The following is a 72,089-nucleotide window of genomic DNA, read 5'->3' on the forward strand; positions in this document are numbered from 1 at the left end:
TGAGGCTCACTTTAAAAATTTTGAACAGTCTAGAGGAACCCTTTAAAAATTATGGACAGTCTCGAGGAACCCTTTAAAATGATGGACGGTCTCGAGGCACCCTTTAAAAATTGTGGACAGTCTCAAGGCACCCTTTAAAAATTATGGACAGTTTCGAGGCACCTTTAAAAATTATGGATAGTCTCGAGCCACCCTTTAAAAAATGATGGATAGTCTCGAGGAACCCTTTAAAAATTGTGGACTGTCTCGAGGTACCCTTTAAAAATTATAGGCAGTCTAGAGGAACCATTTAAAAATTGTGGACAGCCTTGAGGCTCACTTTAAAAATTTTGGACAGTGTAGAGGAACCCTTTAAAAATGATGGACAGTCTCGAGGCATCCTTTAAAAATTATGGACAGTCTCGAGGCACCCCATTCTAAAATGTAAAAGCTATTCTAATAATTTTACATAATGCAGCAACATCCACAAGTCCAAGTAGGACACCCAACATTAGAGGTGATTTATTCTTCCAAAGCAAATATACTTTTGCAAACTGGTACTGACTGGCATTCCAATGTTTCTCTTCTCCCTCAGTTTTTCTCCATCACTTAGCTAATGTGACCCCAACACTGATGGGGAGGGACAAATGCTATGCTATACAGGTAACTGACATCCTCCTTGTAACGGAACCGGCCATCCGCTGTATTTGTGGACTCCTGTCAGTATATGGCTTCCTTGCAGACATGAACATATATACCAGATTTTCCCAGCCGCCCTCATACAAAGCTAGCCAACAACTTAGCTTGTACTGGAATCACACTTTATTGAACACTCACACAGAATTTATATATAGCATGGACCTCCCCCCTCCTGATCAGATTACCACACACAGGTCAGGGGTTGCCTGATTACATTATCATATGCAGATGAAATTGTATACAGAGACAGAATTAACCTGAACTAATTATCTAGCTATCTGGACAGAACAATGTGGGCTCATTAACATTTAACAATGGGACAGGCAGACTTAACACAATTCACATCCCACCTCAAAACAGACAATAGGACAAGACTGCCAATGACAGTGTGTCCATCTCCTACATTGAAGTACATGGAATACACATCTACGTATTTCTGTGATTATTTAGGAGTCAGACTTCATGGCAACAGGCTATAAGCCTCACAGTGTAAAGTGGGATTAAATCTTCATATTTCTTGAGAGATATTGCTGACAGATATTATTGTCCCACTTAAAGCAATCAAAACCATTAAGTATTTTTCTTTCACTCCCAGTGACGGTGAGTACCGTCACACTCCTTATCAACTGATGAATGATGCCATTGGTCGTTAAGACGCCGACAGCTAGAAGGTTTTGAATGGTGCACAATGAAAACCTGTGACTTAGCTGTAACTAAAAAGGCAATGTTCGGGCAATGTTTAGGCATTTTGCCAAGGCCCCCCTGAAGTAACCTCAGAGCACCCTGGTTGAAAAAGGCTGGTCTAGTCTAGAGCATGTCAAAACAGTAGGAGAAAATATGTGAAAACCTCTACTGAAAATATATGAGATCTGACAAGTATCAATAATATTGTAAACTGTGAACAATTAGAGCTCAAATAGATAAAGTGCTCGTGCAAAAAATACATATATAAACCCACAAAATTGTGTCAATAAAGTGACTAAGTACCAAATAAGTGACAAAATTTGTGAAAAAAATGATTCGACATGTAAGTATATATAAAAAATGATTGTAATCAATAAATGAGTCTATAATCAAAAAAAAAGTCCAAGTGCCAGTAATTTTCTAATCTTCAGTGAAAAAACGTGACTCTGGATACATTTGTGCTCCCCCTCTCTCTCCCAGATCCGCACTCACAAGAGAGAAGAACCCCTACAGGGGTAATGAGCATCAATCACAGACTGAATATGGCTTCTCATATACTGTACGTGCCCAGTAGTAAGGACCTCGGATATATGGACCACATACTCCAATCTCTTGGGTACTCACTCCCAGTTACCACAGGTGTGCCGAAATGGAAACAAATGTCTCATAGTGTAAATCCGTTAAAAAGTAAACGATTTATTACAAACGGTAGCAAACATACTCACAAACAAATGAGGAAAATAGAGCTGGATAAACAACACTAGTTTCGGAACGCCATGCGTTCCACGGGTCGCAAGTGCACAAGCATAAATGGCATAATGATTCTCTACGCGTTTCGTCAATGTGACATCATCAGGAGCAGTCACACATCTAGCTTGTAGGGTCCAATGAAGGGTGCACAAGAACTTCAGCTAGCCATATTATATTTTTGTTTTTGTTACTAGTAGTGGCGGCGATCAGGAGTGAGACATTGCGGCGGACAAATCTAACACTACTATAAAATATGGGAAGTGTTCCCAAAGTGCATCCACGGCAAGGGCCCAAGGTGTAAAGGCATTGGCCTGGATGGAAGGAAAAGATATAAGGAATTAGGGAAAGAAAGAAGAAGAAGGCAAAAGGGGAGAAGAACAGAGCAAGGGAGAGAAAAAGAAGAGAGGGAGGAGAGAAAGCGGGGAATGAGAAGGGGGAGTGAAGGGGGAGGGAAAATGAGAATTGAAGGACAAGAACAGTCAGAAAGTTGTTGAGGGCTGGTGGGATTTTTTTAGGTACCAGGTAGAAAAGATGAAAAAATTATATTAAAAACATGAAAATGTTTATTGATACATATTAAAAACAAGGTGAACAATACAAATAAATGTATTCATGGGTATACAGCTAACATATATAGAGGACTCGATGTGTGGAAAGCATATAGGCATAAGGCAATGATGTACAGTTGATTAAGTCCAATGAGGAGCATCAGACAAATCCCGACATGTTTTGCGGCACTGGGGTCCGCTTCTTCGGGGGTATAAAGCACAATAAGCATAAAATGCCTTGAATAGCCAGTATAATATAACAGCAACAGTCATTAATATATATATATATATATACATAGACATAAATACATGCAAGTGTGGAGCACCCAAATGCACCCAAAGCATCCACCGTGAAGGAACCAACCAACACCAGGACCAAATGGAAGTGCCCCCCAGAAAAACGCCTCCCCAGCGAATGTGGAGGGACAGTCAAGGCAGGAGGCTGCAAGAGTGGATATTACAGTGGTAAAGTAGGAATGGTAAGAATATATTGGAAGAGGGTATCCACCACCACCATAAAAGGAAAAACGGTTCAAGAGCTTAAATGTGAATCTTCTGTACCTTATTGAGTGTTTCCATAAAGGAACTCACACATCTCATATGAATAGGGAGACCGAAAGGAATTATAAAATGCAGCTATAGCTGGGGTCCAAGGGCAAAAGATGTCCTATAAGGGCAAGGATAAAGTACATAAGCGTCCTATTGTTGTATATCACTGAGGCATCCACGGCTAGAAAGGCAAGAACTAGGAGAAAAGTTACCTGTTCAGAGCCATGCCAAAAGGACAGGGGAATGTTTGGACTGCATGGTGACAGCAGGATGGATAAAGCACAAAGAGAGCTGGGATATCAAACAATGAACCGAGGGCAAGATAGTCTGCCTGGACCTTAAACGATCTATAGGACAAGTCAAGATTAGAAAAAATTCAGGGAGATATATCCAATATTGAAACCAAGTCCACAAAGGAATGCGGTCCATAATCTTACCCACAGCATGCTGCAATGGCGGCGAACGCCGTCTCCTGAGAGACAGTACGGTGAAGCCCCGCCTAATATGGCCCTTAACCCGACGCCGGATGCGCATGACGTCATGCGCAAAATGGGCGGGTCAGGTCCTCAACTGCGCGCGCACACCAAGGTGCGCGCGCAGTGCCGCTCTTACATAGGCCACAATAGGCAGCCTAGAGTGGCCACAACGGAGGTAGAGCGGACACAGAAGTGTCCAGTCATCGGCGTGCCTGAGGACCACACATCCGCTGAGGAATCAGGGAAGCACGCCATCGTCCGGGCGGAGTGGGTAGTACAACGGAGGATGCTGAAGGAATGCAAGATAGAATCTAACACTACGTTTTTGGGGACCATTGACACTAACACAGTAATTAGTGCCGAAAAAAATGCTGTACTAATGACACTGACAGGGAAGGGGTTAACATCAGGGGCAATCAAAGGGTTAAATGTGCTCTTAGGGAGTGCTTTCTAACTGTGTTGGGAGGTGGCTTAACTGGGGGAAGATAGAGATCTGTGTTCCTGCTTAGCAGAAACACAATATCCTTACCTTCCTCTCTGACAGACCGCCGTTCTGCCTCTCCTGTGAACGATCAGCGGGACCCACTGATTGGGTTCCGCTGTGTCCAATCAAGCGCGCACCCCAGACCCTGTGCACAAAATCACGTACATGTATGTGATTTCGCACAGGAGGGCCACCTTGCCGCAGTATATCTGCGTGGGGCGGTCCTCAAGTGGTTAATATCACTTTACCATAGGACTGGCATCCACTCCACTCAGTTCTGATTCAGCATGGGATCTGTTCACAAATTCCCTGCTAAATGGAGCTGACAAAGTATAAAAGGGGTCTAAGACTTAACCGAACAAGCTGGAGTTAGACGCTGATTGGTTACTCTGCACAGCTACTCCAGTTTTAGTAAATTCCCCCCTGCTTTGGTGATCACATTTCCATTATTCATTCATTCATTGGAAGTTTTATTTTTATTTTTTTATATCAAAGCTGTTTACCTTATATGTCTGTAGTGCACCTCATGTAGGAGCCCGCTAGTGAAATGAGATCCCACACCCTGCACAGCCAGGCACACAGAATTTTCACAGGCACACTTGAGTCTGGAAACAGTCCAGTGCTTGTTTTTTTAGTTTTAATTAGGGGATAAAACTTGCCCACTTGACGTTAATGAACTTCAGGGACAACTATCCTATATACAGTCTATATACGCTCCTTTCTCTTTCTCTAGCAGATCACTTGCTTGCAAAAAAAAACAGACTCAGCTGGGACACTTTTTATGAATCTGACAAAGTAAGATCAAGTAAAAGCCCTTTACAGGCAGGGACCCGGGGGGCCCCTTTGGCGTGCAGAGAAAAAGTCCAGTGTCCAGCTTACATTCCTGTGGTTACTGATCCTAGCACCACCGCTTCGGGCACTGCCAGCCCATCTGGCTGCAGCTGCCTCTCCTCACTAGCCCTCCTGGCTACTCCCCACAGTCCTCCCAGACTGACACCACAGTCCTCCCAGACTGCTCACTCACAAGACCACCCAGCTGACTTCTCCTGGAGAACTCCTGATTGTGCTGACCTGCTCCTGCTGTCCTCAGTCTTGCTCCTGTGCTTCCAGGAAGGATATCTTCCGTGTGTTGTAGAGGGCCACTCTAGCACCCAAGCCCCAGACCCGAGGTCACCCCCCCTCTCCCAGACTAGGGGGTACACTCAAGAGCCACAGCCTCCTCAGCACTCCTCCATCTTCCACCCGACTGGCATGACCCAGGAGTATTTAAGGGGTGACTGCCTCCTGCCAGCCCACTTTGCTGGGGATTGGCTGGGGCCCTCCTCAATACTCCAGGCAGCTCCTCCTAAACTCCACTCTCTACTTCTGGAAGCTTCCCCAAGGTTCCAGAGAGCATGGAGAGTTACTGGAGATGCTGCCTGCTGAGTAATCCAGCCTTCCTGAGTCACTCAACCTTGACCCAGATTCAACCCAGGCTTGGCTGCCAGCAAAAGCCAAATCTGCCTACTCTAACAACTATGTACACTTTCTAGCACACTAAAGGGGACTACATGTCCATTAGAACAGTCCTCTTCTGCTGTACCTTGCCATGGTGAGGTACGCCATATCCAGCCGCCCATTGGCTCCTGGGATATGAGTGTCATCAACCCCAGGAGTTATTTGGCAGCTTCTGCGTCCAGCATTGTGGTATCTCCAAAACCATGCTTTGTACGCAATGCGCATGCATGAGATCGGAAGGTGCATGCTGAGTAGCCAGCAGCACCGTATCCCAGAAGGAGCAACGAGCTGGCTTCAGATGCCCACACTAAAGATGAGAGCATGATTGCTAAGGAGAGCACAGTGAGCTTTTGAAGAACAATCTAATAGGAAAAACTACACTGGAACCCCACTTTAAGTGATCAGGGTTGGCAAACATTCACATTCTATTATAAATACAGCTAACAATATTAATGGCTAGTTTGCCATCATAGAAAGGAAAATCCATAAGCTGGTAAAAGTCAAGTGGCTGAATCAGGGCCAGGACAAGAGGTGGACAGGAGGGGCAGCTGTAGTATAATGTAAAGGATGGGTAGGCACCACAAGGAGATTGGGAAGGGAAGGGATTTGTGTTGAGAAGGGGAATTTGGGGGGCGGCAGGGGGTAAGAATTACTTGAAAGGGGCACATTTGGGGGAGGAGTGCTACGAGTGGTGATTTGGAAGGATTTGTGTTGGGAAGGGGGAAGGAGGGAGGAGGATTTGTGTGTGGGGGGGGGGGGGGGGGTCATTGTGCGGGTTTGTGCTATAAAAGTATAATGGTAGAGGGGAAATATTTTTTTTGGGGGGGGGGGGCAGATGGAATTGTGCTAGTAGGGATGATTGGGGGGTATTTGTGCTAGTAGAAGAGGAAATTTGTAGGGGGGGGGGGGGGTTTGTGCTAGGATGAGGGATTGGGGGAGGAGAATTTGTCCTGGAGGGGGGGGATTTTGTAGTGAGGAGAGAGGATTTGTGCTTGAACTAAGGAGATTTGTGCTGGGAGGAGAGGAATTCATGCTTGGGTGTAAGCATGCATATTAATGCTTAATTTTTTTTTTTTTTTTGGGGTGGGGGGGTGAATTTTTGCTGACACATAATACTCATACATCTTAGGAGGGGGGAGTTGCACAGTTGCTCAATTTGGCATGTTCATCCCAGTATTGGCCCGTCCATGCATCTGGCCCCCTAATCTACATGCAGGGCGCGGACGCATGGATTCCAATGGGGTTTTTCTTTTTGAAGCACATGATTAGAGCCAGAGGCTCTAATAGGCTTCAAAAAGGGTGGGCTCGGGGCGCAGAGCACTGAGCCCTGAGTCCACCCAGTTCAGTGGCGGCCGGTGTACTGTGGGCCGCCCCCCCCATCCACGCATGGAGTTCAATGGGATTTTTTTTATTTTTTTATTTTTTTTATTTGGCATCACCTGATTAGAGCCAGAGGCTCTAATAGGGCGATGCAAAGGGTGGACCCGGGGCGCAGAGCAGTGCGTCCCGAGCCCACCCATTGTGTGACAATAGCGAATGAAATTTCGCTATTGTCACACCAATCCTCTTCCTGGCCAATCCGATACGCGTTTCCTGAATTGCCGCAAGGTGAACCCCTTGCCATTGGCCGAGGAGGAGGCGGGACCAGAAGGACTCGTGGAGTCGCACCACCGGTTACGGGGACTCAGAAGAAGCCACCCGCCGCCGCTGCTGGAAGGACTCGTGGATACGTGCTGCCCGCCGCCGCTGCTGCTCCAGGTAGGTAAGGGGGCATGCACGCTGATCTCTGCATTGGGGGCATGTATGCTGGTCACTACATTGGGGGCACACACACTGATCTCTGCATTGGGGGCATGTACTCTGCATTGGGGGCATGTATGCTGGTCACTACATTGGGGTCCCGCAAGCTGATCTCTGCATTGGGGGCATTTACTCTGCATTGGGGGCATGTACTCTGCATTGGGGGCATGTATGCTGGTCACTACATTGGGGGCCCGCACGCTGATCTCTGCATTGGGGGCATTTACTCTGCATTGGGGGCATGTACTCTGCATTGGGGGCATGTATGCTGGTCACTACATTGGGGGTCCGCACGCTGATCTCTGCATTGGGGGCATTTACTCTGCATTGGGGGCATGTACTCTGCATTGGGGGCATGTACTCTGCATTGGGGGCATGTATGCTGGTCACTACATTGGGGGCCCGCACGCTGATCTCTGCATTGGGGGCATTTACTCTGCATTGGGGGCATTTACTCTGCATTGGGGGCATGTACTCTGCATTGGGGGCATGTACTCTCCATTGGGGGCATGTATGCTGGTCACTACATTGGGGGCACGCACGCTGATCTCTGCATTGGGGGCATGTGTACTGGTCACTACATTGGGGGCATGTATGCTGGTCACTGCATTGGGGGCATGTATGCTGGTCACTGCATTGGGGGCATGTACGCTGATCTCTGCATTGGGGGAATGGTATGCTGGTCACTGCATTGAAGGGGGCATGTACGCTGGTCTCTGCATTGGGGGAATGGTATGCTGGTCACTACATTGAAGGGGGCATGTACGCTGATCTCTGCATTGAAGGGGGCATGTACGCTGGTCACTGCATTGAAGGGGGCATGTACGCTGGTCACTGCATTGAAGGGGGCATGTACACTGGTCACTGCATTGAAAGGGGGCACGCTGGTCACTGTGCATTGAAAGGGGGCAAGCTGGTCACTGTGCATTGAAAGGGGGCACGCTGGTCACTGTGCATTGAAAGGGGGCAAGCTGGTCACTCTGCATTGAAAGGGGGCACACTGGTCTCTCTGCATTGAAAGGGGGCACACTATACCTTAATTACTGAAGGCCCCTTTCACACTTTTGCGATCTCAAAGTCATGCAATTTTTACAGTGTTTTTTGCCGCAAAGCAATGCCTATTACTTTTTTATGTTTGCGCCCACCAAAAATATTGAGCACCAGCCGCCACTGACCCAGTTGTGTGACAAAAGCGAATGAATATTCGCTATTGTCACACGAATTCTGCTCCTGGCCAATCAGGAAGCGGGTCCTGAGACCGTTTCCCGATTGGCCGAAAGGAGAAGTCATGCCATTGGCCAAGGAGGAGAAAGGAGACGCAGGAGACTGAGGGGGAAGCCGCCACAGCTGCTGCTGCTGCCTGCCCTCCACATGTCCAGGGTGAGTGAGCCGGCGACCCGGGGGGTATGGTTTGTGGGCTGGTGTGGTCCAGGGGATGGGGGGTTATGGTGTTGTCCGTCTGCCGCCCCCTGGCCCATGGAGCACCAGCCGCCACTGGTTCATCCTGTGCTGTAAATGACCTTGTCCCGGCGCTGGGCTGAATTGTGGAAACACTCCAACGAATGTAGATGGCAAAGGCTGAATCGTTTACTGCCATGCAATATGACAAATTATAAATCAATCTATCGCAGATTTTTTAATATGCTCCATCATTCTCGTAGGCACCCCCCTTCCTGGGTGCAGTTATTTGCGTCTCATTCACCGCATGTAATTTTTCAGCGTCCGTTGCTCCTCATTCCTGTCCACAAACGTCAGACCTGATTGGGGTTAATAAAGAGATTTCTGGTGAGGTGGAAGGAAAGGGAGGAACATATGCGGGAGGGCGCGCAGGGGAGAATACATTGGACTGGCAGCTTGACTTAGTGAATTAGAATCTCATTAGGGCAATGCCCTGTGAGTAAATAGCGGCTTGTGTCACTCCGCATCTCCTGGGCTCCCGGTGCTAATTATTGCTTTCGTTGACTCAGACCTGAGTTATCAGCGCCGTCGTGTTAGGCTTCTGTTCTTCCGCTCATAATGAAGGCGATTAGAAAATTGAGATCACGGCTACAAGCCAGACCTCTTGCTTTGTATTAATGTACAGCACTGTCTACACCAATGCGTCTATAAAAGATTACACAGTAAACGTGTGTAGACAGAATTAGGCCTATTTATAGAATGCCTGCCTAATGGAAAATCAGGATACTTATGCCTGAAATACAGTTGATTAACGCTTTCACCTCCTTTCAAATCACAGGCATAGTTGCCAACTGTCCCGTTTTTGCCGGGACAGTCCCAGCAAATAGGAGCCTGTCCCGGGTAATTTACATTGTCCCGGCAATGTACTTATTTACAATTTGCACTTTATTTATATTTTTGCATATTACATTTTTTGTATGGTCACACCTGAGCACATTTGACACTTTATAATTGCAAGGAAGTGTGATAAGAATTTTAACCACTTCCCGCCCGCCCTATAGGCGATTGACGTCGGGAAAGTGGTTGCATTATTCTGACCGGACGTCATATGACGTCATATGAGATAATACTCTCTGACGTAGGCTCTTTACCATGTGACCAGCCATGTCCAATCACAGCTGGTCACATAGTACACAGGAAGACACGTTGATCGGCTTTCCTCAGTACGTGCCTGACAGGCACGAATAAAGGAGAGCCGATCTGTGGCTCTCCTGATGGGGGGACAGGGGGTCTGCACTGGTAATCAGATCATTGATTACCAGTGCATACCCTCGGGGGGGGGGGGGTGCCACTAGAACCACCAGGGATACCCACCCATGACCCCAGGGATGCCCACTATGGCCACCAGGGATGGCAATCAGGGATCAGGGAGCCCCCCAGTGCCCTCCCCATCAGTGCTGCCTGCCAGTGCCCTCCCCATCAGTGCTGCCCAGTGCCCACCAGTGCTCATCATTGCCATTTATCAGTGCCGCCCACCGGTGCCCATTATTGCCCACCAGTGCCTCTTATCAATGCCCATTAGTGCCCATCAGTTGCCGATCAGTGCCCATCAGTGCCCACCAGTCCTGCCTATCAGTGCCCATTAGTGCCCATCAGCACCGCCTATCAGTGTCCATCAGTGCCCATCAATGCCGCCTATCAGTGCCCACCAATGCTGCATATTAGCGCTACCTATCATTGCCAAATATCAGTGCCCATCAGTGCCACCCCATCAGTGCCACCCCATCAGTGCCTCCTCATCAGTGCCTGTCAGTGCGGCCTCATCAGTGCTCATCAGTGCAGGAAAAAACGTATTAATTTACAAAATTGTATAACATAAACACATTTTTTTTTTTTTTCAAACTTTTCGGTCTTTTTTTTATTTGTTTAGCAAAAAAGAAAAAAACCTTGCGGTGATCAAATACCACCAAAAGAAAGCTCTATTTGTGGGGGTAAAATTACATAAATTTGGTGTAGGTACAGTGTTGTATGACCGCACAGTTGTCATTCAAAATGCAAAAGCGCTAAAAGCTGAAAATTGGCCTGGGCAGGAAGGGGGTGAAAGTGCCCTGTATTGAAGTGGTTAAACTTTAGACAGAAGTAGGGCAGCTGAATGGGAGAATTATTCCAACTCTGCTACTTTGGCCCTAAGTTTAAAATTCCCTGTTCAATTTCCTGTGACTCTCTCTATATCGAGTAGACCCTATAATCTGATGATAAACAGGCGGGGATTATTTATGTGGAGTGGGCGGAGCTTTAGGGAAGTGGGTGTGGTAAGTAATTGTTGGCAACTATGCACAGGCACCCTGTTAAAAGATATCTAGACAAGCTTTGTGCTTATCTTTGGGGCTACTGAATGACATTACATCTTACATATGCAAGTCAAGCGGAAAGGGACGTTTTTGTTCTTCATTGAGACCTTCTTGGATCCAGGGCCAGGACAAGGGGTGGGCAGGAGGGACAGCGGCTCCAGGGTGCAGTGGTAGAGAGGCGGCACTTCTCACCACACTATCCAGATCAGTGGCTGGCAACTAGTGGGTTGTGACTTCATGTCTGTTCTGACAGCTCCAACAGGTCCACTCCCCACCCCATCCACCTACAGCTGACACGAAAAACACATCATGCATGCGCAACTACCTTCCAGCCGCTAGAAGGCAAGCAATTGACCATTCAATATGCAGTTTGCACACTCCATGCTAACAAACAAAATGGCCCCTGCCCCCATCTATAACTGGCCTTCACAGCAAGGAGCACATGGAAGGGGCAACACATGCAAGACAAAACCAGAAAAATTCCCACCACAACTCACCGACCAGTCTGCTTACCAACCGAATCCGTCTGTCTAACAATATGTGTTAAAAACAGGGGTTTAGTTAGCACACATTTACAAACACATGCGTAAGCTGCAAGGCCACTTCATGGCACCCATTATTACTTGCAGTCCTCACTCCTGTAAATCTATGAGTCACTCCACAGTGGAAGCACATGCATTCTAATGGATAGATAGGGGCCAGGTGGGCCTGGAGGTAGCCCAATCCTCCTTAAAGATATAGGGGCACACTGGACACCCAGCCTATAGCACAATGGCAGCAAAGGTGTCCACTGTGTCCCCTCCCCAATATGATATCAGCAGACTTGTATAAAGTACTCGAAATTTCTACTTGAGTAAAAGTACAAGTGCTCGATCAAAAAGTGACTTAAGTAGAGGTGGAAGTGCTCGCAGAAAAAGTTACTTAAGTGGAAGTACTAAAGTATTCAACATTTTTTTTACTTAAGTATTGCAAGTAGTTTTTTAAAAAAATTGCTACTTAAGTACTAAAAGTAAAAAGTACCAGTAGTTTTGAAAAAAAAATTCTACTCAAGTACTGAAAGTAGAAGTAGAAGTACTGTGTTATGTAGTTATTAAAGAAAGAAGTCAAAAGTTTGAACATCATATTGTTTTTTATTATTTCAAATGCAGCTTTTATTTATACATACAGTAGCATTTATTTTCGTATGCGCTGATAATACACATGTTTTGAGCTTCATGAAACCTGCCATCTACTGTTCTGGCAGTGGTAATTTTTTATAATTGTAACGAGTAACTATGCAGCACAAAAAAAAAATATTGGAGTAGAAGTATCGAAATCATCGAAAAAATGTAGTGAAGTAAAAGTAGGAGAAAAAAATTCTACTCTAGGAAAGTACAGATACCGCATTTCGGTACTTAAGTAGTTCTACTTCTTTACTATACATCTCTGGATATCAGTAACAAACAAATGGCCCCTGACCCGACCTATAACTGGCCTTCACAGCAAGGAGCACATGGAAGGGGCAACATATGCAAGACAAAACCAGAAAAATCCCCACCTCAACTCACCAACCAGTCTACTTACCAACCAAATTGGTCTGCCTAACAGTATGGGTTAAAAACAGGGGTTTAGTTAGCACACATTTGCAAATACGTGCGTAAGCTGCAGGGCCATGTTACAGCATGCTGTATTACCTGCAGTCCTCACTCCTGTAAATGAATGAGAGTCTCCACAGTGGAAGCACATGCATTCTAATGGATAGATAGGGGCAAGGTGGGCCTGGAGGTAGCCCAATGCTCCTTAAAGATACAGGGGCACACTGTACACCCAGCCCATAGCACAATGGCAGCAAAGGTGTCCACTGTATCCCCTCACCAGTATGACATCAGTAACAAACAAATGGCCCCTGACCCAACCTATAACTGGCCTTCACAGCAAGGAGCACACGGAAGGGGCAACACATGCAAGACAAAACCAGAAAAACTTCCAGCTCAACTCACCAACCAGTCTGCTTACCAACCAAATTAACCTGTATGTGTTAAAAACAGGGGTTTTCTCACTCAGGTGTTTGCAAATGTGTGCTAACTAAACCCCTGTTTGGGTTCATTTGGTTGGTGAGCTGAGCTGGGAATTTCTCTGGTTTTGTCTCACACTCCATGCTAACCATGGACAGTAGGAGCATACCTCATACATTAGCATTAGCAACAGGGGAGGGGGATGCAGTTCTGCATCCTTGCCCCGGATGCTGAGCAAACGTGTCCTGGTACTGCTTGTCTGTAACTGCATGAAAAGGCGACCACACAGAGTTTTTAATCACTTGCTGCCCACCCACAGGCAACAGCTGCAGGCAGATGCGCACTGGCGCCCCCCCCCCCCGATCCCATGACTGCTGTGTACGGTGGACACATCGGATCACGCCACTCGGACCAACATGATTACATGTAAACAAAATAGTCATGAATGGCTTCCATTCACGACTGCTTTCTTACTATTGTGATGCTGTGATTGGCCCACAGCTATAACATGGTAACTGGCACCCTATACCATGTGATTAGCTGTAGCCAATCACAACAGTAAGCAAGCTGGCATGATGAATGAAAGCCATTCATGACAGTTAAAACTATTGTTTGTAACAATAATTATCACTGTTATAAGCAATAACAGTGTAAAAAAAAATCTGATGCCCCCCAGAGTAGTACAATCTCTATGGTGGCACTGAACTACTCTGTTAAAAGTATATTATGTAAAAAAAAAAAAAAAAATCTCTAAAAAAAAGAAAAAAAATGTTAAAAAATGGAGCATACTGTTACCAGTCATATGATTACAGATGGTGACAAAAAAAATGTAAAAAAAATCACTGTGTCTGGCACCCTGTGAAAGATGCGGGGCAAGTGCACCGGGTGCCCACTTTGGAAGATTGGGGGGAAGGGGGATCTGTGCTGGGATGGAGAGGTGTTGTGCTGGAAAGGGGGATTTGGGGGGGTTAAGAGAATTCATGCTGGATAGGACTGGGGAGTGGAGAGGATTTGTTCCAGGATGGAGGGGACAGGGGCATATGTACAGGTGTTGTAATTGCAGCATATAGAGGGGAAGTGATGGGGGGGGGGGGGTGGCATATGAAGGAACCAATCCCCTCCAAAGGCTGACGGAGGAAAATGGAGGGGATTGGTTTCTCTGCATGCCTTTATTCTGCCCTTGGGGCACCTTTTCTTTCACTGATACAAGGCACTAATCCATCTGACACCAATGATGTAATTTTTTTTACTCCCACTGACCACCAACCCTATGGCATTACTTACTCCAACCAATGCCAGGGCATTTTCTACTTTTCCGAACCCCCTGATATTTGAAGGGCAGTGAACTGGCCCTTTGTTTTCAAAAGTTTAGAGGCCCCTGCTTTAGAAGAATAAATCATCTATAATGTTGGGTTTCCTACATACACTATATTGTCAAAAGTATTGGGACGCCTGTCTTTACACACACATAACCTTTACTTGCATCCCAGTCTTAGTCCGTAGGGTTCATTATTGGGTCGGTCCACCCTTTGCAGCTATAACAGCTTCAACTCTTCTGGGAAGGCTGTCCACAAGGTTTAGGAGTGTGTCTATGGGAATGTTTGACTGTTCTTCCAGAAGGGCATTTGTGAGGTCAGGCATTGATGTTGGACCAATCAAGTTCCTCCAGCCCAAATTTGCTCATCCATGTCTTTATGGACCTTGCTTTGTGCACTGGTCCAAATCATTATGGTGTGGGGTTGTCTTTCAGGGGTTGGGCTTGGCCCCTTAGTTCCAGTGAAGGCATGTTAAACTTACCTGCTCTGTGTAGTTGGTTTTGCACAGAGCAGCCCGGATCCACCACTTCTTGGGTCGATCGCCAGTGCTCCTGTCCCCTCCCTCCTGTTGAGTGCCCCCACAGCAAGCAGCTTGCTATGGGGGCACCCAAGCCGAGCTGCAGCTCCGTGAGCCCATTCAGACATGGAGCTGCCATTCAGGCCCTGCCCCCTATCTCTCCTGATTGGATAACTGACTTTGATTGACAGCAGCGGGAGCCAATGGTGCCACTGCTGTGTCTCAGCCAATCAGGAGAGAAAGTCCCGGATGACATCGCTGGATAGAGATGGGGCAGAGGCAAGTATTAGGTGGTGCTTGGGTGGCTGCTACACACAGAAGGCTCCCGCCCCCACTCTGCAATGGGGAAGCCCATGCAGCGGGCAGGCGGCTCCGATTGCCACCTGACATCCGCGATCGTTCCCCGCTGAGAGAGAAGGACGGGCAGCTGTTGTAAACACAGCTGACCGTTCTTCTCCCTGGAATGATCACAGAGCTCCTGTAATCCTTCTATATAGGATCACAGGTCTCTATGGTCATTTCACAAGCCACGCCCCCACAGTTAGAATCACTCCCTAGGCTCACATTTAACCCCTTGATCACCCACAATGTTAACCCCTTCCCTGACAGTGTCATTATTACAGTAACAGTGCATATTTTTGGCACTGATTACTGTAGTAATGTCACTGGTCCCCCCAAAAGTGTAAAAAATTTCAGTCAGGGGTCCGATCTGTCCACCGCAATGTCGCAGTCCCGCAAAAAAATCGCAGATCGCCGCCATTACTAGTAAAAAAAAAAACAATAAAAATTACATAAATCTTTCCCGTAGTTTGTAGACGCGATAACTTTTGCGCAAACCAATCAATATACGTTTATTGCGATATTTTTCTTTTACCAAAAATATGTAGCAAGAAAACAAATTGGCTTAAAATGTTAAAAAAATTTAGATTTTTTTTTTTAAGTTAGGGTCCTTTCACACGGGCCATATGTCCGTTTTTCATCCCATCCGTTTGCGGATGATAAATGGAGATAATGTATGTCAATGGGATTGCGGATGTCAGCGGATGACCATCTGCTGACATCCGATTTGCATCCTTTTCCGATCAGTTCCGTTTTTTGGAACGGAAGAGAACCCTATTTTTCTTCCGTTTAAAAAAATGGAACGGACGCAAAAACGGATGTCAGCGGTGTCATCCGCTGAGATCCGCAATCCCATTGGCATACATTATCTCCATTTATCATCCGCAAACGGATGGGATGATAAACGGACATACGGGCCAGATGACACAAGTGTCATCCGTGTCCATAAAAAAAAAAAAAAGTGCCGGAGCGGATCAAAAAACAATTTGCCCCGTGTGAAAGCACCCTTATATATCAGAATGTGAAAAATATTGTTTTTTTTTTTTTTCAGAATTGTCGCTCTTTTTTTGTTTATAGCGCAAAAAATTAAAATCGCACAGGTGATCAAATACCACCAAAAGAAAGCTCTATTTATGGGGAAAAAAGGACATCAATTTTATTTTGGTACAGCGTCACATGACCGCGCAATTGTCCCTTAAAGTAACGCAGTGCCCTATCGCAAAATATGGCCTGGTCATTAAGGGGGCAATCCTTCCGGTCCAGAAGTAGTTAACAGATCAATGTGCTGATCCTCGGCCTCGAGTTTTAGTAGACATTTTTTGTGAGCTCCTATAGCTGTTGTAGAACTAATATTCCCAGCATGCTGATAACAGTTGGAGGGCCACAGCTTGTAAAAACCCTCTGCCGAGGAAGATGGCACAACCCTGCGCACGCTCATCCATGATAACGCTCTCTACCGCCAGCGACACGGCTCACCGGCCATAATGTTCCTAGGCAGCCTATAAAACAAATCTGCATATGTTTCTCATTCTGGTCCCTCTCAGCCGGAGCCCAAAGGAAACCTCGTTGTCTGCCTCCTGTGAAAAGACCTATAAATCTACTGCATCGCAGCAATGTATCACAGGTGTTGTTATTTTTCAGGAGCCCGACTTTTTACAAATAATGTATTGATTTCGGAGTGCAAGTTATGGTCATGCAGAATTCAATTTGTTAGATCGCGAGAATCTGAATTAGGCAATGCATCAAAATATATAGCGAGTACCTTGCGCCTCTAAGAACAGAGTGGAACAAAAAAAAAGCACGAAAACAAAGAGCTTGGCAATTATTTTCTAACTCTTTACTACTAGGCTTAAAGAGTGACTCTACTTTTGTTGAGAAAGAGATCATTCCCCTCTGGGTGATCTCTGTACATTGCAAGGATTATAGCAGATTCCGACCTTTTGTTTTTCTAAAGCAGTGATGGCGAACCCATGGCTTGCAGAGCCCTTTCTGTGGGTACGCAAGGAAGAAGAGCGCACACCAGTGACCGGCTAACCTTTACAAGGTCAGCAGCTTTGTCCGCTGGCACGCAGAGCCCTCTCTGTGGGTACGCAAGGAAGAAGAGCGCACACCGTTGACCGGCTAACCTTTACAAGGTCAGCAGCTTTGTCTTCTGGCAGCAGAGCCCTCTCTGTGGGTACGCAAGGAAGAAGAGCGCACACCGCTGACCGGCTAACCTTTACAAGGTCAGCAGCTTTGTCCGCTGGCACGCAGAGCCCTCTCTGTGGGCACGCAAGGAAGAAGAGCGCACACCATTGACTGGCTAACCTTTACAAGGTCAGCAGCTTTGTGGGGGGGTGCAATAGTGAGCAGGGTATGTAGAAGTAAGCATAGAGGGGGGGCTTTGGGATGCAGAGGTGAGTAGCTGGGTTGGGGTGCATTTACATATGCAGCAGCCCTTGCTGTTCTTCTTAGAAACAATCCACGTGGATCAATTTTCAGACGGCAGGCGGCTGGGAGGCGATATATCACATTACCACCCCCGGTATTAATTCTCTGGCACTTTGAAACAGATAAGTTGGTTTTGATTTGCAGTTTGGGCTCGAAAAGGTTTGCCATCACTGTTCTAAAGGAATCACTGTTTGTTTCTCTGTGCTGAGTGGGTCTAATGTGATTGGTTTCATAAGTATCAATCAGCTGTGCAGCTGCAGAGCACTAATGAGGAAAGCTGCTGGGCCTGCATCCCTTTAGACATGTTCCTATTGGGAGTATCTCACCAAAAATGAAATTTTTGTTGCAGGGGGATGCCTAAAAATCTGACTTGTATCTTAGTGCAGACTTCTGGGAAAATCAGTGAGCCAATCACACAAGCAGGAAATGATGTTTCTGGGGGTGTGGTCAGTATACATTCTGTGTACAGAACATCTCCAGGTGGCCATATTGCATTTTCAGAAAATTACAAAAGTTGCAGATTGAAAAGGAAAGGTCATTTTTAATAACATTCAATTACAATATGAATGGTATCGCAATTGTATACGCTATATTGTTTTTTCTTTATTTACTTATTTTTTTCCCCCCCAAAAGTAGAGTTACTCTTTAACCACTTGCCGCCTATATACAGCAGCAGGTCGGCAGGTTCCCGCGAATCGCCGTACCTGTACAGCATTTCCCGGGAGCGATCCTTGGGGCGCACGCCCCCGCTTCCACCCCCATTTGCCACAGGGGAAGCTGATGCACGGGGCGATCACTCCCTGTCAGGAGTCAGAACGGCGGTCTGCTGATGTAAACACAGCAGACCGTTGTTTTCTCAGTAATCAGCACAGAGCTCCTGTGTTCCTCCTATTTAGGATCACAGGTTCCTGTGTTAATTCCATAAGCCCATCCCCCTCACAGTTAGAAAACACCCCCTAGGCTCACATTTAACCCTTTGATCACCCTAGGTTAATCCCTTCCCTGCCAGTGTCATTATTACAGTAACAGTGCATATTTTTAGCACTGATTACTGTAGTAATGTCACTGGTCCCCCCAAAAGCGTCAAAACTGTCAGTTAGGGGTCCGATCTGTCTGTCGCTATGTCACAGTCCTGCTAAAAATCGCAGATCGCCGCCATTACTAGTAAAAAAAAAAAAACAATAAAAATTACATAAATCTTTCCCCTAGTTTGTAGACGCAATGACTTTTGCGCAAAACAGTCAATGTACGCTTATTGGGATTTTTTTTACCAAAAGAATGTAGCAGAACACAAATTGTCCGAAAAAGAAGAAAAAATTAATTTTTTTTGTTTTATTGGGAATGTTATATAGCAGAAAGTAAAAAAAAAAAAAAAAATATATGTATATATATATATATTTTTTTTTTTGTCATCAGAGGTCATCAAATACCACCAAAAGAAAACTCTATTTGTGGGAACAAAAGGACATTAGTTTTATTTGGGTACAGCGTCGCACGGCCGCGCAATAATCCGTTATCCGAATCGCAAAAAAATGGCCTGGTCATTAAAGGGGGTAAAACCTTTCGAGGCTGAAGTTAAAGAGGAAGTCTTCACAAATAACATACAACGGTGATGATGTCTGCTATAAATTATTGAGCTTTGCATGCTCTAGTTGGGCTTTGCCATGTATGTTACAGACAATATGTTTATGTTTTATGAGTGTTTCAGGTCTGCAAGAGCAAATGTTTCAATGTACGATTATATCATGCATGTCAATAGGAATGCAAAAACAGCATAGAATCAGCTTCGATGGAGGTCAAGTGTAGGTCATAAGCAGCTGTGCTGGTGCTCAAGTTAAATGTATGTGGAAATATGCTGCATTTTGCATCTATATTTCCTCCAAACCCCATCCATGCTACACCCCAACAGTGTTATATAAAATAACCCCTAAAACCATATAAGCTTTGTATCATATACTAGTTAAAAATAGATCATATCATGGGGGTAACATTAAACAAAACTGGTGGAAAAAGCCCCACCTGCACAGCCAGCATTTTATAACATGTTACAGCATTCTTTAACTTTATTACCCCATTGGGCCCAGATGATATCGTAGTGACGAAACGCGTAGGGAGGGACTTACAACGTCACACGTCACTTCCGGTAGCAGTGGTTTTGGACCGGGGAATGTGGAAGCGCTAAGGCGACCGGACCCTGCACGCTGACAGTTAACTTCCCAATGTGAGTGGATGCTACTTGTTCTTATGCTATACAGTATATACTATGCAATGGGAGCTCTTTTGTTTTTATATTGAAAGCAAACAAACGCCTGTGAAGCATCTGACCGGGGGACCCCAGGTGGGAATCCAGCCGTGGAATAACAGGGGGAGACCCCGCGGTTGGAACCACAACAGCCGTGCATCTCTGTCCAAGGGCAAGCCGTGCGGTAAGTGCTTTAACTAGTGGGGGGCCACGGGTATTAGCACTTGCACCCATCAGCACGCACATCGCCTTGTGGGACCACTGGGAGCACCTATCACCCACCTTGTGTCACCCATCTCATCACGGGCTCACAACCATATTTCCAGCTGGGGGTGTGTGAGCCTAATAAATTCATTCAGTCTTCACATCAAGGCAGCCTCAGCACTGGTTATTCAAGCACATTTCTTTAAGCACACATCACTTTATTAGGGCACTATACAGTCACTAAAGGTTTGTGTGACTCATCTAAGGGTATCACACCAAATTCCATAAATTACCCAACACGCTGGCACTTTATCCAATAATATATATTTTTTCCACTTAAGCACATAGATTGTTTTTCTTAGCCCTATGTGGATCATACCACAGCATGTTTTAAGCATTTACCCACAAAGTACCAGGATTTAATACCCAGCACCCAATACCTTTCTCACATAGCACTGTGCACTTTTCTGACACCCAATATATCTGATTGGCTCTTATGTGATTTTATGTCTTTTTATGACCAACAAGTATTTTATCTGGCACAGTTTGCTCTTAGCTTTTATGAGGATTTTATGGTTTTATGAGCATTTAAGCTGAAAAATAGTGGTAGTGCCGTTTACCAACAAACCTATATCCCTTACTGATGAGGCTTGCACTGATGGGCACTGATGAGACAGCACCGATGATGTGGCACTTATGAGCTGCACTGATGGGCACAGATGAGGAGGCACTGATGAGGCTGCACTGATGGTCACTGATAGGCAGTGAAAGGCATTCACTTATCTGCACTGATGGGCACAGATGAAGAGGCACTGATGAGGCTGCACTGATGGTCACTAAAAGGCAGTGAAAGGCATTCACTTGTCTGCACTGATGGGCACAGATGAGGAGGCACTGATGAAGCTGCACTGATGGTCACTGATAGGCAGTGAAAGGCATGCACTTATCTGCACTGATGGGCACAGATGAGGAGGCACTGATGAGGCTGCACTGATGGTCACTGATAGGCAGTGAAAGGCATGCACTTATCTGCACTGATGGGCACAGATGAGGAGGCACTGATGGTCACTGATAGGCAGTGAAAGGCATGCACTTATCTGCACTGATGGGCACAGATGAGGAGGCACTGATGAGGCTGCACTGATGGTCACTGATAGGCAGTGGAAGGCATGCCCTTATCTGCACTGATGGGCACAGATGAGGAGGCACTGATGAGGCTGAACTGATGGTCACTGATAGGCAGTGAAAGGCATGTCCTTATCTGCACTGATGGGCACAGATGAGGAGGCACTGATGAGGCTGCACTGATGGTCACTGATAGGCAGTGAAAGGCATGCACTTATCTGCACTGATGGGCACAGATGAGGAGGCACTGATGGTCACTGATAGGCAGTGAAAGGCATGCCCTTATCTGCACTGATGGGCACAGATGAGGAGGCACTGATGAAGCTTGCACTGATGGGCACTGATGAGGTGGCACTGATGATGTGGCACTTATGAGCTGCACTGATGGGCACAGATGAGGAGGCACTGATGAGGCTGCACTGATGGTCACTGATAGGCAGTGAAAGGCATGCTCATATCTGCACTGATGGGCACAGATGAGGAGGCACTGATGAGGCTGCACTGATGGTCACTAATAGGCAGTGAAAGGCATTCACTTATCTGCACTCATGGGCACAGGTGAGGATGCATTGATGAGGCTGCACTGATGGTCACTGATAGGCAGTGAAAGGCATGCCCTTATCTGCACTGATGGGCACAGATGAGGAGGCACTGATGGGGCTGCACTGATGGTCACTGATATGCAGTGAAAGGCATGCCCTTATCTGCACTGATGGGCACAGATGAGGAGGCACTGATGAGGCTGCACTGATGGTCACTGATAGGCAGTGAAAGGCATGCACTTATCTGCACTGATGGGCACAGATGAGGAGGCACTGATGGTCACTGATAGGCAGTGAAAGGCATGCATTTATCTGCACTGATGGGCACAGATGAGGAGGCACTGATGAGGCTGCGCTGATGGTCACTGATAGGCAGTGAAAGGCATGCCCTTATCTGCACTGATGGGCACAGATGAGGAGGCACTGATGAGGCTGCACTGATGGTCACTGATAGGCAGTGAAAGGCATGTCCTTATCTGCACTGATGGGCACAGATGAGGAGGCACTGATGAGGCTGCACTGATGGTCACTGATAGGCAGTGAAAGGCATGCATTTATATGCACTGATGGGCACAGATGAGGAGGCACTGATGAGGCTGCACTGATGGTCACTGATAGGCAGTGAAAGGCATGCACTTACTGTATATGTGCCTTGTGATTTGCTTGAAGGAGGAGGCAGTGGGTGGTGTCGGTGTTGGCTATGTTATTATAGCGATGTCCTTGCTGGCTGGGGCTTCACACAAATGATATTGGATGGAGGAACTGGTCTAACAGGGAGGACACATAGGAAGGATTTTACCAGCTATGTAATGAAATGATGGTTAATAAATACCAATATGCTCCGTTATAGACCATGTAGGATCATTCTATCCCTGAATACCCCTGAACATTCGAGGATTAGACATCCAGTTGATGGTGATGCTGAGATACAAAATAATGACCACTGATTTTTATTGATGTATTCTATGAACCAAGCTGAATGTAACATCAGAGGAGATGTTTGCGCTATCCTTCTGTAAATGTCTTGTTAAATAAAAGTTATTACATTGAAATGTAAATCACTGATAACCCTACCCTTGAATTTCCTCCGAATGTCTGAAGCACCCGTCTAAGACAAATAAATAAATAAAGAAGTAATATGGAATGCAGTTAAACTCTTGATATATGTCAGTTATCTCCACTCCTGGTGTCTTTCGTTTAACTGTAGAGAAAATATAGGAGGCAGCTCGGGGATACGATGATAAATAATTCAAGAGTATTGATTTTAAAATTGAATTACCCACAGCCGCAGCATTTCCTGTATATATATTTTTCAAAATAAAATTTACTTGGAGCTACAGTCTGCAAATGACTGCGAGGGGGCTCTTCTAGGACAGAGGTGCGCTAACCAACGCAACGGAGCATCAAAGGCAAAATAAAGCAGTGTTTCACAGATATCCTGGAGTGAGGATGAAAATCGCAGGTTACGTCTCTCCTTTTTCTTTCTTTTTTAGATCAAGGTCTTTAGTGAAGGCTGGATTGAGTTTCATTGTGTGCAGTGGCTAACTGGAGCTTGCCATTCATTCACGGTCATTAACTACTTGAATATTAGCCTGTATGCCACCCTTCATTACTACCCTGTTTCCCCCGAAAATAAGACAGTGTTATATAATAATTTTTGCTCCCAAAGATGCGCTAGGTCTTATTTTCAGGGGATGTCTTATTTTTCCATGAAGAAGAATACGATACACATTTATTGTTGAACAAAAAAAAAGGAAATTTATTACCTGTATGCTGTACGGTAGTAGTTGTCATCACAAACCAGCAAATGACATTCTCCTGTGTCATTTTGTTCCCCCCCCCCTTCTGATCCTCCTGTGTCATTTTGATTGCCCCCTCTGATCCTCCTGTGTCATTTTAAGTGATCCCCACTCCCCCGACCCACGTGCCAGTGGACACCTTCACTAGGCATCCCCCCACCCCTTTATCAGACATTTCCCCCCTACCTCAGTCACCCCTGTGTGTCCACACAATGTGCCCAACTCCTGCCCCGCGTGACTCACTGTCTAATTGTGAGTCAGCCAGACTTCGTCAGGGCAGAGCGAGCAGCAGGTGGCAGCTTGTCCAGGCGGCGGAGCGGGCTCTCTGATTAAAAGAGACCTCGCACTTCCTGTCTGCTCTGCCTGCGCTGCGGCCAACAGTGAGCTGCGCGGCGGTAGCTTTGGGGGGGCCTTATTATCGGGGAGACGTTATGTTCAGGGGAGGCCTTATTATCGGGGAGGTCTTATTTTCGAGGGATGCCTAATATTTCAGCGAGAGGCAAAACTGTAAGTAGGTCTTATTTTCGGGGATGTCTTATTTTCGGGGAAAACACGGTAGGCCATTTTCAGTTTTCAGTTCTTGGATTGGTGGTTAGTAGCACTTTATAACCCCTCCCCCCACTATCAATTTGCTGAGATCTTCCTTTCTGCTGTATTTACATACATTTAGCCTATTTACAACCAGTGATGGAAGTAACTGCGTTTAAGTAAACAGCGTTACTTAACACAGTTACTTTAGAGGGTAACGAGTAATCTAACTGATTACTCGTCCCCTCATGGTAATGCCGTTGAAATTACTTTGGCCACGTTACCACAATTACATCTACCGACACTAGATGGCAGTAGTGTAATTCCTCCTCTTCTCTATCACCGAGGTCGTCGCTGTCCGCAGCACTGGCCTCAGTCGATGAGAGAGAGAGAGAGAGAGAGGCAGCAGCACAGGCCTGGAGGAGGAGGACGGAGCCAGACGAACCCCAGTGTGCCTGGGCAGGCCACACACCACCACCACCACCAGCCAACCACCACCGCCAGCAGCCAGCCACCACCACCAGCAGCCAGCCACCATCACCAGCAGCCAGCCACCACCACCACCAGCAGCCAGCCACCCCCACCACCAGAAGCCAGCCACCCCCACCAGCAGCCAGCCACCACCACCACCACCAGCCAGCCAGCCACCACCAGCAGACAGCCAGCCAGCCACCACCACCATCAGCCAGCCACCACCAGCAGCAGCCAGCCAGCCAGCCACCACCAGCAGCCAGCCACCACCAGCAGCCACCACCACCACCACCAGCAGCCAGCCACCACCAGCAGCCAGCCAGCCACCACCAGCAGCCAGCCACCACCACCAGCAGCCAGCCAGCAGCAGCACAACAGGTACCAAAAAACAAAACTCAGTCACAGACAGTTAAGACAGGAGCACTCAGGACTCAGACCCCCACAGTGCGCCACACCACCACCAGCCACCACCACCTACCCACTCTATACACCCACTAACCCCTATATACACCTACCCACCCACCCTATACACCCACTGACCCCTATATACACCTACCCACCCACCCTATACACCGGCAGTGTACCACGCAGATACCACAGTGCCACTCTCAGCAAAGACCACTCAGGTATCACTAACCAAATACCACGCATACAAGGGGAATATAAGTTATTTGACATATTTGATTATTTTTTTAAAGTAACGCAATAGTTACTTTCCCCCATGCACAAATTTAAACAAAAAATGTGTCCAGTTTAACATTACCACTTCTCTCCCTTTCCTCCATCCTTGTATAGGTTCAACTAGTTTGGTGTTTCTAGCTACTGGAGGCACATTGCCACATCCCAAAATAGTGAAGAAAGGAAGCCCCACAAGGATTTTTTAGGCATAGGCTAACCAAATATTAAAATGGCTGTCGTCCCAGAAGGAAGCCTCTTCTAAAGATCATGCAAAAGAAAGCCTGCAAACTGTTTGCTGAAGACAAGTAGACTAAGGACATGGATCACTGGAACCATGTCCTGTGGTCTGATGAGACCAAGATAAACATAGTACAAAGACAAGTGTGCCTTGCCTACAGTGAAGCATGGTGGTGGGAGTGTCATGGTCTGGGGCTGCATGAGTGCTGCTGGCACTGGGGAGCTACAGTTCATTGAGGGAACTATGAATGCCAACATGTACTGTGACATACTGAAGCAGAGCATGATCTCCTCCCTTCAGAGACTGGGCCACAGGGCAGTATTCCAACATGATAACGACCCCAAACACACCTCCAAGACGACCATTGCCTTGCTAAAGAAGCTGAGGGTAAAGGTGATAAACTGGCCAAGCATGTCTCTAGACCTAAACCCTATTGAGCATCTGTGGGGCATCCTCAAATGGAAGGTGGAGGAGCGCAAGGTCTCTAATATCCACCAGCTCCATGATGTCATCATGGAGGAGTGGAAGAGGACTCCAGTGGCAGCCTGTGAAGCTCTGGTGAACTCCATGTCCAAGAGGGTTAAGACAGTGCTGGAAAATAATGGTGGCCACACAAAATATTGACACTTTGGACCCAATTAGGACATTGTCACTTAGGGGTGTACTCACTTTTGTTGCCAGCGGTTTAGACATTAATGGTTGTGTGTTGAGTTATTTTGAGGGGACAGCAAATTTACACTGTTATACAAGCTGTACACTCACTACTTTACATTGTACCAAAGTGTCATTTCTTCAGTGTTGTCACACGAAAAGATAGAATAAAATATTTACAAAAATTTGAGGGGTGTACTCACTTTTGTAAGATACTGTATATCCATATCCATACGTTTTATCCAAGGTTCTCCTAATCAGTGATGTCATGGGTCCTTTCTCTTCTGTGGTGGGTGGTCTTTATTCCTGCAATGAATGGTACTTGCCTAATGATGTATAAATGCCCTTCAGCGCAGTAGCACTATGAGCCTAGGCTGCATAATGCTGCACCTCCAGCCAGGGCTGCCGCTAGAAATCCTGGGGCCCCATACAGCCTACCTGACAGGGCCCCCCCCAAAAAAATTATATTATCACCCCCTCCTCAAATCCCTCTTCCTAGCAGAAATCCCTCCCAATCACCCCTCACAGCGCAACCTCCCAAATCCCTCCACAAATTCACAACCTCATCCCCGTACAGAGTGCAGGGGTCAGGCATGCATTACATACAGAGTGCAGGGGTCAGGAATGCATTACGTACAGAGTGCAGAGGTCAGGAATGCATTACATACAGAGTGCAGGGGTCAGGAATGCATTACGTACAGAGTGCAGGGGTCAGGAATGCATTACGTACAGAGTGCAAGAGCCAGGAATACGTTCAGGAGAATGCTAGATACAGAATGCAGGGTTCTGGAGTGCATTATGCACAGGGTTCAGGAGAGTGCTAGATAGGGAGTAGTGCCTTACTAAACTGACCAAGATTTACCATAGATGCAAATGTTAGACAAGGAGCAGTGCCATACAAAGGTGACCAAGATTCTCCATTGAGGCCAATGTTAAAAATCGGGAGTAGTGCTATGCCAAGGTGACCAAGATTCTCCATTGAGGCCAATGTTAAAAATCGGGAGTAGTGCCATACCAAGCTGTCCATGGTAGCGAATGTATGTAAATGCCTCTGTACTGCACCTCTTCCCAGCTTGGGTGAGGGTTGGGGGGGGGATGTGTACTAGGAGCGGAAATTTTAGGGGTAGAAGATTTGTGCTAGGAGGAATTCATTTTTTGGGGGGGGGGGGGGATTTGGGGAATGGGAGTGGGCAAAGATTTGTGCTGAGAGGGAGATTTCAGCAGGGGGGGGGGCAGATTTGTACTGGGAGGAGGGGAATTTATACTTAGGGGGTAAGCTTTCAGATTAGTGCTCAGTGTCTTTAGGGGGGGGGGGATTTTTGCTGACACATAATGCTTTTAAATCTTGGAGTGGCGCAGTTTGGCATGATTGCCCTGGGCTCTAGATGAACTTATCCCGACACTGCCATGAGACCGCCACCTAGTGGCAGGAAGGGGTTACTGCTTGGGACAGCTGTAAATTGAAGATCAGTGTTGCAGCAAGTGCTGCGGATTTTATGTTTACTTTTGCTGGGTTGCGTATTTTTTTTCTTTATTAATACATAAAAATGATTATTTACATTAAGCTCGCTTTAGGATTTTGAACGGAAACAAAATTTTAAAGACTATAGTTCCTTCTTTATTTAATCTGTGAAGGATTTCAGATTCACAATGAAGCGGTGATGAATAATCCTCTCATGGGTACTTGGCATTATAAATCCACAAGATAAAGAGAGAGAAGTGCAGGCTCAGCCATTCCCCCTGTAAAGCAAACTCTTTGCAGATCCGATTTGTGTACCGTTCCATACATTAAGGGCTCCCTGTAGTGCTCATGACACATTGAGTGTTATTTTAGTGCAGTCTTCATATTTGAACGTTCTTTTAATATTTTATGCTATTATTCCTCTTTTGGTATCAATAACTGTACAGCCAGGAGCCCTCTTGAACCTTTTACCTTCAGGTTACATTTTACATTTCAAAGTGCGTAACACTTTTGGAGGGATTTCATCCTGTAAGGGCTTGTCAGGTATAACAAAGCTGGCGAGGCGTTTGGCGGAATACAGATAGTGACCCCCGGAGAATTGCATGACCCCCAGATCTTTTATCAAATTCACTTTATCTCCTGATGATAAAAAAAAAAAAAATTACTGCAGCACTCGCCGTATATATCAAAATGGCCGGTTTTAAAAATTTAGGAGCTGAGGATTTAAAGTATAAAAATGACACATTGATACTTTCCAGGAATTCTAATGTCATTGGAGATGTTCACTCGCTAGGAGGACCGCACAAGCGGGAAGTCAAAGTAAACTCATTGCCAGGCTTATCATGTATAGCTGAGTTTGCTAGAGGTACCTGCTAAAGGATTGTTTGTGGTGTTCCTCTTTAATTTACTTCCTGCACTGATAATCACGGATAGGCGGCACTGATGGGCAATAATAGATGGCACTGATGGGCAGTGATAGGAGGCAGGGACAAGGCGCACAGCTCATTTGTCAATATGGCGGGCAGGAGGTGGTTAAAGTGGTTGTGACAAACACCCATTTGCTGGGAAGTTCGCCAGGGGCTACTGGAGTGTGGAGGCCAGCCTCCTGCCCATGGACTACGGGCCCTGGCTTGTAGGGGAGTGCACCTCTGTGTGGGGGTATATTCTGGAGGACCATGGGAGTAGTGTTGCTTTGGACTCAAATCCATGTCACCCCAAGATACAGACTCAGACTGGGATCAATGTTACAGGCCTAAAGCTGCCTGTTGCAGCAGAGGACTTCTCCACACATTGAGAGACTAAAGAGAGGCCAATGACGTCTACTGTGGGGATGTGTATTGACAGTTATAATAAGGTGTGTTGAAAATGGAGACGGGCAGTCTGAGAGCCTATGTCTTCTGCTTTCATCTGTTTAGAGGTGAAGTGTGTTCACACTTCTAGGAATGTGTATTCGGCTATGTTTTGGGCTTGTTGTTTGTTGAATTAATTATGATAATGTTGCAGTCTCATTCACCTATTGTCTCTTTCCAGAAGGCCAAGGTATGTTAACTATGTTCTGTATACAATTACATTTGCATATGATAATGAAATCAAACTCATGAGACTGTATATATTGGAAGTGAGTTGTTGAATAAAGTGTCTTTTGTTTTACCCTTCATCAAGCTTCGGCTGATGTTTGGGGGGAATTGAGGGGCCAGGTCACTGCATCACGTGAGATTCTGGAGACCTAAGACAGAAATAGTATTGGGGATCTGTTACAGTGGTTATAAAGCCTAAACATTTTTTTACCTTAATGCATTCCCTGCATTAAGGTAAAACATGTTTCAGTATGTGTATCGCTCCCTCACCCCTCTTATACTTACCTGAGCCTGAGGCCGATCCCAATCCAGTACTGTGCATGTCTGCAGCGGCTCCCTCCTCTTCTCACTGCTATCAAAAGCTTTGCTTAGAGCAGCCAGAACCAATGGCTGTCAGTCCTATTGTGACACACCTAAAAGAAGAGAAGCACTGGCGGAGAACCTGAGAAAAGGAGGATCGGGGCTTCTCTGTGCAAGATCATTGCACAGAGCAGGTAAGTATTATTTTAAAAGAAAAAAAATTTACTTTACAAATGCTTTAATTATTACAAAATGTATTATTAAAAAAATTACAAATGCTTTAATTATTACAAAATGTATTATTACAAAATTACAAATGCCTTAATTATTACAAAATTTATTATTACAAAATTACAAATGCTTTATTTCTATTGACTTGCGATTAACAAAGTGATCGCCAAAAAATAATTAGGTTCTTTATTTAATTTACCTATAAATATAATCTATATGTAATAATATAATCTATATGTAATAATAAAACTTTTATATGCTTACCATTTTTTCTATCGTCTTTTATATATGAATAAATAATTTTACGTTAAAAATTTTTACTGAAATGTTGTTCCTACAAACTACTTCTTTTGCATTTTTTTTATTTTTCTATTTATGGTATACGAAATTATGGAACTTTGAAGATAGATAAAAAGCAATTATCTTTTTCAGAACTTCAGGAAATTGAACTGTACTCAGGTTTATCTCAAGTGCTTTTAGAGAATATAAAAAAAAAAAACCTAAAGAAAACTGCACATTATTAAAAAAAAAAAAAAAAAAAAAAAAAAAAAAAAAAACCTATTCTGTAGCATATGTCTCATGAGGAGAGGACATCTTAATATTTTTTCTGCGCTTTTTTTTTTTTGTTACGTGCACAACCGCTACTCCCTACACTAGCTGTATCTTCTGTGCACTTCTTTTTTTTTTTTTTTCCATTAAAGATTTTTATTAAATATTGAGGCAATACAAGCATAATAACATCCAGCATTTAAAAGGGAAACACAAAGAATTCAGAGTAGCGTAACACGGACAATAATTGCATCATTATACACAGATGTACATTCACGACCTGATACGCTGCAAGCAGGAGATGAGCCAATTGACACAATCATAGTCTTCAAGGAAGGGGGGGGGGGGAAAGAAGGGGGGGGGGGGACAGGGGAGGTGGGCAGAGGAGGAGGAAAGAGGGGTAGGGGGGGAAAGGGGGGGGGAAGGAGACGGGAGAGGGGGGGGGAGAAGGGAGGAGGTGTGGAGAGGGGAGGGGAAGGGGGGAGGAGGAAGGGAGGAGGTAGATAGGGGAGGTAGAAGTGGGAGAGGGGGGGGGCTCAGAGGAGAGGACGAGACCTGGGGGAGGGTAGGGGGGGGAGCAGGGAGGAAGAAGACGTGAAGGAGGGGAAGGGGGGAAGGGAAGGAGGAGGGAGGGAGGGGGGAGGGAAGACAGGAGGGGGAGTTAGGGGGAGGGAAGAGGGGAAGGAAGGAATCCCTGAATTGGGGTAGCATGAAGGGGGGGGGGGGGGAGATAGGGCATAGTGTACGTGTTGGAGGGGGTGGGAAGCATGTCAATAGCCATCTCCAGTATTGCCAAAATGAAGGAGTAATGGAAATTGGAATAGAAGGTATAACAACTAACAACTTAACAACATAACAACAGCTGGTCAGCTGAATTATCAACACATCAATTTCAAAGTATTCAATATTGGGGTTACTCAATGTTAGATTTTACCCTTGAGCCAGGAGGACCATTTAGACCACTCCTTATCGAATCTGGCACCGCGACCGGCCTTATGGGCAATTAGGCATTCATATTCAAAGGTAGTTTTCGACTCTAGCAATAATGTCTGAGACTTGGGGCACAATATTGGATTTCCACTTCTGAGCCACCAGGCTGCGAGCAGCCAATATAAGGGTAACTATGGTGCTGCTATCGGAAGGGAACCTCTCGACCCCCACATTCAAGATCGCCAATGCTGGAGAGGGCAGGGTAGGGAGCCCAGAGATATCCGATATCATGGAGAAGAGTGCATTCCATATATTAGTAAGGTGTCGGCAAGACCAGAAGACGTGTAGGAGGTGGGCCACCTCGCCACATCCCCTCCAGCATAATGGCGAATGGTCAGGAATAAATTTGGACAATCTATAGGGAGTAAGGTACCAACGCAAATTGATCTTCTGGGACAATTCCCAGTGGTTGGTGCAGGAGGAGGACTGTTTGATGGAGCGGAAGGCTATTTTCCACTGGGCCGTTGTAAACAATTCCCCTAGATCCGCCTCCCATTTCGTGAAAGGAGCGGATGCGCTAAAATCCATTTTGGCTTGAAACAGGTTGTAGAATAGGGATGTGCCCTTGACCGAGCGTAGATTGCCCAACATGAACAACCAACCTCTCGAAGGCAAGTGGACATGCGGGGACGTTAATGATCGGAAAAGATGTGCCACTTGTATGTATCTATAATGTTCAGAGGTCGGGAGTTTAAACTCCCTCTGCAGATCCTCAAAGGATTTGAGAGTGTCGCCTGACAGGATATGGTCAACATTGTTAATACCCTTGTTTCTCCACACCCCAAAGGACGAGTGGGGTATGTCCATTTCCAGCACCCCCAGCGGCATGGGAACCCGCGCCTTCAGGGGGGCCGGAATGTCCTGCTTTACGAACGCTCTCCATGCCAACAACGAGGCCCTGACTGAAATAGGCAGTCCCTCCAGTGGCATGGGGTTCCACACATCTGCCAGGAGCAACGTCCGCAGAGGATGGGAAGGACAGACATCCGCCTCCATGGCGCTCCAAATTGCATGGGATCCGGGATCCACCCAATGGCGCATTTGGGTCAGATGAGAGGCAAGGAGATAGTCCCTGATGTCGGTCATACCCATCCCCCCCGCGGACCAGTGCTTGATAAGGAACGAGTGTGCGCTCCTAGGTCTCTTCCCCCTCCAAACCAACCCCCTTAGTGCCCCTTGCAAGGAGTCGAGAATACTGCGAGAAACTGGGACTACCAAGGACCGAAAGATGTAGAGAATTTGGGGCAGGAGAACCATCTTGAACGAGGCAAGGCGTCCGGACCATGTGAGCTCGGTTTTTGCTATCCGTTGGCATTCCTGCGAGATCTTGGTAATCAAAGGGGGGTAATTAGTTATAGCCAACTGATCCACTTTAGGGGTCAATAGGATACCCAGATAGGGTATATAGTCCCTTTTCCAGGTGTAGGGGTATTTCTGTTGCAATTTACGACAAAGCGGCTGGGGAAGGCCCAAAGGCAGGATCAGGGACTTCGTAAAGTTCACCTTGTAATAAGAAATCAGACTGAATCTCTGCAGTAGTGAGTGTGTGGCGGCCAGTGACTTCTCTGGGTCCGTCATGAAGATGATTACATCATCAGCAAAAAGATTAATTACATGGGAGCCCGAGGTGGTCATAAGGCCTTTTATGTGGGGGGAAGATCTAACTGCCGCCGCCAGTGGCTCAATAAGCAAATTAAAGATAGATGGGGATAGTGGACAGCCCTGCCTCGTTCCGTTGGTTATGTCAAATGTTGTCGATAACATGTTAGAGGTGTAAACCTTCGCTGATGGGTTAGAGTACAACGCTAGAATTGCGTTCAAAATGGGACCATGAAAGCCAAACCGCTGTAGCACTGCCGTCATGTAGGTCCAGTGAACCCGGTCGAATGCCTTCTCCGCATCCAACGAGAGCAGCAGAGAAGGCACCCGACCAGATCCCGCCCTGTCTATAAGCCCTATAACCCTTCTAGTCGCGTCAGAAGTCTGGCGACCACGTACAAAGCCGGATTGGTCCGGATCAATGAGATCAGGCAATATGGGATGAAGTCTAAGAGCCAAGACCTTGGCATACAACTTTGCATCAGTATTTAACAAGGATATCGGTCTAAAGTTTGGAGGGGATACCGGCTCTTTCCCTGGTTTGGGCAGCGTTACTGCATGTGCTTGAAGAATTTCCCTAGGTAGAGAGGCAGAGGACACCGCAGCCGCATACATCGAGGCTAAATGGGGGCTGAGTATTTGTGCGAATTTCTTATAGTACAGATTGGGTAGACCATCTGGTCCAGGGGACTTACCAGAAGGGAGTGTTTGTATAGCTCGTTCTACTTCAGCCTGTGTTATCGGGGCGTTCAAAGCTTGCAGTTGGGAAAGGGAAAGCGCAGGCAGGTCAATAGAAGCTAAGAAATCGGAGATAAGCTGTTCCGTCGGTTGGGGGGTGGACGCGTCATCTTTCAAATTGTACAAGGATTCGTAATAGCTAGCAAACGTGTTTGCTATATCTTGAGGGTTTAGAATTTTAGCCTTGGTCACAGGATCTAGTAGATAGGCTATCCTATCCTTGACCCGCCTAGCCTTAAGCCTGGAGGCCAGTAGCTTCCCGGCCTTATTACCCGCTGAGTAGTGGGAGAGTTTGAGGGCCCTAAAATATTTGTCCTGTTGCGCTATCAACATACTGCGCAGGTCAGATCTGAGTTTGGTCAATTGAAGGGACAAAGTAGGGTTTGGGGTGGTCTTATTTATAGGTTCCAATCTGCGAATCTCAGCCAAGATATGGTCCAACTGCCGCGTCCTCTGCCTCTTAAGCCGTGCACACAATTTAATAAAAATTCCACGGATAAAGGCTTTATGGGCACACCATACTACCGTTGGGTCAGAAACTGAACCAGCATTATGTGAGAAATATTCCACAAGGTGCCTCTCCAGGTGAGAGGCATATTGAGGAGTGTCCAGGACAGGGCCGGAGTGGGACTCATTTTCAGCCCTGGAGTTTCATGACTTAGACCGGCCCACTTTAGTTCATGACTGACTATATTAAAATAATGTAATTAACACCTCAAGTTTGCAAAGGTGCACTGTTCTCTATTCTCTACAGCCTTGTAATTCATTGTATTTTTCAAAAAATATTTACAATTCAGTGCAAATTCAGTAGCCTAATGCCCCGTACACACGTGCAGATTATCTGCAGACTTTTTTCTGCAGACTTACCTTTTCTATGTAGTGCAAGGGCCTGCCAGATTGCATACAAATTGAAAGTGTTTAGGTTTGACCTTATATTATATGGTTTTAGTAAGTCTGCAGACAAAAGTCTGCAGATAATCTGCACGTGTGTACGGGGCATAAGGCCTCTTTCACACGGCCGCTCCGTTTTTTTTGTCCGCTGTGGCACATTTTTTTTTTTTTTACGGACAAGGATGACACTTGTGTCATCCGGTCCGTATGTCTGCATATCATCCTATCCGTTTGCGGATGATATACGGACATAATGCATGTCTATGGGGTACAGGGGGAGATGGTTAGAGGCTGTGGGCATGGTACAGGGGGAGATGGTTAGAGGCTGTGGGCATGGTACAGGGGGAGATGGTTAGAGGCTGTGGGCATGGTACAAGGGGAGATGGTTAGAGGCTGTGGGCATGGTACAAGGGGAGATGGTTAAAGCTGTGGGCATGGTACAAGGGGAGATGGTCAGAGGCTGTGGGCATAGTACAGGGAGAGATGGTTAGAGGCTGTGGGCATGGTACAAGGGGAGATGGTTAGAGGCTGTGGGCATGGTACAAGGGGAGATGGTTAGAGGCTGTGGGCATGGTACAGGGAGAGATGGTCAGAGGCTGTGGGCATGGTACAGGGAGAGATGGTTAGAGGCTGCGGGCACGGTACAAGGGGAGATGGTTAGAGGCTGCAGGCACGGTACAAGGGGAGATGGTTAGAGGCTGCGGGCATGGTACATGAGGAGATGGTTAGAGGCTGTGGGCATGGTACAGGGGGAGATGGTTAGAGGCTGTGGGCACGGTACAAGGAGAGATGGTTAGAGGCTGTGGGCACGGTACAAGGAGAGATGGTTAGAGGCTGTGGGCACGGTACAAGGAGAGATGGTTAGAGGCTGTGGGCACGGTACAAGGAGAGATGGTTAGAGGCTGTGGGCATGGTACAAGGAGAGATGGTTAGAGGCTGTGGGCACGGTACAGGGGGAGATGGTTAGAGGCTGTGGGCACGGTACAAGGAGAGATGGTTAGAGGCAGTGGGCACGGTACAAGGAGAGATGGTTAGAGGCTGTGGGCATGGTACAGGGGGAGATAGTTAGAGGCTGTGGGCACGGTACAAGGAGAGATGGTTAGAGGCTGTGGGCATGGTACAAGGAGAGATGGTTAGAGGCTGTGGGCATGGTACAGGGGGAGATGGTTAGAGGCTGTGGGCATGGTACAAGGAGAGATGGTCAGAGGCTGTGGGCATGGTACAGGGAGAGATGGTTAGAGGCTGTGGGCATGGTACAAGGAGAGATGGTTAGAGGCTGTGGGCATGGTACAGGGGGAGATGGTTAGAGGCTGTGGGCATGGTACAAGGAGAGATGGTCAGAGGCTGTGGGCATGGTACAGGGAGAGATGGTTAGAGGCTGTGGGCATGGTACAGGGAGAGATGGTTAGAGGCTGTGGGCATGGTACAGGGAGAGATGGTTAGAGGCTGTGGGCACGGTACAGGGAGAGATGGTTAGAGGCAGTGGGCATGGTACAAGGAGAGATGGTTAGAGGCTGTGGGCATGGTACAAGGAGAGATGGTTAGAGGCCGTGGGCACGGTACAGGGGGAGATGGTTAGAGGCTGTGGGCATGGTACAGGGGGAGATGGTTAGAGGCTGTGGACATGGTACAGGGGGAGATGGTTAGAGGCTGTGGGTATGGTACAGGGGGAGATGGTTAGAGGCTGTGGGCACGGTACAGGGGGAGATGGTTAGAGGCTGTGGGCATGGTACAGGGGGAGATGGTTAGAGGCTGTGGACATGGTACAAGGAGAGATGGTTAGAGGCTGTGGGCATGGTACAGGGGGAGATGGTTAGAGGCTGTGGGGGGGTCTTACCTGACCGTGATGAGAGGCGAGCGCCACTGCTTGGCCACTGCAGTTTTTTTTCTTTCGATTTAAAAATGGCGCCCCCCCGGCGTCATTAGGTCACGGCAGAGGAGGCGGGACAGATTACTTAGCTGAGACAGGAGGCGGGGCGGAGGCGGGACGAAGTGCTTAGCTGGGAGGAGGTGGGAGGGAGAGAAGACATCCTCGGGTCAGAGAGGAGGCTGGGCGGAGGCGGGACGAAGTGCTTAGCTGGGAGGAGGTGGGAGGGAGAGAAGACATCCTCGGGTCTGAGAGGAGGCGGGGCGGAGGCGGGACGAAGTGCTTAGCTGGGAGGAGGTGGGAGGGAGAGAAGACATCCTTGGGTCTGAGAGGAGGCGGGGCGGAAACGGGACGAAGTGCTTAGCTGGGAGGAGGTGGGAGGGAGAGAAGACATCCTCGGGTCTGAGAGGAGGCGGGGCGGAGGCGGGACGAACTGCTTAGCTAGGAGGAGGCGGGACGGAGGTCGAGCATAATTGTAATAATGCAGAGCTTGCTGATTACATTTTTTCTCTACCTCCGTCCCGTCTCCTCCCAGCTAAGCAGTTTGTCCCGCCTCAGCCCCGCCTCCTCTCAGACCCGAGGATGTATTCTATCCGTGCCGCCTCCTCTCTGTCAGCTGTGTTCTAAATTTTAGAACACCTGTGTCACCGGCCCTCAACCCGACCAGCCCACCGGGAATTCTCCCGGTTCTCCCGATTGGCCAATCCGGGCCTGGTCCAGGACCTGAGTGTTTGCTCTCCAAATGTAGGCCATACCCGGAGAACGAGCCTCCTGTATCGTTATGGACACAGGGGCATGGTCCGACCAGGCAATGTCATGGATGGAAGACTTCCCAGTCACTTGCAGCAAATGTTTGTCAACCAGGATCATGTCAATACGGGAGTACATATTGTATCTGGAGGAGTGGAAAGAGTAGTCACGTTCCCCCGGGTGATGACATCTCCAGACATCAAACATCTCCACCTCGTGCAACATGGATTGAAGGGCAGGAGGTCGACGTTTAGGCGAGGAGGAGATGTCAAAGGACGGGTCAGCTGTCATATTGAAGTCCCCACACACAACCGCGGAACCATATCTATGTTTGTCCAGCAAGCGGAACATTTTCCTCCAGAACCGCGGCTGGTGTGAGTTGGGGGCATAGGCGGACAAAATTGTAAAGGGGGCATTATTGATATCACATTGCAGCAAAAGGTAGCGACCGTTGGGGTCAGGAACTTCTTTACGCAGTGAAAAGGCCACTGTGTCTTTGACGGCTATGAGGACTCCTTTGCGTTTGCAATCAGCTGAGGCCTTGAATATGTGCGGGAAACTCTTGTGAAACAGTGTAGGGGTTGCGGAACAATGAAAGTGGGTTTCCTGTATACAGAGGACATCACTTTTGAGGGTTAAGGCCTCACGCCACATTGACGCCCGCTTGGCGGGGTGATTCAGGCCATGCACGTTCAGGGATGTAACAATTACAGTCATGGTGGGAAAGTAGAAGAATAGAGAATGTTACCTGGGTCACTACATCCAAAGAGCGGTGACAGGGACTCCCATTCAAGGTTGCGGGCTCCGGCTGCAGGTAGGGTATGTTGATGTATGCAGAACCAGGCATATTTCGGCTGACCAGAAAAACAAAATAACAAGGTGAAAACAAAGAATATTAAAACGAAAGAGCTCATTGGAGTAGCTCTATTAACGGGTGAGAAACTGAAACAAGTCTCGTGAGCAGGTGTACTGCACAAAATCATGGGGGGAGAAAAGTATGCGAGCTCCGTGGCCAGACTCAGGGAGAGGGATTATGCGAAGCAGCCTGGGTGGGCTGTCCCTTGGCCTTTTTCTTCCCTTTTTTGCCCTGTGTGACCGTGTGCCATTCCTCAGACAGCGGAGATATGCGATCAGAGGGTTCCCGCGGGGCGGGGTCCTGATCAGGGAGGATACCCCATGTCCGGAGCAAATCCAGGCCCTCCTGCATGGAGGAGACATTTTGGGTTTTATTGTTGTAGGTCACTGCAAGTTTAACAGGGAACCCCCACCTGTAAACTATAGAATGATTTCTGAGGATTTTTGTCAGTGGGTGCAGGGCTCTCCTCTTTTGCAATGTATATTGTGATAGGTCCACAAACAATTGGATCCTGGAGTATGTCTCCGGGATGGGGGTCCTCCTCCGGAACACTGACATAAGATTGTCTTTCACATGGTAGAAATGCACCCTCATAATGACATCCCGGGGAATCTCATCAGGGAGAAAGGAAAGGATGGCTTAGGCAGGCTGTGGATCCTATCAATAACCAACTCAGACATAGGGGTGTGCGGGAGGACCGCCAGGATAAAGGCACGTGCATAACTATCCAGGTCACCGGGGAGCACAGACTCCGGGACCCCCCTGATTTTAACATTGTTCCGCCTGGAGCGGTAATCCATATCCGCTATTTTAGCCTGGAGCTTTTCGAGCTCATCCTCATGGGAGTAATGGGCATCTATGAGCTCGTTGTGGGATGCTGCAAATTCCCCCATCTTAGCTTCAACTCTGTCCATGCGACCCCCCAGGGCTCTGGCCTCCACTTTGAATGCGCTGACACATTCCATGACGTCTGCGTGCATGGATGCCTGCAGGGATGCCATCATGTCCTTAAGCCTAGCCTCAGAAACCGGTCTGTCACTAGCAGGAAAGGAGTCGAAGTTAGGGGGAAGCTCCCTGGTGGAGTCCATGGAGGACAGATCCCCCTGGCTTACCTCCGCCGGTGCCCCCTCCGACAGTCTAGGCTTGCTCTTGACCGGGCTCCTGGACATCGGGGTTGATGCTGCTGGTGATCGAGGCTGGTCCGCTTTCTGTGCTGAGATCTGTGGAGGACTGAGCGAGGAATGGGACGTCCCGCTAGTCGAGGCCGGAGATCCGCCACCGCCGCCATCTTGGCCGCGCGGCCTGTCCTGGGGCATGAAAAAGTGCTGGAGCTGCCTCGGGTGGCCAGTCTCCTTCTTCTTTCTGGCCATCAGGCAGGAAGGCTGGGGTGTGTAGCGGTCGATCGGGGATGGTCTGGCTGAGAAACGAAGCCTTAGGGTGCCGATGGATGCCGATATTCTCCCTGGTCCGGCGGAGCTACACACTCAGACGTCCATGCAGTCTCGCTGCGGCCACGCCCCCTCTTCTGTGCACTTCTCATGGTATACCCGGATGTTATGTATTTCCTTGAAGGTGCTGGTTGATTTCTTTCATTGTATCCAGAGCTTTGTTTTCGTGATATATATGCTTATTGTTGACTTATTCTCAATAATAAATTTTAATGGAAAAAAAAAAAAAGAGATCCACTGACGGAGGACCTGAGAAAAGAAGGATCGGGCTTCTCTGTGCAAGATCATTGCACAGAGCAGGTAAGTATAATATGTTTGTTATTTTAACCACTTGCCAACCGCCGCAAGTACATATACTGCGGCGGTCAGCCCCGGCCAGGCAAAGTGACGTATATATACATCCCTAGCCTGTCACCGGCTTGTGAGCCAATAGCGGGCGAGCGCGCGCCCGCTGAGGCGCGCACCCGCCGCGGCTCGTTCACTAAGGAGTCAGTGCAGTTGACCGGCGGACCCGATGTCCGCCGGGCACTCGGCGATCGTCGGTAGAGAGGGAGAAAGACAGGCGGCTAATGTAAACAAGCCGCCTGTCATTCTCCCCTGTGTAAAAATGGAGATCAGACGGTTCTACTATGTAGAACCGTTGATCTCTGTTTTTACAATAGTAGACATGTCCCATCACAGTTAGAAACACGCCCCTAGGACACACTTAACCCTTTCCCTGCCAGTGTTATTTTTACAGTAACAGTGCATATGTATAGCACTGATTACTGCAGTAATGTCACTGGTAACCCCAAAAGTGTCAAAAATGTCAGTCAAGGGTCTGATCTGTCCGTCGCAATGTCGAAGTCCCGCAAGAAAAATCGCAGATCGCCGCCATTACTCGTTAAAAAAAACGCCAAAAAATTACAAAAATCTTTCCCTTTGTTAGTAAACGCGTTAACTTTTGCGCAAACCAATCAAAATACGCTTTTTGCGATTTTTTTTACCAAACATATGTAGCATAAAACAAATTGGCCGAAAATGTTAAAAAATTTTGATTTTTACATTTTTTTGGGGGAATTTCATATAAAAAAATGTGAAAAATATTGTTATTTTTGCAAAATTTAAGCTCTTTTTTGTTTCTAGCGCATGATCAAAAAATCGCACAAGTGATCAAATACCACTAAAAGAAAGCTCTGTTTGTGGGAAAAAAAGGACGTCAATTGTGTTTAGGTACAGCGTCGCACGACCGCGCAATTGTCCGTTAAAGTCACGCAGTAAAAAAATCACAAAAAAACCCCTGGTCAGGAAGGGGGTAAAATCTTCTGGGGCTTAAGTGGTTAAAAGAAAAAAAAATCGACTTTACAAATGCTTTAATTATCTTCTTGTGATTAACAAAGCTATCGCCAAAAAATAATTAGGTTCTTTATTTAATGTATCTATAAATATAATCTATATGTGTAACAAAAATAACCGCGCTAAACACAGAAAATTCAATGCAAGTGAAAAATGAGTTAGATTAAAGCTGCAGCTACAGTGGGAAACACCAAGACAAATAACAAACAAATAATAAAAATAAAGCTGCGCTGAAAATGATACATCTAATAAAACAGATATACCTCAAAAATAGCAATAAGCTATCAAACAAATGTGGAAGTGATCCAATTAATAGTGCAATCAAACAAATAAAAGGGACACCCCCTTATAAATAATGACTCTCAAATAAAAATTGAATAAAGAGTCCATTGAGAAATAAAGAGTCCAGATGATGTGTATAATGTATAATCCTCCACCGCTAAATACATTTTCTTCCACCGTGGTAAAGTGAAAAAATCACGCTAATGCGCTTACCGAATGGAAGCTGTAATCAAGCATAAATATGAATTATGAGAGATATACATCCAGTCAGCTCAACCAGGACCCTTGGCAACTCCACTCCAGGTCAGCAAGATGGTATACACCGCGGTATAGAGAATTCGGGCAATCCACAATCCAGCAGTTAGCATGAAAAGATAATAGCCACCATAGTGAAGTATGTAAAAGTAGACATTTATTGTAAAAAGGTAGAAAACTCACATATATAAAAACGAACAGCGCTTGTAATCGGCGGGATCTGAAGAACACAGCTGCCCGACTTACGGGTATCATGTGGTGACGTCAGCATGCCTTCCCGACGCGTTTCATCATAGATGACGTCTTCCTGGGGACCTAATCTATATGTAATAAACCTTTTATATGCTTACCATTTTTTCCCATCGTCTTTTATATATGAATAAATTATTTTACGTTACACATTTTTACTGAAATGTTGTTCCTACAAACTATTCCTTTTGCATTTTTTTTTTATTTTTCTATTTATGGTACATGAAATTATGGAACTTTGAAGACAGATAAAAGCAATTATCCTTTTCAGGACTTCAGGATATTGAACTGTACTCAGGTTTATCTCAAGTGCTTTTAGAGAATAAAAAAAAAAACCTAAAGAAGACTGCACATTATTTAAAAAAAAAAAAAAACCTATTCTGTAGCATATGTCTCACGAGGAGAGGACATCTTAATATTTTTTCTGCGCTTTTTTTTTTTTTTTTCTTTTTTTATTCAAACCATTTAGAAATATCTCTGCAAGACATTGAACACATCACTGGCACTAATGGAACTAGACAGATTTAAATAAAAATCTACAGACGGACTTTATAACAATAGACGGAACTTAACGATGAAGACGTTTTTGTAAGTATTCTCGAAAGAAGTTCTTATATTTCCTTCAAGGTTATGGAAGGAAAAAAAAAAAAGTGGAATTACTGCGCTATAAAGCTGTCACTTGGTTCGAACATCTCTAAATGTTTCAGAGATTCAGACGGCAAAGGCAGAATGACAGTATCATTGGCAGTCTGGGAAAACTCCAGAAAAGAGATTATCGGGAGGCAGGCCTCATGAAATGCATCTCTAGATGCGTTTTGATTTAAAAATGTATTATAGATTAAAATCTATTAAATGCGAAAAAAAGTATAATTTGCCGCATCAATCACTTGGCATAAAAGAGCGTAGAAAACCAAGGGAAATAAGTTGTAATAGGATTTTATCCAATAAAGCTTTGAGGGCAGAACTGAAGCAAGCTTTTATCTTCCCTGTCCCCCCCTAACATGCTTTGCAATGAGTTTCCTTTTTGATTTAAAACAAATGTAAATCGGATTTATAAAGAGTTATGGAACGCTGCTACTTAATTCTGTGTCAGGCCTGGCAAACAACAAAGAATAAATTAATGAGCATTAAAGTCAATCTGTTGACTAGACTTAACGCCTGAACTAGCAAGTGTCATATATAGTCCTTCCACTTTTTTACATAAATTGAATCTTCAAAAGAAGTGGAGTAAATGAGGTCAATGGGTATATGCAATGCTTGGGATGTGCAAGTAGGATAAATGCAGAATACATTCATGTATATTTGATTTGGAACGCATGGCATTGGTTGGTGTGGTGGGATGAAAATGACAGAAGATTAAACACCGGGACTCCTCAAAACAGAAGACTAGTGGAACCAATGTAAATTTGAACCATGTATATTTGATTGGAGGAACTCATGGCTTTGGTTGGCGTGGAGGGGTGAAAATGAAAGAAGATTAAAAACAGAGAACCCAGTGGAACCAAAAAATCTGAGAGATTTCCAATGGTTGTGTGATGGCACACTGGTAAGAAGGAGAATCATGGTCAAAACAGAATCATACATTGTTCCTTCTTTCTCAAATTCCAAGTGAGGCCATCAGGTAGGTCTCTTCGCATCCCTGATGTTGCAATCCATTGCCTTGAGGTTGGGGTTATACTAGTTGGAAAATTCTCAGTCATCCTAGGTTGTTAAATAGACCATGTACCTGAACTAGCAAGTGTCATATATAGTCAAGATTAAAAACAGAAGACTAGTGTAACCAAAAAATCTGAGAGATTTCCAATGGTTGTGTGATGGCACTCTGGTAAGAAGGGGAATCATGGTCAAAACATAATCATACGTTGTTCCTTCTTTCTCAAATTCTAAGCGAGGCCATCAAGTAGGTCTCTTCCCATCCCTGATACTGCAATCCACTGCCATGAAGTTGTGGTCCTACTATTTTGAAAATTCTCAGTCATCCTAGGTTGTTAAATGGACCACGTACCTGAACTAACAAGTGCCATATATAGTCCTTCCAATTTTTTACATAAATTGAATCTTCAAAAGAAGTGGAGTAAATGAGGTCATTGGTGTATGCAGTGCTTGGGATGTGCAAGTAGGATAAATGCAGAATCCATTTATGTATATTTGATTGGAAGAACTCATGGAATTGGTTGGATTCATAAAAACAGAAGACTAGTGGAAGCAAAAAATCGGAGAGATTTCCAATGGTGGTGTGATAGCACACTGGTAAGAAGGGGAATAGTGGTCAAAACAGAGTCATACATCGTTCCTTTTTTCCCAAATTCCAAGCGAGGCCATCAATTAGGTCTCTTCCCATCCCTGATGTTGCAATCCATTGCCTTGAGGTTGTGGTCCTACTTGTTGGAAAATTCTCAGTCATCCTAGGTTGTTAAATAGACCACGTACCTGAACTAGCAAGTGTCATATATAGTCAAGATTAAAAACAGAAGACTAGTGGAACCAAGAAATCGGAGAGATTTCCAATAGTAGTGTGATGGCACACCGGTAAGAAGGGGAATCATGGTAAAAACAGAATCCTACATTGTTCTTTCTTTCTCAAATTCCAAGCGAGGCCATCAAGTAGGTTTCTTCTCATCCACTGCCTTGAGGTTGTGGTCCTATGAGTTAAAAAATTCTCAGTTGTTAAATAGACCACGTACCTGAACTAACAAGTGCCATATATAGTCCTTTCATTTTTTTACATAAATTGAATCTTCAAAAGAAGTGGAGTAAATTAAGTCATTGGGTGTATACAATGCCTGGGATGTGCAAGTAGGATAAATGCAGAATCCATTTATGTATATTTGATTGGAGGAACTCGTAGCATTGGTTGGACTCTTAAAAACAGAAGACTACTGGAACCAAAAAATCTGAGAGATTTCTAATGGTAGTGAGATGGCACACCGGTAAGAAGGGGAATCATGGTCAAAACAGAATCATACATTGTTCCTTTTGTCTCAAATTCCAAGCGAGGCCATCAAGTAGATTGCTTCACATCCCTGATGTTGCAATCCATTGCCTTGAGGTCGTGGTCATACTAGTTGGAAAATTCTCAGTCATCAGTTGAATGGACCGAGTACTTGAACTAGAAAGTGTCATATATAGTCCTTCCACTTTTTTACATAAATTGAATCTTCAAAAGAAGTGGAGTAAATGAGGTCAATAGGTGTATGCAATGTTTGGGATGTGCAAGTAGGATAAATGCAGAATCCATTTATGTATATTTGATAGGAGGAACTCATGGCATTGGTTGGCACGGAGGGGTGAAAATGTTAGAAGATTAAAAACAGAAGACTAGTGGAACCACAAAATCGAGAGATTTCCAACGGTAGTGTGATGGCACATCGGTAAGAAGGGGAATCATGGTCAAATCAGGATCATACATTGTTCCTTCTTTCTCAAATTCCAAGCGAGGCCATCAATTAGGTCTCTTCACATCCCTGATATTGCAATCCACTGCCATGAGGTTGTGGTCCTACTAGTTAGAAAATTCTCAATCATCCTAGGTTGTTAAATAGACCACGTACCTGAACTAGCAAGTGTCATATATAGTCCTTCCACTTTTTTACATAAATTGAATCTTCAAATGAAGTGGAGTAAATGAAGTCAATGGGTGTATGCAATGCTTGGGATGTGCAAGTAGGATTAATGCAGAATACATTCATTTATACTTGATTGAGGAACAAATGGCATTGGTTGACTTGGAGGGGTGAAAATGACAGAAGATTAAACACAGGGACTCCTAAAAACGGAAGACTAGAGGAACCAAAAAATCTGAGCAATTACCAATGGTACTGTGATGGCACACTGGTAAGAAGGGGAATCGTGGTCAAAACAGAATCATACATTGTTCCTTTTTTCTCAAATTCCAAGCGAGGCCATCAAGTAGGTCTCTTCGCATCCCTGATATTGCAATCCACTACCATGAGGTTGTGGTCGTACTATTTGGAAAATTCTCAGTCATCCTAGGTTGTTAAATAGACCACGTACCTGAACTAGCAAGTGTCATGTATAGTCCTTCCATTGTTTTACATAAATTGAATCTTCAAAAGAAGTGGAGTAAATGAGGTCAATGGTATGCAATGCTTGGGATGAGCAGGTAGGATAAATGCAGAATACATTCATTTATATTTGATTGGGGAACTCATGGCATTGGTTGGCGTGGAGGGCTGAAAATGACAGAACATTGAACACAGGGTCTTCTAAAAACACTGCCAACAAAATGGCCGCCACGTCCCCCGTCTGTATTCGCATCACACACAGTTGGCTCCTTCCAACGCGTTTCCTCTCTAAATGACATCATCAGGGGCCACAACGTCATGACTAAATGATGACATCACTTAGTGAAGAAACGCGTTGGGAGGAGTCAACGGCGTGTGACGCGAATACAGACGGGGGACGTGGCGGACATTTTTTTGGTTGGGAACCAACACTTGCGATTTGCACTGGAGGAAACATTATTATTATTATACAGGATTTATATAGTGCCAACAGTTTGCGCAGCGCTTAACAAAATGAAGGCAGACATTACAGTTACACTACAATTTGGAACAAGAGGAATCAGAGGGCCCTGCTGATTAGAGCTTACAATCTAAAAGGGAGGGTCAATTGATACAAAAGGTAATAGCTGTGGGGGATGGGCTGATGGAGAAAGTGAAACAGTGTATTAGTTAGTAGCCGGATAGGCTTCTTTAAAGAGAAGGGTTTTCAGGGATCTTCTAAAGATGGATAGATTAGGGGATAGTTGGACAGATTGGGGTAGAGAGTTCCAAAGAATGGGAGAAGCTCTGGAAAAATCCTGGAGTATGGGAAGAGGTGACAAGGGAGCTAGAGAGCAGGAGGTCTTGGGAGGACCGAAGAGAGCGGCTTGGTTGATATTTTGAGATCAGGTTAGTGATGTAGCTGGGGGCAGAGTTGTGGATGGCTTTGTAAACTATTGTTAGCACTTTGAATTTTATTCGTTGGGTGAGTGGAAGCCAGTGAAGGGATTGGCAGAGAGGGGTGGAGGACACTGAACGGTTGGTAAGGTGGATAAGTCTTGCAGCAGCACTCATTATGGATTGAAGGGGGGATAATCTATGTAAAGGTAATCCAATGAGGAGGGAGTTGCAGTAGTCGTGATGACATGCTGTTACCTGTTTATATTCATGTAAGTTGCTACATTTTTATCAATAAACCTTTTATAATCATACTGCACTATGAGAGGTGTCTTACCTTATCGCCACATGAACTGAGGATACTACTAGAAGGAAGGCAGAAGTGCCCCAGAGTGAACGCTGGGAGGATCTCCTCTGTCTTGCTTACTTGATTTGAGGTTTCCTGCTGTCTTTGACCCTTGTGATGAGAGTGACACGCCGCATCACCGATCGCCGCTCGGCACGCCCCCCAGGGCGCATTATTCTGCCGCCGTCATATGACGTCGGGTCAGGATAATGTAACCTCCTTCCCATCGTCATTTGCCTAAAGGGCGGGCGGGAAGTGGTTAAAGTATTTGTAAAGCTTCAAGGTGCTGAGAGAGAAGGGCGGTCGGCTGTTGTAAACACAGCCGACCGACCTTCTACCTGGGATTATCATAGAGCCCAGGTGATCCTGCTATACAGGATCACATGTCTCTATGGTCATTTCAGAAGCCCAACGGGGGGTTCGAATCACAGTTAGAATCAGCGGCTCTCCTGACGGGGGGGGGGGGGGGGGTCTGCACTGGTAATCAGAGCTTTGATTGCCAGTGCAGACCCTTGGGAGGGGGGGGGTGCCACTAGAACCACCAGGGATGCCCACCATGGCCACCAGGGATGGCAATCAGAGCTCAGGGAGCTCACCAGTGCCCTCCCCATCAGTGCTGCCTGCCAGTGCCCTCCCCATCAGTGCTGCCCACCAGTGCCCATCATTGCCATCTATCAGTGCTGCCCACTAGTGCCCATTATTGCCCACCAGTGCCGCCTATCAGTGCCCACCAGTGCCACCTATCAGTGCCCATTAGTGCTGCCCATCAGTGCTGCCTATCAGTGCCACCTATCAGTGCCCATCAGTGCCCATCAGTGCCGCCTATCAGTGCCGCCTACCAGTGCCCATCAGTGCTGCCAAACAGTGCCCATCAATGCCGCCTATCAGTGCCCATCAGTGCCACATATCAGTGCCCACCAATGCTACATATCAGTGCTACTTATCAGTGCCACATATCAGTGCCCATCAGTGCTGCCTATCAGTGCCGCATATTAGTGCCACCCCATCAGTGCCACCCCATCAGTGCCTCCTCATCAGTGCCTGTCGGTGCGGCCTCATCAGTGCAGGAAAAAATGTATCTATTTACAACATTTTATAACATAAACAAAAGAACTTTTTTTTTTTTTTCAAACTTTTCTGTCTTTTTTTATTTGTTTAGCAAAAAAGAAAATACCACCACAAGAAATCTCTATTTGTGGGAAAAAAATGACATATATTTGGTTTAGATACAGTGTTGCATGACCGCGCAATTGTCCTTCAAAATGCAACAGCGCTAAAAGCTATAAATTGGCCTGGGCAGGAAGGGGGAAAAGTGCCCGGTATTGAAGTGGTTAAATAATGCATCTATACCTTAAAGTGGTTGTAAACCTCAGACATGAAATATGAACAAAGAACACCCCACTATAATGTGTACTTGTCTTAATTAAGAGCACAAGTGTCACTTTTGTCTGCTGCATCGTTCCTCTGCTATCAGTATGAATCACTTCTGACAAGCTTTCCTGACACCAAGGGAATAAAGGTGACAGGGGAGGGAGCTCCAGCTGACAGCCTCAGCTCTGTTCCTGTGTGCTGTGTGAGGGGGGGGGGGGGTGTCCCTCCAATCAGCTCACAGAGCTCTCCTCAGTGAACTCTGCAGAGTCTAACTTCAGCTCTCTGCCCCCTTTTTTCAGATTTTTTTTTTAGACAAGCTTTAAAATTCAGCACTTTGAATGGATGTTGAGAAGAAAGGACTGCAGATAAACAGGTACAACTTGCGTATGCGGATTTGTTTCATCTCTGTGTATCACTGTGATTTACAACCACTTTAATGGAGCCATCAGAGAACTGCTTTCATAAAATATAGCTTTAATTTCTCAATACAGCCCTATGCTTTTACCAAAAAATTACAGAAAATATCCATTCTGCCAACATGCAACCTTCTCCACCGCTGGGCTCCAATATCAAATATCAATAATGCAAAGAGGGTGGTTTATTTCTGCAGTCAGCGGAAGAATTTTGGAAGATGGCTTAAAAAAAAAAAAAAAAATCAGCTCAATATTAATGAAATTTTTCAAATGAGGGGAAATTGTCATTCAAAACAAAGTAAGGAAAATGAAGGTTGTTTTTTTTGTTTCTTTTTGTTTTTTACCTTTAGTTGCAATCATTTTTATTGTTTTTTTTTCCTCAAATAAAGATACAAACAGTGAAATAAAAACACAAACTTTAATGTCTTCCGTTTAACTGGATAACAAGTAATGTAATGTTCTGTTTATGAGTACATTGGCTGTTAGTAGCACAGTGGAATTAACCACTTGCCGACCGCCGCACGACTATTTACTGCAGCAGTCAGCCTCTCCTGGGCAAAGTGACGTCGCTCGCCCACGAGCCTGTAGGAGGTGAGCGTGCGCCGCCGGCGGCGCGCTCCCGCCCCCGCTTGTTCCCTGCCTAGCCAGCGCGTGTGACCGGCGGCTCCGATGTCCGCCGGTCACTAGCAATCTCCCACAGGAGAGGGAGAAGACAGACAGCTGATGTAAAGACAGCTGTCTGTCATTCTCCCTAATGTAAGCACAGAGGCTATGTGATCCTGCTATATAGGATCGTATGTCTCTGTGATTACTTCACTAGCCACGCCCCCTGACAGTTAGAATCACGCCCCTAGGGACACACTTAACCCCTTGATCACCAATAAAGTTAACCCCTTCCCTGCCAGTGTCATTATTACAGTAACAGTGCAGATTTTTTAGCACAGATTACTGTAGTAATGTCACTGGTCCCCTCAAATGTGTAAAAAATGTCAGTCAAGGGTCCGATCTGTCCGCCGCAATGTCGCAGTCCCGCAAAAAAAATCGCAGATCGCCGCCATTACTAGTTAAAAAACAATAAAAATGACATAAATCTTTCCCGTAGTTAGTAAACGCAATAACTTTTGCGCAAACCAATCAAAATACTTATGCTTATTGCATTTTTTTTTTTACCAAAACTATGTAGCAGAAAACAAATTGGCCTAAAACAGGGGAGGGGAACCTATGGCCGGGGGGCCGTATGGGGCTCTCTATGTCATTTGGTCTGGCCCCCCATGCAGCTGAGTCTGTGTCTCTCAGCTGATCTGTCAGAACGGAGCCAATGCTTCCTGTATAGTTTTGACTCCGTTTTGACAGTCTGAGTGAGTCACAGGCGGAGTGATATCAAATGCACTCCACCTGTGACCAATACAGGAAACATCGCCTCTTCCTCGAGCGCGGCGCCACGCCGCTGCTAGCCAGCATTTCCCGCCAGCAGCACACACAGCAGTACCAGCCAGAGCCAGCAGTACCCACCAGCAGTACCGGCCAGCTGTACCCACCAGCAGTACCGGCCAGCTGTACCCACCAGCAGTTCTTTTCAAAACTTACCACCACAAAGAGTCGACTGCGCTCCAGACTAACCGACGCAAACCTGGAAAACCAGTTGCGAGTAGCAACATCATCAATACCAGCCAACATCACACACCTCACCAGAGAGAAGCAGTTGCAGCCATCACATTAGGGGTGAGTTAATTAAATGTTTGACCAAATATAACAGGCTAATTTTTAAGTTGATAATTTTGTACAGCCCCGAATGATTTTATAAATACCCAAATGGCCCTTGGCAGAAAGAAGGTTCCCCACCCCTGGCCTAAAATGTTAAAAAATTTTGATTTTTACATTTTTTTTTAAATTTCATATAAAAAAATGTGAAAAATATTGTTATTTTTTCAATATTGACGCTCTTTTTTTGTTTATAGGGCAAAAAATAAAAATCGCTCAGGTGATCAAATACCACCAAAAGAAAGCTCTCTTTGTGGGAAAAAAAAGACGTCAATTTCATTTGGGTACCTAGTCGCACGACCGCGCAATTGTCCGTTAAAATCACGCAGTGCCGAATCGCAAAATAGGGCCTGGTCCTTGAGCAGCCAAATCCTCCGAGGCTTAAGTGGTTAAAGCAGCAGTCGTGAGATATTGGTTAATGGCAGAAGTGTTGTTTACCCCCGGGCACCCCATCTGGGAACAAACTGTGTTGTGGGGAGGGTGACAACAAACCCAACTGTTAATTAATATTGCTTAGCTTCAGGGCTTTTTTTTCTCAGAAAATAGGTGCAGGAACCCAACCATGACCCCCCAACCCCCCCAGACACCCTCCAAATCGCAGCAAATAGCGAGGGTGGTCAAATTTCGCTAACAATGGAAGAGTCTTGAAGTGGTATTAAATACCAGGAGTGCATTACATACAGAGTGCAGAGTTGGTGGGGGTGTTACACATAGAGTACAGATTTCAGGGGTGCACTAGGTGCAAAGTTCCGGGCTGCGCTTTGTATATAGTGCAGAGTTCAGGGGTGCACTGCACATAGAGTGCAGAGTTCAGGGGTGTACTAGGTGCAAAGTTCAGGGGTGCGCTTTGTATATAGTGCAGAGTTCAGGAGTGCACTAGGTGCAAAGTTCCGGGTGCGCTTTGTATATAGTGCAGAGTTCAGGGGTGCACTGCACATAGAGTACAGATTTCAGGGGTGCACTAGGTGCAAAGTTCCAGGGTGCGCTTTGTATATAGTGCAGAGTTCAGGGGTGCACTGCACATAGAGTGCAGAGTTCAGGGGTGTACTAGGTGCAAAGTTCAGGGGTGCGCTTTGTATATAGTGCAGAGTTCAGGGGTGCACTGCACATAGAGTGCAGAGTTCAGGGGTGCGCTTTGTATATAGTGTAGAGTTCAGGGGTGCACTGCACATAGAGTGCAGAGTTTCTGGGGTGCACTAGGTGCAAAGTTCAGGGGTGCACTTTGTATATAGTGCAGAGTTCAGGGGTGCACTGCACATAGAGTGCAGAGTTCAGGGGTGCGCTTTGTATATAGTGTAGAGTTCAGGAGTGCACTGCACATAGAGTGCAGAGTTCAGCCTTCTTTCACAGCTGCTTACCTCTGCATCCCCTATCCTCATCTGACTTTCACCCCTCTTCAGCTCTGACCTCTGCATGCAATCCCCCTCTCCATTCCCCTCATCTTCTGCCTCCTTCCTTAAAAGCTCCACCATCTTCCACATATCTTACTTGTGTTGCTGTGTTACGCTGAAGCACCCAGCCGTCTCTAGTACATTCCTGCACACTGGAGGTGGCTCTGCCTGTCTCATTGCAGGGAGATCATCCAGTGGAGGTGTCGGGATTTGCACTGCACTGCAGAATCCAGATTTCTGTGTTTACAAGTGATAGTGGTGAGCAGGGAGCAGAGGGCCTGAGCCAGAGGTGGTGGAACTGAGTTCCACCAAGTTCCAGCTGAAAAAAAGCCTTGCTTAGCTTATCAAAAATGCACAATGAGAACAGTTTATATCAGCTTCAAGAGTAACAATTACACAGTAAACTATAGTAGCTGTTCAAAGGGTGTAACACATACAGTATGGATCCAGTATTTGGGATGTTGCGAGGGTTGTAGAGCAAGCATATTATCATAGTATCACCCAAGGGGGTACTAGCAGATACAGTATTCAGTATAGTTTATGAGATAGCCATACTTGCCAATTGGAACGGAAGTGTGAGAGTGTGTCATTTTTGCTAGCAAAGGTTCGTTCCAATGAGCAAGTACAGTTGAGATCCCCTATTACATCAAACAAGTTAGGTATAGAGAAGGATTTCCAATCCTGAGTGATGTTTAATTTAGCTGCCAAGAGAATATGGATTATTACAGTTCTGGATTGTATAGGTACAGTGTTCATGTTGGTATGGAGAAGACCCATCTCCACAGAGGGGGATATAGGGTTTGGAGTGAGCTCTGAGATAAGTTTAAATATTTGGTTCCAGTATGATGTCAATGGGGGACAGTACCAGAGAATATGTATTAGCGAACCCATAGAGCCACAAGAGCGCCAACAGTTAGGAGACGTAGATGAGTGCATTCTAGATAACCGGTAAGGGGTGAGGTACCATCTGTGTAGTATCTTTAGGAAAAGTTCCCAATGGTCTGCGCATCTAGTTGCTCTAGCGGCTGTTTTGGCTGCTGGTTTCCAGCAGGACTCAGGAATTTCAATACTTGGGTCTTTCTCCCAATGGAGAATAGTCATTGTTTTAGTGAATGATGCAGATAAGCTGAGTTTTTTTTAATAAAAGAGAGAGATGCCTGCCTTTGGGGTTTCGGTTGAAGTGAAATGTTGGTATAAGGGGGTGTCGAGTTGGAGGTTGATTGGTATTATTTGTAGGGGGAGGGGATGTGGGCATTCTAACTAATGAGCTCAAAACTGGAGTAAGCTTGTGTTTTGGTTTCACTTTCTCCTGCTTCCTGGTGGGGCAGGGAGACCGGTCTAACCCCCAATCAGGAGGCACTCCTGCAGGCCAGCTCGGTCTTATAACCTGTATGTCTGTATGCAATCTCCACCTCTACTGTGGAAGTCAGTGCCCAAATGGCAACGACGTAACGCATATAGGGGACGGAGCCTATACTGCTGGACGCTGTATCCTCTCAGCTGTGTGGAGCTGTTATCATATATGCACTTATCCAAGTGTTTGTTTGTGAGTACCTTATTTTAATAAACTCCCTGTTGATTCACCCATACGGAGAGCATTAGATCTGCTTTTCTTTTTCCCTCTTATGCCTGTCATCTGCTTCTGATGAGAGTGGAACTTATTTTGGGAATCTCTATGTGTGTCCTATTGAAGATCCTCTACACCATCCTGTGACCCCGGTGGGGTAAAGCTGTATCTGACCTGGGTTGATTCTTGGGTCAGTGTGTAAGGTGAGAGGCTTTTAATTTCTGGTGGTGGTGAAGTGGAGCACATCATTGATTGCTTTTGTGGGGATCACAGAAGATTGTTTTCTATGAGTCACTGTTATTATGATATCACTATCTGTGGACACTGGAAGCACCTGTATACAATATTTTTTGGACACTAAAAACACTTTTATACATTATATATCTCTAATCATATGTTATGTATACTTTTTCTGGCGCAGCACTGTATGTGGTTTAGGTGTGAAGGAGGACATGGAATTGGGGAAATGAGATGGAGGAGATAGGTTTGGAGGAGGACATGGAATTGGGGAGATGAGATGGAGGAGATAAGTTTGGAGGAGGACATGGAATTGGGGAGATGAGATGGAGGAGATAGGTTTGGAGGAGGACATGGAATTGGGGAGATGAGATGGAGGAGATAGGTTTGGAGGAGGACACCGGATTGGGGAGATGAGATGGAGGAGATAGGTTTGGAGGAGGACATGGAATTGGGGAGATGAGATGGAGGAGATAGGTTTTGAGGAGGACATCGGATTGGGGAGATGAGATGGAGGAGACAGATTTGGAGGAGGACATGGAATTGGGGAGATGGGATGGGGGAGATAGGTTTGGAGGAGGACATGGAATTGGGGAGATGAGATGGAGGAGATAGGTTTGGAGGAGGACATCGGATTGGGGAGATGTGATGGAGTAGTTAGGTTTGGAGGAGGACATCAGATTGGGGAGATGAGATGGAGGAGATAGGTTTGGAGGAGGACATGGAATTGGGGAGATGAGATGGAGGAGATAGGTTTGCAGGAGGACATGGGATTGGGGAGATGGGATGGAGAAGGAGGAGGGCATGGGATGGAAGAGGTGTGCACAGTGCAAGAGATGGAGGAGATAGGATTGGAGGAGGAGGACATGGGATGGAGGGGATGAGACTGCAGGAGGAGGACATGGAATTGGGGAGATGGGATGGAGGAGATAGGTTTGGAGGAGGACATGGAATTGGTGAGATGGGATGGAGGAGATAGGTTTGGAGGAGGACATGAGATTGGGGAGATGAGATGGAGGAGATAGGTTTGGAGTAGGACATGGGATTGGGGAGATGAGATGGAGGAGATAGGTTTGGAGGAGGACATGGAATTGGGGAGATGAGATGGAGGAGATAGGTTTGGAGGAGGATATCGGATTGGGGAGATGAGACGGAGGAGATAGGTTTGGAGGAGGACATTGAATTGGGGACATGAGATGGAGAAGATAGGTTTGGAGGAGGACATGAGATTGAAGAGATGAGATGGAGGAGATAGGTTTGGAGTAGGACATGGGATTGGGGAGATGAGATAGGGGAGATAGGTTTGGAGGAGGACATGGAATTGGGGAGATGAGATGGAGGAGATAGGTTTGGAGGAGGACACCGGATTGGGGAGATGAGATGGAGGAGATAGGTTTGGAGGAGGACATGGAATTGGGGAGATGAGATGGAGGAGATAGGTTTGGAGGAGGACACCGGATTGGGGAGATGAGATGGAGGAGACAGGTTTGGAGGAGGACATGGAATTGGGGAGATGAGATGGAGGAGATAGGTTTGGAGGAGGACATGGGATTGGGGAGATGGGATGGAGGAGACAGGTTTGGAGGAGGAGGACATGGGATTGAGGAGATGAGATGGAGGAGATAGGTTTGGAGATGGACATGGAATTAGGGAGATGAGATGGAGGAGATAGGTTTGGAGAAGGACATCGGATTGGGGAAATAAGATGAAGGAGATAGGTTTGGAGGAGGACATGGAATTGGGGAGATGAGGTGGAGGAAGTAGGTTTGGAGGAGGACATGGGGTTGGGGAGGTGAGATGGAGGCAGGGGAGGACTGGGCCAGGTGGCAGGGAGGCAATTGCCCCCCAGGCCGCTCTGATGCCCCGTTATAAGGCTGCGCCCCTTCTGCCACAGACATGCCTAAAGGATTCCTGGTGAAGAGAAGTAAAAAGTCCCTACTGCTGACCTACTATGTGCGGAATGAAGACATCCCCCAACTGGAGACTCCCCTGGTGACCCCCCCAACCAAGCTGTCCCAGCTCCCCCCCCCTCCCCCCGATAGCCAGCTCAAGAACGCATATTCTGCCAGTGTGTAGAGAGTAACTAGACCTTCAGCCTGGAATGGGGGTCAGAAGGAAGCCAGGGAGGAGGGTCGAGTCGCTGCACCATGGACCTCTGGTTTGTACTTGCCCCCTGGGCCGAAAGTTGCCAGTCAGCCCCTGGATGGAGGAGATAGGTTTGGAGGAGGACATGGTATTGGGTAGATGAGATGGAGAAGGAGGAGGGCATGGGATGGAAGAGGACATGGAATGGGACTTGGTAGGACAGCCAGTGGGGGGCTCTGGGGAATGTTGATGGTCAGGTCCTGCTAGGCCTAAAGCTGTGTAAGGGCCCCAACATTTCTGATGGCTGCCCTGGTTCTAGTTTCCCTTTAAGTATAACTTTATTTTACGAAAAAATTAAAAACGGGAAAAGAATTCTTGCTGTCTGGCTGCCCTTCAAAATGCAGTAATGCGTGACTGCTTTCCTTTTCTTTATCCTGGGCTTTTATTGTTGTTATATGTGTTCGACAAGCAACATATTAAAAATGACGCTAGTTGACTTGTACAGATGAAGTCCTCCCTCCCCTATTTGTTTGAAGAGCACAATTGCATGCCAACAGAGAAAATGGACCCGCCGCTAATGTTTTTTTTTTTTTTTTTTTTTTCTTCCTCTCGAATAAACATCACAGTCACAAAACAAAACTGATTATAAAAGAGGAGTGAAAGCTTGTCAAATGGCACCCATCCAGAGAGTACGAGGCAGATGCTGGAGCTTTTAATAAAACATTGTGTCTGGAACTTGCTGTGGGAAGAGAACTCGCTAAATATTCTTTTGTTTATTTTATTTACAATGTGTTTATTCTGTCACATGTCAATTCTTATAGAGCCGCATAGCTAGTTTGGTTTAAAATTATTGTATCTTTCCAAAACCAGCTCAGAAGCCTTTAGTAGCCTTAGTAGTAAGGCAGTTTGGAAAAAAATTCCATTCTGATCCCTACTGGCATTTACACTATATTACCAAAAGTATTGGGACGCCGGCCTTTACACACACATGAACTTAACCACTTGCCGACTGCTCACAGTATATTTACTGCGGCGGTCAGCCCCTCACAGGCAAAGCGACGTAGGTCTACGTCGCTAGCCTGTGAGGCTCTGGGGAGCGAGCGCGCGCCGCCGAATGCACGCTCCCGCTCGGTCACGGACCCCCCCGCGCGTGTGCCCGGCGGACCCAATGTCCGCCGGGCACTCGCGATCGTCCGTGACAGCGGGAGATAGGCAGACGGCTAATGTAAACAAGCCGCCTGTCATTCTGCCCTGTGTAGGAATAGTGATCATACGGTTCTACTATGTAGGACCGTTGATCACTGTTCCTACACATCAAGCCACAGCCAATCACAGTTAGAATCACGCCCCTAGGGACACACTTAACCCCTCCCTCTCAAAAAAAGTTAACCCCTTCACTGCCAGTGTAAGTTTTACAGTAACAGTGCATATGTATAGCACTGATTACTGTAGTAATGTCACTGGTAACCCCAAAAGTGTCAAAAATGTCAGTCAAGGGTCCGATCTGTCCGCCGCAATGTCACAGTCCCACAAAAAAAAAATCGCAGATCGCCGCCATTACGCGTTAAAAAAAAAAAAACAACAAAAATGACAAAAATCTTTCCCTTAGTTAGTAAACGCAATAACTTTTGCGCAAACCAATCAAACTACGCTTTTTGCGATTTTTTTTTTAGCCAAAAATATGTAGCAGAAAACAAATTGCCCGAAAATGTTAAAAAATTTTGATTTTTACATTTTTTTTGGGGGAATTTCATATAAAAAAATTTGAAAAATATTGTTATTTTTGCAAAATTGTCGCTCTTTTTTGTTTATAGAGCATGATCAAAAAATCGCACAGGTGATCAAATACCACCAAAAGAAAGCTCTGTTTGTGGGGAAAAAAAGGACGTCAAATTCGTTTAGGTACAGTGTAGCACGACCGCGCAATTGTCCATTAAAGTCACGCAGTGCCGAATCGCAAAATAGGCCCTGGTCAGGAAGGGGGTAAAATCTTCCGGGGCTTAAGTGGTTAATGGTATCCCAGTCTTAGTCCGGGGGGTTCAATGTGGAGTTGGCCCATCCTTTGCAGCTATAACAGCTTCTCCTCTTCTGGGAAGGCTGTCCACAAGGTTTAGGAGTGTGTCTATGGGAATGTTTGACCATTCTTCCAGAAGCGCATTTGTGAGGTCAGGCACTGATGTTGGAAGAGAAGGCCAGGCTCGCATTCTCTGCTCTAATTCATCCCAAAGGTGTTCTATCGGGGTGAGGTCAGGACTCTGTGCAGGCCAGTCAAGTTCCTCCACCCCAAACTCGCTCATCCATGTCTTTATGGACCTTGCTTTGTGCACTGGTGCGCAGTCATGTTGGAACAGGAAGGGGCCATCTCCAAACTGTTCCCACAAAGTTGGGAGTGTGAAATTGTGCAAAATGTCTTGGTATTCTGACGCCTTAAGAGTTCCCTTCACTGGAACTAAGGGGCCAAGCCCAACCGTCTGAAAAACAACCCTGTGCCTTTAAGGAGGGGTGGGCTCCCTCCAGTCACCTGTCCTCCATCTATCCCATTAGATGCATGTGCTCTCATTGTAGAGACTCTTTGAATTGTAGAGTTAAGGACTGCAGATATCAGGGTGCCTTGCCGGGGCCTGCAGCTTACGCATGTATTTGCAAATGTGTGCAACTAAACTCCTGTTTTTAACGCATACTGTTAGACAGGACAATTTGGTTGGTCGCTGGCTGGTTGGTAAGTTGTGACTGAAAAAATCTTAGTTTTTCTTCCTCTGAAAAGCAACCCCACATCACAATCCCCCCTCCACCAAATGATTTGGACCAGTGCACACAGCAAGGTCCATAAAGACATGGATGAGTGAGTTTGGGGTGGGGGAACTTGACTGGGCTGCGCAGAGTCCTGACCTCAACCCCATAGAACATCTTTAGGATAAATTGACCATTCTTCCAGAAGTACATTTGTGAGGTCAGGCACTGATGTTGGAAAAGAAGGCCTGGCTCACAGTCTGCACTCTAATTCATCCCAAAGGTCTTCTATGGGGTTGAGGTCAGGACTCTGTGAGGGCCAGTCAAGTTCCTCCACCCCAAACTCACTCATCCATGTCTTTATGGACCTTGCTTTGTGCACTGGTCCAAATCATTTGGTGGAGGGGGGATTATGGTGTGGGGTTGTTTTTCAGGGGTTGGGCTTGGCCCCTTAGTTCCAGTGAAAGGAACTCTTAAGGCTTCAGCATACCAAGACATTTTGAACAATTTCATGCTCCCAACTTTGTGGGAACAGTTAGGGGATGGCCCCTTCCTGTTCCAACATGACTGCATGCATTTTCCTCAGCCCACACCAGCTGCAATGGCTTGGTGTTATCTCTTCTGACCTTAAAAGGTAACTCCACTTTCATGGGGAAATAAAGTAGCAAATAATGAAAAAATAATATAGCGTATACAATTGCTACACAAGTAATTTTATGATTGAATGGTATTAAATTTTCTTTTCAATCTGTAATTTCCGGAAAATGCAATATGGCGACCTGGAGGTGTTCTGTACATAGAATGTATACTGACCACACCCCCAGAAACATCATTTATGCTTGTGTGATTGGCTCACCAATTTTTCCAGAAGTCTGCACTAAGATACAAGTTAGATTTCTGGCATCCTCTGCAACAAAAATGTCATTTTTGGTGAGATACTCCCAATAGGAACACGTCTAAAGGGATGCAGGCCCAGCAGATTTCCTCATTAGAGCCCTGCAGGTGCACAACTGATTGATAATTATGAAACCACTCCCATTAAACTCACTTTCCCACATGGATTCATAGAAACACGCAGGGATTTCTTCAGAATAACAAAAGGTAGGAATCTGCAACAAAGTTTGTTAACCACTTAATCCCCAGGCCTATTTTTGACACTTTTTGTTTACAAGTTAAAATCAGTATTTTTTGCTAGAAAATTACTTAGAACCCCCAAACGTTATATATATATTTTTAGCAAAGACTCTGGAGAATAAAATGGCGGTCATTGCAATATTTTTTATCATGCGGTATTTGTGCAGCTTTCAAACGCCATTTTATGGGAAGAATTACGAAAAATCACATTTCGCTGCATTTAAAAAAAAACTAACCAGTAAAGTTAGCCCATTTTTTTTGTATATTGTGAAAGATGATGTCACGCCGAGTAAATAGATAACCAACATGTTACGGTTTAAAATTGCGCACACCCATGGAATGGCGACAAACTACGGTCAATAGAAATCTCCATAGGCGACGCTTTAAAACATTTTTAACGGTTACCAATTTACAGTTAGCTCTTTTTTTTTTTAATTATTGCTCACGCTCTGGCGATCGCGGCGATACCTCACATGTGTGGTTTGAACAGCGATTTCATTCGCGGCTCGACTTCGGTATACGTTTTCTTTCGTGCGCGAGCTCATGGCGATGGGGGCGGCTAAAGTTTTTTTTTTTTTCCTATTTTTCTTTTTTTTAATTTATCACAGGTTTTAAAAAAAAAAATCTGATCACTTTTATTGCTGTCACAAGCAATGTAAACCTCCCTTGTGACAGCAATATGTAGTGACAGGTACTCTTTATGGAGGGATCGAGGATCTAAAAGACCCCAAACCCCTCCACTACACTTCCATGTATTCAAAACGCCGAACACGGCATTTTTGAATACATCACTTTTTGAATCTGCCGCCTTTAGCAGCCGAGTAACCCGGACGTGACGTCATGGACGCCGCCTCCGGGTTACGTCATCGCAAGCTGCATCCGGCGGCTTCGATCTGGACTCAATCCAGCCGGTGGATGCGCCAACTGGTTGCTCAGGTCTCCTGGTGGGAAGGGAGACCTGGGCAGAGCCGCAGAAGGCGGTGGGAGGGGGGGTAACGATCCAGCGGCTCCTGAGCCGCATCGGTAATTACCGACGGAAAGCCAACCGCCGGCTCTAAACAACGGTACCGGGATGATGCCTCTAGCTAGAGGCATCATCCCGGTATAACCCCGCAAAGTTACCAGACGTAGGTCTACGTCACTTTGCGGTAAGTGGTTAAAATCCCTGCAATGTACAGAGATCACCCAGAGGGGAGGGTTTTTTTCTCAACAAAAGTGGAGTTACTCTTTAAATGTAATTTCCCTTTGGGAGTATCTCACCAGAAATGGCAATTTTGTTGCAGGGGATGCCCAAAATCTGATTTGAATCTTAGTGCAGACTTCTGGGAAATTCAGTGAGCCAATCACACAAGCAGGAAATTACATTTCTGGGGGGCGTTCTGTATACCATCTGTGTACAGAACAGCTCCAGGTCGCCACACTGCATTTTACAGAAAATTACAACAGCTGCAGACTGAATGGGAAAGGTCATTTTTAACCACTTAAGCCCCGGAAGATTTTACCCCCTTCCTGACCAGGGTTTTTTTTGCGATTTTTTACTGCATGACTTTAACGGACAATTGCGCGGTCATGCGACGATGTACCTAAACGAATTTGGCGTCCTTCTTTTTCCCACAAACAGAGCTTTCTTTTGGTGGTATTTGATCACCTGTGCGATTTTTACTTTTTGCGCTATAAACAAAAAAAGAGCGTAAATTTTGCAAAAATAACAATGTTTTTAACATTTTTTTATATGAAATTTCCCCAAAAAAATGTAAAAATCAAAATTTTTTTACATTTTTGGCCAATTTGTTTTCTGCTACCTATGTTTGGTAAAAAAAAAATCACAATAAGCGTATTTTGATTGGTTTGCGCAAAAGTTATTGCATTTACTAACTAAGGGAAAGATTTCTGTCATTTTTGGTGTTTTTTTTTTTAACGAGTAATGGCGGCGATCTGCGATTTTTTTGCGGGACTGCGACATTGCGGCAGACAGATCGGACCCTTGACTGACATTTTTGACACTTTTGGGGGTACCAGTGACATTACTACAGTAATCAGTGCTATACATATGCACTGTTACTGTAAAAATGACACTGGCAGGGAAGGGGCAGAGAAGGGGAGGAGTCCAGCGACGTACGTCGCTGGACGGAATCGAGCCACTTTGCCGCAGTACAGTCAACGTGACCGGCCGGCAAGTGGTTAATGTAGCTGGTATCATTCCCATAAGACAATAATACAATGCCTACCTGATGCAGTAAGCACACCTTTCATCGAGTTAATTCTTAAAAAGATCGTCATTTAATTAAATATTCATTAAATTTCCTGCTATCAGGTGTCATGAGTACCTTGTTCAGCCAAACTGTGAATCTGCATTGTGAATGAGCGGAGGTGAAAGTGTATAATTCTTTTACACATCTGCAGGAAAAACAGGAACAAAAAAAGCTGATCAGTAAGAGAAATGACAAATGCCAAAGGTGAAATACATATATACATTTATATCTAGAATCCACTTACCGACAACGGGCTCATTTTATACGCCAGCACAGATCAAATGCGACAACAAAAGGTAAGAAGAGAGGGGTCAGCATTAGCAGTTTCCAAAAAATTATACACCGATCAGCCATAATATTATGACCACTGACAGGTAAAGTTCATAACATTGATTATCTTTTTTTTTTTATAATTGACAATTTTTGTTTGAAGTTTTTATATTTAACAATACAAAAGTATACATTTTGCGCGGTCGTGTGATGCTGTACCTAAACGAATTTGACGTCCTTTTTTTCCCACAAACAGAGCTTTCTTTTGGTGGTATTTGATCACCTGTGCGATTTTTTGATCACGCGCTATAAACAAAAAAAGAGCGACAATTTTGCAAAAATAACAATATTTTTCACATTTTTTTATATGAAATTCCCCCAAAAAAAAAGTAAAAATCAAAATTTTTTAACATTTTCGGCCAATTTGTTTTATGCTACCTATGTTTGGTAAAAAAAATTGCAAAAAGCGTATTTTGATTGGTTTGCGCAAAAGTTATCGCGTTTACTAACAAAGGGAAAGATTTTGTAATTTTTGTTGTTTTTTTTTTTTTAACGCGTAATGGCGGCGATCTCGATTTTTTTTTGCGGTACTGCGACATTGCAGCGGACAGATCGGACCCCTGACTGACATTTTTGACACTTTTGGGGGTACCAGTGACATTACTACAGTAATCAGTGCTATACATATGCACTGTTACTGAAAAATGACACTGGCAGGGAAGGGGTTAACTTTATTAGTGATCAAGGGGTTAAATGTGTCCCTAGGGGCGTGATTCTAACTGTAAAGGCGTGTGGCTTGTGATGTAACCACAGAGACATACGATCCTACATAGCAGGATCGTATGATCTCTGCTGTTACACCAGGGAGAACGACAGGCGACTTTGTTTACATCAGCCGCCTGCCTTTCTCCCTCTCCAGCGGGAGATCGCGAGTGGCTGGCGGACATCGGAGCCGCCGGTCACTCGCGCGGGGATGTCAGGGAACGAGCGGGGGCGGGAGTGCGCCTCCGGTGGAGCACGCTCGCCCCCTGCAGGCTCCTGGGTGAGCGACTACGTTGCTTTGCCCAGGCGGGGCTGACTGCCGCAGTAAATATACTGTGGGTGGTCGGCAAGTGGTTAATTATCTTTTTTTTTTTTTTTATAATTGACAATTTTTGTTTGAAGTTTTTATATTTTACAATACAAAAGTATAAAAAAAAAAAAGGAGTCATTGGAAACCACAAAGAGTTCCGTAAGTAAACCAACTTGGGATGTACAAAAGAAATTGCACTTAAACGTGCGTGAAAACCGATAAAGTTGCTGTACATTACCATAACCAAATATTGTGTGCGACACATGTTATGTTGAGTGAACCAATAGCATAAAAGCAACATGATGAGTACACATTGTGGTTTAGCTAGAGATTCTGACCCCCAAGGGGACTTGACGAGTGCCCGTTGGGTTTAGGAGAATAACACCTCTCAGGTGGGTCTATGTCCACAATCCATGGTGGGTGCTGAGCCCCGGCTCGCCACCGCAAATAGAGTGAATGAAGGAATTGGTAGTGAACAAGCACGTGAATTCGTGTGAAACGCGTCTACCATATCCATTCTGCTGTACCTTGTACCTGCATATGCAAGAATAAAGAACTTCTTCTCTATCAAATTCCTGGGGGAGTGCGACCAATTCCTTCATCCACCCATTGGGTTTATACGTAGATGGAGAGAGAAGAAGGATAAGAACAAAGAAAAAAGAAAGAAAGGGAAAAAAGAGTAGAGATAGATAAGTAAACAAGGCTCATCATTCCTGGGCCCAAAGGGTTCCAACATTTCTAGCAGAGAAAGGGCTCAAGACCTCATGGAGGGTCTTCCCTGAGACGCCAGGGTTCCCAGATTGCATGATGGCGGTCGACTCCATCATTAAGTCTGGCTGTCAGGGACTCCATTATCTCCACAACTTTGATCCTAGCAAAGAGGTCTGTTGATGTTGGTGGTGTTTGTCTCTTCCAATGGAGGGCTATTAGGCATCTGGCTGCCATTAAAATATGGGTAGCCAATTTTTTTGGCCAAGCCTGGTAATTTAGGGGGAGGGGGGAGATGTCCTACTAAATATAGTTTTGGATGGAATGGGAAGTTAACCTCCAATAATTGATGTAGGGTGTCCTGGACCAAGCGCCAGTATGTCTGCAAGGATGGACATTGCCAATAGATGTGTAATAGAGTGCCTCAATCTTTACGACACCTCCAGCAATGATCTGAAGCCGATGGGTATATGGCATGCAGTCGGGTAGGGGTCATGTACCAAAAAAATAGCACTTTATAAGTATTTTCCTTGTAGAGGGTGCAAATAGTACTTTTAGCCGCTCGGGACCAAATGGATTGCCATTGCTCAAGGGGAAGCTCTTCCCCAACGGCTTACTCCCACTTAAGCATATAGCCGTGTTTGCCATTGGAATCTAGTTTACTGGAGCTTAAGAGTTTTTACTAGGGATGCACCGAAATGAAAATTTTGGGCCGAAACCGAAACCGAAAATGCAGGATGCCCTTGGCCGAAAACCGAAACCAAAAATGACTTTTTCCCCCCAAATTTTTTAAAATGGATAGAACAGGGGCATACACCAAAAACAGGTAGTGACGTACACCTGTCGCTGCCACCCTGTCACAGTATATGTACTGTTGATGGGTTGGCAAGAGGTTAATTTAATTACCAATGGTATTTGTATTATGAAGCATGAGGGGTTAATGTATTGCCACTGCTGGTCACTCATCTATTAGTGACCAACCAGTGGCAGTTAATTAACCCCTTTGTGCTGCATTAGTGCAACCAGTATCAGTGCAACCAGTGTTAATTAACACTGATACTGGTTGCACTAATGCAGCACAAAAGGGTTAATTACCTGCCACTAATTGATGAGTGACCAGCAGTGACAATACATTAACCCCTCATGCTTCATAATACAATTACCATTGGTAAGCTGCCCCAGCTCCCCCCCATCCCCCCCCCCCACTGCCTCAGCGTCCCCCTCCTCGGGTGTCCTTCATTCAAAAGTCCCACCTCTGGCCGGCGGCACCGCCTCTCAATAACGTCCCTACTACAATCTGTGCATTAATGAATGGACATACCAGGCGGGAGGGCGGGGCGAGCGGCCGCTATAGATAGAACTATGTGATCCTTCCTGTCAGCTCAGCACGACTATGTGTGAATGAGAACAGAACTGACCTGACACCGGGCGGGGGGAGCGGCCGCTATTAGCTGTAACTATGTGAGAGCTTCACTTCCCTGTCAGCGGAGATACATGCCTGTCAGGGAAGTGAAGCTCTCACATAGTTACAGCTAATAGCGGCCGCTCCCCCCGCCCCCCCCCGCCCGGTGTCAGGTCAGTTCTGTTCTCATTCACACATAGTCGCGCTGAGCTGACAGGAAGGATCACATAGTTCTATCTATAGTGGCCGCTCGCCCCGCCCCCCCCGCCTGGTATGTCCATTCATTAATGCACAGATCGTAGTAGGGATGTCATTGAGAGGCGGACGGCCGGCCAGAGGCGGGACTTTTAAAACCTGCCCTGCGCTGTGCTGCGCCCTCCTCCTTCCCCACAGCGGCCATATTTATTTTCGGCAATGTTAACCCATTATCGGCCGAAATTTCGGTGCATCCCTAGTTTTTACTGTATATATCTGAGGTTAAACCTTTTTGAGATGGGCCAGAGACAATTAAGCGTTCAAATGGGATAGTTTGAAGAATTGGAGATTAAGTGCAAAGGTTAGGGCAAAGTGACAAATATGGAGATAGCCAAAAAAGGCACTACGGGGCTAATCATGCCTTTCCCTGAGTTCCTCAAATGGAATTCATACTCTCGTTATTGGGTTTACTAAATGACCATAGTGAAAGTGGTTTCTCTGTAGCCAAGGAAAGATCATTTGGTGAGTTAGGGTATCTGGGAGTTAAGGGTTATATAGAAATGCTGTCAGTAAGGAAGCCTCAGATTGAAGGGAGCGAGTGTGCCGTAGATGTCGCCAGATGTTGCACAATAGAGCCATAGTATGTAATAAAGAGGCAGAGGGTTTGTCAGTTTCAGTATTCCACAGAAGGTTATTTGGGTGGATTGGAGCCAACCATAGTTTATCTATATGTGTCCAGCGGTTATATGCTGGGAGGGCAGTCCATGACGCCACAGCCCGAAGTTGAGCAGCGTGATAAATAATGTAAAAGGTAAGGGAAGGCCAGTCCTCTCTCTGAGCGTGAGGCAAAAAGTGTAGAGCGAGCAATTGTATGTTGTTTATGATTCCGTATAAAATTTAGGAGGTCTGTTTGAAGTTTCTGGATTTGGACCCGAGGGACAGGTACTGGTAATGTCAGAAAGCAGTATAGGAGCTTGGGTAGAATCGTCATTTTACCTGAAGCTGTACATCCTAGCCACGAGATTTGGTAATGTCTCCACGTAGCCAGTAGATTTAAAGAAAACTTATTGACTGATGAGGCTCATATGCCTAAGAAAACCAACTTTAACATATGAAACTCCCTTGCCCTCTCCCCAGTACCAAAACACCACACAATTGAGTTGGAAAGGGCAAGGCCACAGCTTTATTTAATTTCCAACTGTAACAGAATCTGGACACCCCGACTGGGTATCTCCGTCAAGAAGCTGCTTTCTAAGCTCTGGAACATGAGATCTGTGAATCTGTCTATAGTTACCCCAAGAACTCGACAGTACAAGTTTTGGAGTCAACCAGAATAAAACTGTTTATTCAAACACAGGTACAAAGAGATATATACTCTAGGACAACCCCCCTCCCCCTTAAAGCGGTTGTAAACCCTAGAAACAAAAAACAAAAAAAAACCTGCAAGACAAAGGCATAATGGGCTAGTATGCATCGCATACTAGCCCATTATGTGTAACTTACCTTAGAACGAAGCCCCGACACGGACCCCCGGACATCGCTGCGGGCGCTGCCATGATCCCTCGCCGTCTCTTCCGGGTTCGGCGGCTCCGGCGCGGTGATTGGCCGGAAGAGACGGCTCCGGCGCGATGATTGGCCGGAGCCGCGATGACGTCACTCCCGCGCATGCGCGCGGGAGTGATTTTCCGGCAAGCTCCCGGCAAATTAATTGAAGGTCCCCCCGGACCTTCAGAGCGCATGCGCCGCTCGCGAGAGCGGCTGCATGCACTGTAAATATCTCCTAAACCATGCCGGTTTAGGAGATATTATTTGTACCTACAGGTAAGCCTTATTATAGGCTTACCTGTAGGTAAAAGTGTCAAAAAGCAGGATACTACCGCTTTAACAGCCAATCCACATACACATATACATCCCATAATAAGTTGATCTTAAGGCAGACATAAACAATAAAACAATGGAATACAGGTACTTAACAATAACAAACCCCACCCACCTCACTATCTAGCAAGGGTCTATGAGACACTCCTGCAATATTCTAGCAATCTGAAAAGTCAAACACTGTTCAGAAATATTATTGTCCCAAGTGAAAGAGCCCCTCACTCTTTCAACACAAACCACACATATAGAACCCAGGATAACCGGGGTGTGGTTGTACAGTGAGTCTGATTAGTGCAGACCCAACTGGGGTTCTTGGTCACCCTATGCCCCTAATAGACACAGGGTGACTTACACATAAGAGGGGCTGGGGAAGCTGGACAAGGAGTCTCCCAACCTCCCTAAAGCAATCTGGGTTCCACAAGCCCCCCAACCAAAGTGACTCACGTCACACCAACACAGAACATGCTAACACTTTAACCCAGTGCCGTTCACAAGTGTACTGTGAGCATGTGTAACAATACAACTCCAAATGGGGCCCGTCCTTACCATAAGTGCTGGACAGACTAACTCCAACTTCCAGTCAAGGGCATAGCCCATTACCAAGTTTTAATGCTGGCAAAGTATAAAAACCGCCGCTAAAGCTGCGACAGACCATCAAAAAACGAGGTGGGAGGGTGGGCAGCTGTTTCATCCATGTGTTGCATCCAAAAGACCCAGCATTCCATGGGGGAATAACTTTAGTGAGCTCAGACCCGACTCCCGTCCCGCTGATCCAATCGACTGCGACCACCTCATGCACTGACTCCCCCCCCAAGAGCTGATCTTTCCTGGTCATGCCCCATCAGTCAAGGTTCTCTTTCCTAAGAGGATAAAGAGGTCCTCATTCATGGTGTCATTATGGGAAATTGTTTGTAGAATTTTGAGGAAAATAATGAATTTAATCAATTTTGGAATGAGGCTGTAACATAACCAAAGTGGAAAAAGTGAAGCGCTGTGAATACTTTCCGGATGCCCTGTAACTCTTCTCTGGGGGGGGGGGGTTCAGACACCCCAAACCCCCTCCTTATTTCCATCCATGCTGTACATGAAGGATAAAAGTGTTACAATGTAATAAAAATGAGCTTCCAGCTGGCCTGACACTTAGCAATTTTTAGTCGATTCAACTACTTTCAATCCAGAGGGAATCACACACACAAACACAAGGAATGGCCAGAAACAAAGCAATCCACCATTCCCAGGTTTAATCCGCCAGCAGATTTCTGTTGATTGTGAAGTTAAAAATGAGCAAAAAATTGACAGCTTTCATTCAGATTGCTTTAAGATCGAATCAAAATGGTAGAAGAATACAGAAATTACATCAAAAGTGTTTCCATTTTCCTGTAGAGTTCTCTCCCAGCAATTTCCATCCCATCTCGTTGCGGTTGATCAAAACCAGCATTTTTTTTAATTCATGTCTTCACTCGTTTTGCAATTCTCCTATCTAATTGACCACTTCTGGGCCGGAAGATTTTCCCCCTTAATGACCAGGCCATATTTTGTGATTCGGCACTGCATTATTTTAATGGACAATTGCGCGGTCGTGCGACGCTGTACCTATATAAAATTGATGTCCTTTTTTTCCCACAAATAGAGATTTCTTTTGGTGGTATTTGATCACCTGTGCGATTTTTATTTTTTGTGCTATAAACAAAAAAAGAGCGACAATTCTGAAAAAAAAAAAAACATTTTTCACTTTCTGATATATAACATTCCCAATAAAAAAATGTAAAAATCTAAATTATTTAACATTTTAGACCAATTTGTTTTCTGCTACATATTTTTGGTGAAAAAAATTGCAATAAGCGTATTTTGATTGGTTTGCACAAAAGTTATCGCATTTACTACTACGGGAAAGATTTGTTTTTTTTTTAGTGTTTTTTTTTTTCACTAGTAATGGCAGCGATCTGCGATTTTTAGCGGGACTACGACATTGCGGCGGACAGAATGGACCCGACTGATATTTTTGACACTTTTGGGTGGTACCAGTGACATTACTACAGTAATCAGTGCTAAAAATATGCACTGTTACTGTAATAATGACATTGGCAGGGAAGGGGTTAACACTGTGGGTGATCAAGGGGTTAAATGTGAGCCTAGGGAAGTGATTCTAACGGTATGGGGGCGGGGCTTGTGAAATGATCACAGAGACCTGTGTTCCTATATAGAAGGATCACAGGCACTCTGTGATCATTCCAGAGAGAAGAACGGCTGGCTGTGTTTACAACAGCCGACCGTCCTTCTCTCGCAGCGGGGAGTGATCGCGGGTATCAGGCGGCAATCAGAGCCACCTGCCCCGCGCGTCGGAGTCCCTGCTGCCCAGTGGGGGCAGGAGCACACCGGCGGCGGCGCACGCTCGCTCCTAGCTGCAGGCGCGTGACCGGCGTAGGTCTACGTAGTTTCGCGCAGGAGGGCCGTCCTGCTGCAGTAAATCGGCGGTGGGCGGTCCAGAACTGGTTATAGTGTAACTCCACTTTCATGGGAAATAAAAAATAGCAAATAAAGAAAAAACAATATAGCGTATACAATTGCAACACAAATCATAGTGTAATTGAATGTCATTAAAAATTACCTTTCCTTTACAATCTGCAGCTGTTGTATTTTCTGAAATTGCAATACAATATGGCTGCCTGGAGTTGTTCTGTACACAGAATGTATACTGACCACACCCCCAGAAGCATCATTTCCTGCTTGTGTGATTGGCTCACCAATTTTCCCAGAAGTCTGCACTAAGATACAAGTCAGATTTCTGGCATCCCCTGCAACACAAATGTACTTTTTGGTGAGATCCTCCCAATAGGAACACGTCTAAAGGGATGCAGGCCCAGCAGATTTCCTCATTAGAGCCCTGCAGCTGCACAGCTGATAGATAATTAAGAAACCACTCCCATTTTATTTGCACAGAGGCAAAAAGGAACAAACAGGGATTTCTTCAGAATAACAAAAGGTAGGAATCTGCAATAAAGTTTTTTATAATCCTTGCAATGTACAGAGATCACCCAGGGGGGAATGTTTTTTTTTCTCAACAAAAGTGGAGTTACAAAAAAATCATTACAGAGCTTTAAGTGGTCCAAAAGAGGTGCCGGTACTCTATTATAGCCTATAAATTTTTTCGCCCCCCCACCCCACATCAGGGTCCCCACAGAGCACCCCCCTGGCCTGGGACTCACTGGTGGTTACTGGTCTGGCTCTGGAGTGGGAAATATTCTTGGGGGGGGGGGCAATTGAGGGCACAGATGTCCAAAATGAGAGTACTGGTACGCTAAGGCGCACGGAGAGGTGGCGGTATGCTCAAGAGCCATATTTGGAAGTGGCGGTACTGAGTACCAGTGCATACCGGCCCACTTAAAGCTCTGCGTATGACGAACGATCAGCAGATTATCTGATCGTTGATATAGTGCTTTCGACAGCCGATTCCGACCTTTCAGACTTCAAAACCTGAAGGTGCAGGCTAGAAATATTTTATCGTAAACACAGCGTCCGATTTTCAGCTCTGGACGATTTACCCCCCTTCATGATCAGGCCATATTTTTGCGATATGTTACTGTGTTACTTTAACAGAAAATTGCGTGGTCGTGCGATGCTGTACCCAAATAAAATTGATGTCCTTTTTTTCCCACAGTGGAATTTAGTGGTATTTGATCACCTGTGCGATTTTTTTTTTTTTTTTTTTTTGAGCTATAAACAAAAAAAGATCGACAATTCTAAAAAAAATTCTGCTATATAACATTTCCAATAAAAAAATACATAAAAATCAAATTTTTTCATCCTTCTAGGCCAATTTGTATTCTGCTTTTACATATTTTTGGTTAAAAAAATCCCAATAAGCGTTTTTTTGATTGGTTTGCGCAAAAATGATCACGTCTACAAACTAGGGGAAAGAGTTATGTCATTTTTATTTATTTATTTTTTTTTTTACTAGTGATGGCGGTGATGCAGAAGGTTCCAGGAGACAGGCAGTTACTCTAGGAGAGATGGACAGGGCTGTAGAAGGTTCTTAACCCATCAGCAGGACCGGTATCTGCTCCTTTGTGTAAGGAGGAACAGGCATTAAGTTAAAAACCCTTCTGTGTGCAGCAGCTCCTCTCAGCCCCCCTAATACTTTACCTGAGCCCCATCTTGATCCAGCAATTTGCACAAGAGTCTTGGCTGTCTGTCTCCCTCCTCATTGGTTGAGACAGTAGCAGGGCGCCATTGGCTCCCGCCGCTGCCAATCAAAGTCAGTGAGCCAATGAGGAGAGAGAGAGGGTGGGTTTGGCTGCTGCTTGCTGTGGAGGGACTTGGCAGGAGGGAGGGGCCAGGAGCACCGGCAAGAAACCCGAGAAGAGGAGGATCCGGGCTGCTCTGTGCAAAACCAACTGCACAGAGGAGGGAAGTATACAGTAACATGTTTGTTATTTTTAAACAAAAAAAAAGAGACTTTTGTATCACTTTAAGACCCTGGCCCCTGGGTTTGGCGCTCATTTGCATGTGGGTAGGGTAGGAACAGGTAACCCGTCTCTCAGGGACAGTATTAGCCCTTTGATCGCCCTAGATGTTTAACCCCTTCCCAGCCAGTGTCATTAGTACAGTGACAGTGCATATATTTATCACTGATCACTGTATTAGCCCCCGTTCACACTAAGGTCGCCTCACAGGTCGCCGTAGGTCGCCTTCCATAGGGAAGCTGCGG

This window comes from Pelophylax lessonae (assembly GCF_965119305.1).
Source record: "Pelophylax lessonae genome assembly, chromosome: 11".
NCBI classification, from domain to species: Eukaryota; Metazoa; Chordata; class Amphibia; order Anura; family Ranidae; genus Pelophylax; species Pelophylax lessonae.